The sequence below is a fragment of the Lynx canadensis genome, chromosome C1 (genome assembly GCF_007474595.2).
Source record: "Lynx canadensis isolate LIC74 chromosome C1, mLynCan4.pri.v2, whole genome shotgun sequence".
Lineage (NCBI taxonomy): Eukaryota > Metazoa > Chordata > Mammalia > Carnivora > Felidae > Lynx > Lynx canadensis.
The window spans coordinates 94,623,871-94,686,157 of record NC_044310.1 but is presented as its reverse complement, the minus strand read 5'-3'; the positions used below and the strand labels follow the sequence as shown (position 1 = coordinate 94,686,157).

The 62,287-nt window shown below is 43.4% G+C and overlaps 3 protein-coding genes across 3 annotated transcripts; 1 reads left to right on the top strand and 2 right to left on the bottom strand.

Annotated features, from left to right (window-relative positions):
* Positions 1–14,522: 14,522 nt before the first annotated feature.
* PGB1 (pepsinogen B1) lies at positions 14,523–23,666 on the top strand. Its single transcript, XM_030326542.1, has 9 exons — positions 14,523–14,605; positions 15,180–15,336; positions 16,926–17,043; positions 17,576–17,694; positions 18,370–18,569; positions 20,140–20,262; positions 22,025–22,172; positions 23,070–23,168; positions 23,376–23,666. The coding sequence occupies exons 1-9, from the start codon at positions 14,550–14,552 to the stop codon at positions 23,526–23,528; spliced, it is 1,173 nt and encodes a 390-aa protein (XP_030182402.1). The 5' UTR covers positions 14,523–14,549; the 3' UTR covers positions 23,529–23,666.
* Positions 23,667–27,613: 3,947 nt separating this feature from the next.
* Positions 27,614–33,044, bottom strand: PIFO (primary cilia formation). The gene is made up of 6 exons (XM_030327747.1): positions 32,952–33,044; positions 32,580–32,722; positions 31,878–31,976; positions 30,973–31,103; positions 29,427–29,544; positions 27,614–27,845 (listed from the first exon to the last, which is right to left on the bottom strand). The coding sequence occupies exons 1-6, from the start codon at positions 32,968–32,970 to the stop codon at positions 27,777–27,779; spliced, it is 579 nt and encodes a 192-aa protein (XP_030183607.1). The 5' UTR covers positions 32,971–33,044; the 3' UTR covers positions 27,614–27,776.
* An 11,204-nt stretch (positions 33,045–44,248) lies between these two features.
* Positions 44,249–54,641, bottom strand: CHIA (chitinase acidic). The gene is given in 13 exon segments (XM_030327146.1): positions 44,249–44,529; positions 45,316–45,457; positions 45,544–45,663; positions 46,400–46,501; positions 46,503–46,586; positions 46,869–46,992; positions 47,174–47,298; positions 49,803–49,968; positions 50,615–50,699; positions 52,692–52,826; positions 52,829–52,887; positions 53,413–53,446; positions 54,617–54,641. Coding segments are annotated over 13 exon segments (1,482 nt in total).
* Positions 54,642–62,287: the final 7,646 nt, after the last annotated feature.

Here is a 62,287-nt window from a genome sequence, read left to right as displayed (position 1 = left end):
GTGAGTCAACTTCAAAATGGATCCTTTGGACTCAGTCAAGCCTTCAGTGACTGTTCCAGCCGATATCTTGTCTGCAACCTACAGTTCTTATGACAGAATCCAATACAGAACCACTCAGCCGAGCTGCTCCTTCATTACAGAAACCATATGAAGTAATAAATATTTCTTATTGTTTTAATAGCTATGTTTTAGGATAATTTGTTATATGGCAATAGATAATGAATACAGTCAGGAATATCTTGGTGGTTGATGGCCCAACACCAGGACCGTTGAAGGTGAAATAGTCATTCATCCAACCCACTTTTGTCAAATGCCTAGTCTGTGTCGAGTTCTAGGGATCCAAAGATGAACTTGGCTCTGGGCATATGAATCAGCCCCTTCCAGAGAAAGCTGAAATGCACCGACCAAATTCTTGGCTCAGCCTGAGGATCTGCTTTCAGGCCAAGGTGGCAGCTGCCTGGCACCTGTGCCCACTCTTATCTGCCTGCCTGGCTTAATCCCAGTTCCAAGGAAGCACAGCTGCTGGCAGTGATAAATCAATGCCCTCGGGGGCATCAAGGTGAGAAAAAACAAGCCCCGGCGCCTGTGAGCACTGACCCCCCCTCCCCACCAGTCCGTTTTGCCCTCCCCCGATCTGTTTTTCCTAGGGAGTCGGGCTCTACTCAAAGGAGGTCACAATGCTCCTTATACCCATCCCAGAATGAGGAGAAGGGGGCATAGGTACAAGGTCCACGTTTCTCTGGTGGCAAGTGCCCTCTCCTTACCCCCAACCTGGGCTGGAATAAGAGAAGAGGCTTGGCTGTCCTCCTCCCGAGCTGTGGTGATAAAAGCACAAGGAGACAGGGGGGAAAGATGAGCAGGGCTAATCGTGCCCTTTCCCTGAACTGAATGCCCTCCAGGACCTTTGCTGCTGGCCTTGAGCGTAGGGCCTAGTCCTGCACAAGGAAAATGACGTGCCTCAATTAAATGTTTCAGTGTCTTGACTCAGCCCTTTACATGCTTTCCTGGCCCTGGGCCTGGGCTAGGGACCCTGATTTCCAGCATAGTGCCCTTCCTTCTCTCCCTGGGCTTCCATATCCCTAAGGGGACTTGGCCTCAGTGCTGAGTTAATGCCTCCACTTGTAAGCAGTTGTATCAGAGTAGCCAGGCCTGGGTTGCTGAGGAGGTTCTTCTGGATTTCTTTCCCCACTGGGGGTCAGTGCCTGTTCTTATGAATCTGGAATGGGTGGCGATATGAACACGAAGGCCTTGGGGACCTGTGGTCATGATGTGGCAGCTATGTGACTCCCACATGATAAACAGGTCTTCTTATATAGGGCTGAGCCAGGAGGCTGATCAGGGCCAAGGGGGCTGATGTGGAGGCATTGTGGGGAGGATTCTGCTCTGAGGCTCTGAGTCTCCCACTCTTTTTGCCTTTCTTCCTTACCTCAGGTGGGGGGGGGGTTCACTGGAAATGGGGTGAAGGGCAGGCATCTGTTTCCATGAGGCTGCTACATGGGGTCCCCCCTACCCCATGCCCTGGGCTCTGAGCAGAGGAACTTTAAGTCTCGACTTGGAAATGATGAAATGGAGCCCTGAGAAAGGCCACTGATAAATCCAAACACCCTTGGGCCCTTAACACCCTGGAAGTCTCTTGGGTAGCAGCAGGTCCCAACTGGGAAGCCTGTCTGATGACTTCCTGTTTTTGCTTTTGTTTTTGTTTGTTTTTTTCAGGCATGGCTGTTCTGCTTCAGGTGCACCTGGGTGAGGAATAACACCACCTCCTCTCCCCAGTCCAATGTTCCTGAAAGTCACTCCACTTCTTCTCCTTTCTTCCAACTCTGCATTCCCTTCTCCTTCCATGAGGAAGTCAGGACTGGAACCACAAGCCATTTTACTGGATTCCAGAATATCAGAGTTGGGAGGGAATGTAGAGCTCATCGATTTCAAAATGCCTGACTTGATAGATGAGAAAACTAAGGCACAGAGAGAGGAAGTGACTTGCCCTTCATACTCAGCATCAGGACTTATCTGTGTGTTCTAATGCCAACAACGCTGATGCAATCTCTGTTACTAGCAGTCTATACTTGTCTTTGTGGTGTCTTTTCTCCTCTCAAACATCACCTTCTTCCTGACACCTAGGTGTTGAGCTATGGGTGTGAGACATGAGTAAGGCCCAGAGGCGGGGGGACTCAGGAAAGAAGAGTGAGGGTAGCATGAGCTTTGGAGTAAGACTGCCTGGAAACAGTGCATGCACAGTACAAATGTGGGGAATAAATGGGCGAGTGAGTTGATATTAATCTTTCAGTCTTGAGAAGTTTTTCCTGAGCCTTAGCTAAAAATGAAGATAATATTTCCCTCATAGGACGATTGCAGGAATTAAAATTTAAGCAAAACAATGTATGTAAACCCTCTAAACAAAGCACGAATCCCATCATATGCCATCTACAAAAGGTAGGTGTTTTATTGATAATGAACTTGAACGGTCTGTGAAGTTATTCGTAATACACAAGGAGCATAATTATCCTGGCTACTTGCTTCTGTAATGGCAAATTGATTTTATTTATGTGTTGGTCTGATTGATTTTAAGCTGCGTCACAAAAGGTGCTTAGGCTTTGCTCAGATTCTGTTGAAAAAAGTGTCACGACTGTTAAGCAATTCTCCCATAGCACGGGAAAGAAGTGCAGCAGTATCTACTGGGGACTATGCCAAGCTAACTCTGAGGTAACCCTTTCCCTTGAAGAGATCACATCAAGTGAGCTGACAGTGGAACGTACACTACAGTGACAATTGCTTTCTCCTTGCGGACCCAGCCTAGAAGCCAATGTGCTACTTTACTGACTGGCCCCAGTATTGACCAGAACCAGACAAGTTCTCCCCAGCAGATGCCGGACTCACATCTATGCATACACCTGACATATGCCCTCACCACCGCGAATGACAAGATCGCCCCCTGCGAATAGAATGATGTTGATGTCCTGTATCCTCAGTACTGAGCCCTGAAAGAATGGTCAGGGAATTGAACCCACGTGAATGGGAGACAGGGAGGGATAAATGCTGAGCCCAAAGTCAGTCCCTGATTCATTCTCAAATATCATACGATTCTGGCAGGCAATAGTCCTTTGCAGGTAGTGTGTCTTCCTGAAAAAGAAGACATAGATGTTTGATACACACGATGGTGTAAACACTAACACGGGCAGGTGGGGAGGAGCCCTTGCCTTGGGGACTTTAGAGGTCATACTTGGCGCTGCCATTTCCCACAGTGAGAATGAAGGGGCAAGAGTCACATTTCACAGTGTCTGCATCCTACAGCTCACAGAGATCTCACTTAAATGTGCCTCTTTGTTTCTGCAGTGACAGAGATCTGGTCAACTGGCTGGCCATTGGCCAGCGGGAACTTTGGCGCTTGAAAGTAAGAGTATTTCCATGGCTGGGGATGAGGGTGAAAAGCAGAGAATGAGTGCTTGAGGCTGGGTGGGAAACAGTGGTGCCACAGGACAGCTGGAAATAGATATTGCAGGGGGAAAAGAGGCTGGTGCCTGGAAGGAACCGACGTCTTCTGGTGGTAATGGTCGGCTAGCAGCAGACGTGGAGAGATAAGCAACGGTAATGGAGACTGGGCAGTCAGACACTCAAAGGATTGTAGAAAACGACAATAGAAGAGAAGGGTCTTGGGGAGGAGAAGCGCCCCGGCAAGGAGAATGCAGAGCCCTGGCCTGGGTCATAGGCTTGTCTTCTGGGAAGCAACGGAAAGGATCAGGAGCCTCATAGGCATGTAGGACAAAGGAGATTGTAAGATGAGACCTGACTTGCATGGACAGAGTTTGCCCAAGTCAGTGGTAAGTCACTAATTAGAAAATGTTGCATTTCCATGATTTTTTTTAATTGGATAGTGCAAAATTATTTGACACAGAAAGAAACTTGCCCCTGTCTCTTCTTCCCCTTCCCAGGTTCTCCAGAAATAGCCGTCTTGGAAGTGCAGCGTTAGAAAGAGTGCAGTGACTGTTCTAAGGCTAAGTAACGTGCTGCAGTTGCCTATCAGCTAGCTGGCTAATTCCCACCTATGGTATTTGACCCTATGTCTTCTTGCCTGAAGTATCCATTCCACCAACATAGCTTTTCCTTATCTTGCCCACATATCACTTAAATGAAAAATCTTGAGAGGTTAGGGGCGCCTGAGTGGCTCAGTCGGTTAAACGACCGACTTCGGCTCGGTCATGATCTCGCGGTTTGTGAGTTCGAGCCCTGCGGTCCGGCTCTGTGCTGGCAGCTCGGAGCCTGCAGCCTGCTTCCGATCTGTTTCTCCTTCTCTCTCTGCCCCTTCCCTGCTTGCTCTATGTCTCTCTCTCTTCTCAAAAATAATAAACTTAAAAAATTTTTTAAAAATATGTATTTGAGGCTATAAAGATACTGACTATGGCAGGGGAACTGAATATCTTAGATTACAGCACCTTCAAGTATAGGGCTCAGAATATATTAATAGTACATTCTCTGAGGGTCAGAAGGGCTCATTAAATGTATTCACAGACTGTAAATTACACCTTAATTTGGAAACAGCAAATATTAAAAAATGAACATCTTAGAATCAAAGAGTATCTGAACCACTGGCCCTAATAAAAAAAAATGCACATGCACCTTTGTTCTTACAAATAGATAAATTACTATTCAGTGGTATACTGAAGAAAACACGTTTAAGTAAAAACACTTATCCTTTGATTAAATTAATGCTTTTCTTGTTCATCTTAAGTGTAAAATTCCAACAGGGGTTATTATGAAGAGCGTAATAAAAACTGATATCAGACATGGCGTGGGAGGATCCCCAAGGGGTGCTCATGTTAATACAGACCAACTCTCTGCCTAGATTCACCACCATGGTTTCCAGGCCTGTCAATCACAAAATGCTCATCTGTTCTGTCACTGACTTCCTTTGTCACCCTGCATTTGATGACATTGAATATTCAATGCGATTACCATCTTGATTAAGGTCAGAATGGAGCACTCTTTCTGTATCTTCTTATAGAGAGCTAGTGCCCTTGTCGATTTTCTATAAAAGTTACATTCCTGGGGAAAGCAAAGGGTGCTGCCTCAGGACACTGGGTAAGGCATTTGGGGTTGCAAGCAACAGAAACACTTTCTGGCTAGCTTAAGCCAAACAGAATTTATTGGAAGGATACAAGTATCTGTAGGAACCTGAAGAAGGAATCATTAAATTGAGAGAGGGAACAATTTATTATATCTTTCCTCAGGAAACATTTATCGAGCACCTTCTATAATCCATGCAGTATGCATCACTTTGGAGATTAGAGCAGCGAACAAGACAAACATGACGCCTGCTTTGTGGGGCTTATAGTGGAGAACCCAGAGGGGAAAAAAAAGAAAAGAATAAGAAAAAGAAGAAATAGATGGGATGGTCAGGGGAGTCTTCTCAGAGGCAATGGCATTACCTTTGAGCTGTGATATGAAGAATTAAATGGAATCAAGCATACAAAGGATAGGAAGAAGAATGTTTGTAGGAAATGGCAACTTGGTAACAGCATCCACAAGGGCCTCGAGGCAGGAAAGGGCTTAGCCTGCCATGCAAAACTGGGAGGAGAGAACTGTAAAAGGGAGGGTGAATTCATAGCAGGCAGGGTCGTTTCTAGACTCTCTGCCAGGAGTTCCCGGGCTTTGTCTCCAGGATTATCATTAGACATAACTCAGATTCTAGGATCTTAGAGTCTGTATCTCTTTCATTCAAGGTATACTTCCCCAGAACCTATCCTCATGTTTTAGGGACCATTTCTGGAAATTGGGAATTGCTATGAACTAGAAAGTAGCCCAAGAGGCACTTACTTTAGAAAATACACGATGAAGATAGCCACCAAAATCCCTTTCTCTTCTCTTTCCAGGAAATGCTAGAGGCTTTCGAAGAAGAGGCTAAAGAAACAGGATATCCCAGACTGCTTAGCACAGCAGCTGTATCTGCTGACAAGGGAAGCATTGATGCAGGAAATGAAATTGCAGAGATTAGGAAGTGAGTGCACTGGGTCTCTCGTGGACCCCAAATCCTGGAGCAGAGATTCCTAAGCTTTTAGGTGGAGAACATCCCACCAAGTCGTCCCGTGAACGTTGTAAAAGGAGATTTCGAAATGAAACAAGCAAGCTTAGCTAATAGAGTCTCTTTGGAAAATAGGGTCGGGAGGCTATAAGGGAGGAGGAATTTATGCAAATCATCACCGGAGGAACCATGAACTTCTTGCCAGCTACAAGCCCTCAGGAGTTTGGGCTTAACCTGCCTCCTGACCATGACAACTGAATTGGTCCCATTCTTGACTTGGACAGGAGCCAATGCAGCGTAACAAGTTTCAATCCCTCATTTGCACACTAGCCCAACCAATCCCAGTTAACCGAGTTTCAATTCCTGTTTTGCATGAAGGACCTAAATGACAACTGCTCTCAGGGCCTTTTGCCTTCATAATTCTGCCTGTCCTTTGTCTTCCTCAGAGCACGAGTCGGGTTTCTACCTGAATCCGTGTCTCCCAAATTACAATTCTAATTACCCAAATAAATGCCTGTTTGCGTAAATTGTCAGTGAATTCTTTCTAGGTCAACAACGTAATGTTGAGAGAGTTGGTACCTTCAGTTGCCAAAGAGGTTAGTGACTCTGAAATACGGCGGTGGCCCCTTTAACTTGTCAACATGCTGGACTTTGGGGAGGAGAGGAACAAGGTTCAAGACATGGCAAATACTTATAATAGCAATCCTCATTAGCAATTTCTTTTGAAAGAGGCTGTAAAATGAAGAAAACTGTTACCGACAAAGCAGTAAGTATCCATATGGATATCTGCTTGACATCATGAATTTCCCCACTGCTACCATTTCTTGCTCCTAAATTGTCTATAAGAAAATGCCCCCAAGATCCTGATGGCTCCAAATGTCTTGTTCCAGGATCCTAGGTGGTTCAGTTGGTTGAGTGTTGGACTCTGGCTCTGACTCATGATCTCACAGTTTGTGAGGTCAAGCCCCATGTCAAGCTCTGTGCTGATAGTTCAGAGCCTGGAGCCTGCTTTGGATTCAGTGTCTCCCTCTCTCTCTGCCCCTCCCCTGCTCATGCTCTGTCTCTCTCTCTCTCTCTCTCTCTCAAAAATAAGTAAACATTAAAATTTTTAAAAAGGATCCTTGATTTCATCAGTGTGATGACCTATGACTTCCACGGTAACAGGACAGATGTTCAGGATACAACAGTCCCCTGCATGTGGAATCCAAGGATCAAAGTGGCACGCATCATTTCAACTCTGTAACCAAGAAAAGCCTCAAATCATAGGCAGAGGGGATAGAGGGAGGGGATTGGGGAGAGTTTGTTTTTTGGGAAAGCGGCTTTCTCTTGGGGGATTTTGTTAATCCAATGAGACAACGATTGGCAAGGCAATAATGCCTGTAAAACCTTCTTCAGGAATATGTCAAAAAGTACTGGAGAAACAATGGTTTCTCTGCACAGAAGCTCATCTTAGGGTTCCCTATGGGAGGACTTTCTGGCTCAGCACTTCTGATCCTCAGTCTCTGTCCCAGTCTCCGGTCCTTACGTGTGTGAGGCTGGCTTCTGGACGTACTATGACATAACTGACACGACTAATTCAGGAATTACAATACCCTGAGGAAAACTCTGTCATTCTCTAATCTCTCTCCTCTTGCTATCCTTCTACTCTTGAGATCCAATATCCTGGTCCCTCACAGCTCTGAGCACAAGCAGCCTGGGGAAAATGGCTGTGGAACACTTTTCATTAAAAAAAAATCGATCTGAATTTCCTTTTTGGGTTCTGAAATGTGTGCTATCATCTTTCCCACAGCCCCAAAGCAAATACTCAATTCTATTCCATCCGTGGAAATCGCTGGAGAAGGATTCCAATAGTCTAGCCCAAGGATGGCAAATAATTGGATCTCCCTTCCAACTTGAATTGATTGCATTCACACTCAAATCCTGGGCTGAAAATTCAGAGACCATTGTCATACTAGTACTAAAGATTTTCTGTAGTCATTGGCACCTTCTCGGGTCTTTGGTATTCAGACACATGCAGACTTGTCACCTTTCTGCTAATTACTAAGTGGGCACTAACGACCTTTCAATTAAAAGACAAAGTGGACCACACTTAGTGCCGATCCTGAAGGAGTTATTTCAGTCAGTATCGGAAGGAAAGGGCTTCTCAGAACAGAATGTCTAGATAAGTACTTTGAATGTGGCTGCTGTGAGTTCTGACCTTTATATCCCGAGACTAATTTGGAAGGCTTCAGGGAATCACTCAGATGAGAGAGTAGACTCAATCCACTAGCCTCATGGGGAGGCCTCTGCATACTTCAGGCCTATCTAAGGAGCCAGTAAAGGAGCTTAGTTTGATTCCTGTTGTGTCCCCAGTCCTCGCCACTCAGACTCAACTTATACAAGGACTGACTGATGAAACAGATGATGTAATGGGAAGTGGGGAATTTTTGGTTCTGTGAAATATGCATCAATTGGGAAAGGCAAAGAAATCCAGACTTGGCCAGTCCATGCCAGGAACTCAGAAACTTAGATGCACTCTTAAAACATGTTTTACCCTGCCTTTAAATATCCCTCTGTATGCAGCAAGTTCAAGTAGAAGCCCAAGCAAACCCAAAACCCATTCTAGTCCTTGATGTGTAGAGGCCAACAGCCCTTCTTCCCAATGCTAGTGGTAGAATACATAAGACTGGAACCTGGGAACGAGAGCGTGAGGACAGGGACCCACGAGTAGGTCGGTAAAATGGAGCCACCCCACTGAACACTCGGCAGGAACCTCCAGGCCCGTCTACGTACGTACACCCACGACAAACCAGCACATGGAGTCAGAGCTCTGCAGCAGTCTTTCTCCTCTCACACGGTAGTTATGAGCCCTCTCCCTCCCCGGGCCCCATGCTGGCAGAGGAGAGAGCACAGCAGTGCAGGGGGAAGAGCGACTCTGTCCTCAGTCCTGGATCTGTGGTCAGGACGACTGCGTGAAGGCAGTCACAGCTCCTCAGTTGTAAAACAGGCTTAGGTAGGCCACGCGGTTCCGGTGCTTTCTGAAGTCCTTGTCAGTGGACAGCTGCAAGGAAGGAGTATTGTCTGGGTCAATATTCTAATGAGAGCCCTCCACCTCTGGTCTTCCTGGCTCGTCGCTGCTGGTGTGGCCCGGCTGAAGCCCACCCCAGAGGAGCCTCGTCTCGGGGATGCTGTCAATGTTTGCATGTACAGCTACTCTCTGTCACCTTCCTCTGCTGCTGTCATGCTAGGAATTGTTTTCTACTTGACAAATCTCTGAGAAGAGCTGGTGAACTTCTCAAACACAAAGATTATGTGTTTGATTCCTCCATGTTACTCATGGGTCTAGCTGCCGTGATGTGGATGCATTAGGCATTTAATACGTAGTTGTAGAATTAATCCAAGGTTCCTCTTAAAAAAAAAACCCAGCACCCCCAGAATTATGATAGCTCACATGGATTGAAAGTTTATTATTATTATGTTATAGGTACTGTGTTAGATGCTTCTCTACCTTATCTCTATCTTTACAACCTTATCAGATGGATTCTATTATTATACACATTTTAAAGAAAGGAACACGGAGACTTAGAAACATTTTCCAAGAAAATTGCCCAACACTCTTTGTTGTGTTGGAAACAGCACTTAGGACGGACATGGGGGCCAAGAGTCAACATTTTCACTTCCTTCATGCAACCTTGAGAAAGTTACACCCACTCTCTGATCCTTGTATTTCTCATGAGACAGGCAAAGACCTTGACCCTCTGCCCCACAGTTGCACACATGCTGAATGACTTCCTGAAGCACTTGGTCTACAAGGGCCACGTGCTCAGCCCTGGTCTTCCTCCTGTGTTCAGTTCCTCCTTGCTGAGCACACCCTCGCCACACCAGCCTCTCTCTTCATTCCGCCCGCCAGTTCCTCCCCAGCGTACAGCCTTCCCATTTGCTGTTCCTGCTGCCTGGGAAGCCCTGGGCTTCCCAGGGCCCAGATCTTCACAGGCCTGGCACCATCTTGTCACTCAGACTTCAGATCACGTGTCTGTTCCCCTAAAGACCTTTCTGGACATCCTTGCCAAAACAGTGCCATCCATCCAATCACCCGGTTACTGTCTTCATAGCACATCGCCAGCTCACCACACTGCCTGGTGTGCCCGTGACAGTCTTAGCTTGTGGCTACTGTTTTGATGTAATTAATAAGTTCACTCTCAGAAGCGCCACTGTCCGACTACTTAATTGTAGTAACCGTCCTAATTACCATTGATGTTTTCATGTTTATTTACTTCTCATCTGTCTGGACTCTAGAGTGTAGGGTCCAAGGAATGAGGAGCCTTGCGTGATGGGTTTAACTAAGCAAAACCTCGGGAACCCTTAAAAGTGCCTGGCACGTTTATAAACATTGACTGAATGAACCACTGTGAATTCGAATTCTACAATGCCAGAGATCCGGAAGGTAAGGGGTTGGCTCTTTAAAGATGGACGGGTGGTTTCTCATTGAGCTGGCGTGGTTTGGATGGAGCCTCTCCGTTGTACGTCCTTTCCTATTGCCGTTTGTTGAAGCACTCCAGAAAAGAGGAGACATACCCAGGATAATAAGTGTCCTTTGAGTCTGTCCTAAATCGAGGCAAGAAGGTATTAAATGGAGCAAAATTTTGTTTGTGTTTTTGCTCCCGAGGATGTGCAGTCTGGTACATGCCAGGGTAAAGCATCATGTGCTGTTTTTCAGAAAAAATGAACATGTTAGAGGGTGATACATATATATACATATACAGCCACAAAGTAGATAAGACAGAATTATCTTCTCTCTGCTTTTGGGAAGGAACAATTCTTTCTCTACCATTCCAAGTCTTCCATTGGACTGAGAATCAAATTTACATAAAACAGATTTACAGAAGTAAAAAACTCAAAGTTTCATTAAGTCACTTGGGGGCCTAATAATGAGATTGAAACCTAAAGAAATGATCAAGGCAGGCAGTGTCTGTCCATTTTAGAGTGAGAAAATAAGGTTGTGAGGGACTGATAGGATAAAGAAAGCAGGTGTTCAGAAGCCTTAGAGACTTGTAAGCAGAATTCAGGCTGAGGTAATAGATTGGAAAAAATAACAAAGTTTGTTTTTACAGCTTTCTCACCTTTAAAGTCCCTATCTCTGGTGATAAGGATTTCCTTATACTTCTTAGTACAGGGAGGGTACTTAAAAAAAATTTTTTTTAAGGTTTGCTCATTTTTCAGAGACAGAGAAGGACAGAGCGTTAGCGGGGGAGGGACAGAGAGAGAGGGAGACACAGAATCTGAAACAGGCTCCAGGCTCTGAGCTGTCATCACAGAGCCCAACGTGCGGCCAAACTCATGGACCGCGAGATCATGACTTGAGCCGAAGTCAGACGTCCAGTGGACTGAGCCACTCAGGTGCCCGTAGGGAGGGTACTTTTAATACAGGAGATCGGTTTCCTGCTCTCAGGGGGGACAGAGGGGGATCTGAATTTCCTTCTACCAGCTGTTGCTTAAGTAATTTTTACTTAAAATAATCAATATGTCAAAATGGCATATTTGGGGGCAACTTGCCCTTGGCGTCCACACTGTTCATGTATCACCATGGTTTCACTACTGCAGCTATAGATTTAAGCCTACAGTAGGGAGAAACCCAAGATGAGGGTGGGGTTCAGCTACCTAAAGACACATATGCTGAGGCTGTAGAAAGACACCTATAGGCGGAAAAGGACCAAGGTGACTCCTTGCACCTGCTGTGTCTGTCATCCCACCCAGAGATTTCTTAGATCCAGTATCCCTCTCCTTGAGCTCAAGTGTCAGAAAAATGTTGACCAACAGATTAGGATCCTATACTGAAGACATTTAGACTTGAAATCCAATCACACAAAAGGGCTAAAAAGTAAGAATTTGTTTTTTAACTTACAAGAAAATAGGGTGCATATAAACAAAGCTTCTGTAACATCATGTGTGTCAGCCCTGAAATCCTGTCTTGGAGCCATTTCTTTTGAGAATTATTTCCCACTTTCCCGGGACACTTACACACATTTGAGATGCTAACACCCAAGGTTTTCATATTGGATTCTCAGAAGCTTTGGTCTAAATGTCTATTTTAGTGACATTTTAGTGATGACACTTAGTACATTTAGTGATGTACCTCTGGGAGCAGCCAGTGGCTGGTCTGTGTTTCACCGACATTTCATCTCATGCTGAGGAAACAGACTCTGAGAGCTCATGTACTAATATCTCGCTGCAAAGAAGCCTTGGTAAGTGCAGTAAGGGAGCCTGGAGTGTTAAGGAATGGCAGCTGGCCAGGGGCACAGATGTACCATCAAGTCCCAGGAACGCCTGGCAAGGTTTGACGCGGATGGGCAAGGGGGCAGGACGCGAGCTCCACGGGCATGACTAATGAGCGGGCACCGGTTGTCTCCGCACAGGAAGGTGATCTGTGGACACCATGTTAGGAGCTGTTGTCACTTTCTCATTTGACTTTGAAGAGTTACATAAAAGGTTCCCAAACCCTGTTTTTGTTGAGTTAGGAATATTGCCACCAGGGGGCAGCAGCATACAGGGTTACATTTTCTCTGCAGGTGGGAAGAAAAACTAGGAGAATGGAAGAAAAGCAATTAGAATATTTTTGTACAGAAAATTCAATCAAATGTAAATCTCTATTATTATTGTTAAAGTCGACAGTTTCATGCACATTGAAGCAGAGAGAGCATAAGCGCCCTGGGCTTGGAGGAGGGTCTGTGCTGAGATACAGGTTGAGTTCAGACAAACCAGACTTGAAATCCCAGCCCTGTTTTTTTATTAACTATGTGATCATGGGGGTAGTTGAATCAGCCTCTAAGGGTGTTACAATGGTTAAGTTAAATTTGTGTCCAGTGCAAGCCAATAAGTGAGAGTTATTGTTAGAAGCATATCTTCTGTAGAACTTCAAGTTTCTGTTTAAGAATTTCTTTCTATAAGGAAACATTAAATCATAGATATGAAACTGGAGACTCTTTGGCTTTGTGCATAGCCCAGAGGCTTCAGGAGTAGCTTCATGACAAAGTTCCTGCCTCTACAACTTTATGTAGGGAATCATTTTATAAACTGGCTACTCTTACCACATGCTTCTAAAACACTACAATCTAGAAGCTAGTAAAGTGTTACAAATAGGAAAACAAATAGGTACAAATACCTACAAATAGGTAAAGTGTGTATAGAAGGTATTAAGTGTGTCATTTCCAGGATTAAAAAAATTAACGGTTCCTTAGCTCTTTGTGGAATACAGTCCATGTTGCTTAGCATGGCATACCGGGTCTGCCTCACCATCTGGTCACGTCTGTGTAGACACCTAGTGCTGTGCTCCAGGAGTTTGATCCGGGTGCTCCAAGGTGTGCTCCATCAGTATGGAGCATGATAACAAATAGTTCAATGGACTAGAAGTTAAAATACGGTGGATACTGAACATACGTTGCTTTAATACAGTTTTGCAGAATCAAGAGTATTCCGATTTTAGCATTACAGGCCTTTCCATCGCGATGGGTCCTGAGTAGAAAATAATTTCCAGAGCGACAGTTAGCATGATGAGGACCGCTCAGCCCCAGTGCAGGTTCTTGGGCTGGGTCCTGGCTTCCGAGGAGCCACGTTGAAAATTGCTCTTCTGGCCACGCTGGTCACGATGTTCTCTGATTTCATCACATCACTTCACTCCTGGGTGCCGTTGTCCAGGCTTTGCTTCTGCCTCCAGTGGATTTTCCACTTTCCTTGCTTTCTCAACTACCATCTGGCAAGATCCTTCCTCAAATGTTACCTCTTCTCTGAAGGCTTTTCCATCCTTCCAGAAGCTATCACTCCTTGTCTCTGCTTGCTTTATCATACTGTTCTTCTCCCTCTTGTTCACTCAACACATATGTGAATGCTAGGCTGTCATCATTTGACAGGATGCCGACTTTGCATACAAGGACCATTTCTGATTTTGTTTTGTGCTCCCAGAGCTTAGCACAGAGGTGAGCACAGAGTAGATATTCCATAAGTGTTGGCTGATCGTGAACTAAGAAATAGAAAATAAAGATCAGTGTCATGGACTGTGAGAATCGCATTCAGGAGACTATAGATGAGTCTGATGAGAGGGACAAGAAGGAAAAGGGGAAGAAGTGGAGAGTCTATTGTAAATCTCCCAAAAGCACATGGACTTTGGAGTCAAAGCACAAATTGTTCCATTGTTTTGGCAGAAGTTGCCAGCACCCATTTCCCAGTAGATGTGGGCACCAGGATCCCTTGTCCCCAGTGTATTTCCCATTTGCTATCACATCCTAATCTGTGAATTCCATCAACAAAGCCACTAATCGCTTTTTAAATTGCCAACAGAGAGAATATTAAAGGCCATGATATTTCCAGAGGGAAAAACAAACAGAATCAATGAACATGTAGGGCCACAAGCTGGTGTAAAGGTTAAGAAGCCTACGTGCCTAGAGGTGAAAAGTGCCGGGAGATGGAGGTATAAAAGAGAGATCCAATCTCTCTCTGTGTGTCCCAACCCTTGGGTCTGCCACTGTGTTCTACGTGTCTCTGGGCCATTGAGATCAGCACAATGAAGATCCTGGTCTTGGTGTTGGTTTGTCTACACCTCTCGGAGGGTGTGGAAAGGTGTGCATGGGGATTCAGCTTCATCGTAAATTCCAGCCCTGAGGGAGAAGCACAAGCTAGGGTAGAGCAAAGGCCTTCCCCTATAGATCTCATGGAAAGGCAGTCAGATTGTGTCATGATACATGTACCCAAAAACCACAGGGAGTGAAGACTTACAATGGATGGATGGGTGGATGGATGGGTGGATGGATGGTGTGTGCGTGTGTGTGTGTGTGTGTGTGTGTGTGTGTGTGCGTGTTGTGAGATTAAAGGTGGGTTGGTGTTTTGTTGGCTAAGAAAAAGGGATGCAGGATATATGTCCCTAGTTTACAGGAGGGACTTTGGATAAATGGAAATTTATTCTGTGTAAGCCATATGTAAGCAGAAAACCCCAAATACATATTGCAGTGCATTTTCGTGCTGGAAATGCTGGAGTGACTGCAGTGGTCAGAACTCACTAAAATCCAGGAGGATTTCTTATAAGAGGCTCTTCTTGGGTAGAGTATAAGAAGGTTTGAAAACCCACATCAGATCAATGAAGGCATTGCTTTCATGGGGAAGGTGAAGGTCACTCCTTTTGCCCTATTCTCTGCAGAATCATTCTGAAGAAAGGCAAGTCCATCCGCCAGGTGATGGAAGAGCGGGGTGTACTACAGACTTTCCTGAAGAACCACCCAAAGGTTGATCCAGGTGCCAAGTATCTTTTCAATAATGATGCTGTTGCTTATGAGCCCTTCACCAACTACCTGGATGTAAGTGAGGGTCGAGGTGGTGTCCATAACTCTTGGCTGATAACTATTCTCAGATACTCATTTAGACCTCTCATTAGCTCTGATTTTGGATTTTTTACTAAACCCAAGTCTCTCCTTCCTCAGGAAAGTATCCGGAGAAGTTATGAGTTGGTACCATTTAACACTATCATATTCCCTCTCCTTCCTTCTTTCCTGTCATTACTGGCTCACTCTCTAAAGCTCCATTTACATGGTTAGGAGATTCCGAATGACCATGTTCCAGTCAATTGAGCAATCGAAAGGAAGTCCTAGTGATGAGCTGTAGGGGAAAGAGGGAAAGCACAGGCAAAGCGGCCAGGCAAAATCTCCAGTAGCTCCAGATGCTATGTAGCTCCCCATTTGGGAACATACACTGGTGCTCAGAGCAAGTATTTGCATGTTCTTGAGACTGCAGTGTCTGCTCAGGGCATCTCAACACACTGGTGTCCCATGGACTGTCTTTAGTGAGATGTTACATGAGTGTCAGATCTAGGGAATCTCCTATTTCAAATTCCACTTTCTATAGATGGTGGATAAAGAGGTAGGTCAGTGACATGACTGGCCAAAATTCACTGAGAACTCAAATTGTGTCTCAGTGAAGTTCTCTTGATTTCCATGCTACCCTCATTTTACCCTCATTTTTGATTTCCTGGCACCTTGGCTACTATGTGACCAGAGGGAGAAGAATGGTGGGGAAATACTTGACACTGGAAGAGAAAAAGGGACATCGGTGTGTGTGTGTGTGTGTGTGTGTGTGAGAGAGAGAGAGAGAGAGAGAGAGAGATAGAGGGAGAGAGATGTGGGGAAGATGGGTTGTGGGAGACGTAGGAGACAGCATCAAAGGAAAAGACTTCAAAAGGGAATGGCTAGAGAAGGTGCAAGGTCTTAGGACATGTTTACACAGCTGAATGTGGCTGCAGCTCCTAAGGGACGACTAGAGACATTAACATTGTCCAGGGCCGGATCCTCCTTCACACCTGACCCTTCCTAGTGTTATAGAAACCAATTAACTCGAAATTCAACCTTGAAAAGCTAAATCATTAGATTCATTAACACACTTGCTTAGCTGACTTTATGCACGTAGCCTTTAGCAATTATCTTAATAAAAAGAAGCTTCATTCTGGAGTCGGGGCCTCATTCCGACTCGAGTATGAGGACCTTCACTTAACTGCGCTTTGTTTACGGACTCCTCTTTTGCAACTCCGGCCATACTCCCTGCAACAGTGGATGAACACTGGGAAAGGAGAAAGTGATTGCTTCTCCAGCTTTGCATGTTCGGGCATAAAATGGTAAATCCATGGAGGTATCACCTGATACAAAGTAGAAAACAGTTTGGAAGAAGAAATTGTCTTGCCAGACTCAGCTAGTCAAAGGTTTGCAATTAGGGACAAAAGTGGGGAATATTGAGAGAATCTGACTCCAGATGGAAAGAAGAACCTGTTGGAGGAGAAGCTACTTACTCCCCCAAGGAAATTATTTGGGGAAAATGTGGCTTCTAGTGAGTCAACTTCTTCCCTATTCTTAGGACAAGATTTGGCTGCTTAATACGGGTGATAAACTGTTCTTTGCAGAATTACTACTTTGGAGAGATCAGCATTGGGACACCACCACAAAATTTCCTGATCCTTTTTGACACGGGTTCATCCAACCTGTGGGTGCCCTCCATCTACTGCCAGAGCCAGGCCTGTTGTGAGTATACCACCATCACCACCCACCTACGGATAGGAGCAGAGGGCGACGCAGAGTCAGGATTAAGCACAAGCCCACCATCCAAGTCTAGATGGTGCACCAAGTCTAGTCTTGGTGCATATCCATGATCTCAGCCTCCTTAAATTCAGAACATCTGGAAATCTTGCTCTTGGTCTGTATTTCACAAGTGCTGCATCTCTAGAAAGCGAAAGAAGTAGACCAGGGCTTCCATTCCTTTCTCTATTGATCCCTTTCCTCAGCTCTCTCCTGTGGGCCCCAATTCCTGGCACTTTTGAGTTGACCCATGCTTCAGGAAATGGTAGGTTGGAAGGAATTGGGGCAACATTTGTTTCCCAAGGGGACAGACTTTTCTGGGGCTATTGATTGCCTTCAGCCCAGAGTCTGAGGCTGAAGCCCAATCCCAGGTTTGGTCTGATGGTCCCAGGCCGTGTATTTTGGAGAGCCACGAATGCTGTATATGTATTTTGGAGAGCCACGAATGCTGCTAATATTTAATTCTGTTTTTCCACAGCCAATCACAACAAGTTCAACCCCAGAACGTCTTCCACCTTCAGAAATAGTGAGCAAACCTATACACTGGCCTATGGTTTTGGAAGCCTGACTGTGCTCCTGGGATATGACACTGTGACTGTAAGTGCTGTTCTTATCCTCCTGTGGGTCTGTCATTTGGCTCCCCTATTCTAGAGCCTTAAGCTGTCAGCGATATCCATGATTACTAATTAGGTACAAATTCCCAGAAGCTGATTCTTGGAAAGAACACCACTGGCCATATAATTAAACCTCTCTCCCAAGACTGGGATAGCCCTACAGCAGTCCTGACTGCTGCAGGCTCTTTACATTGTGCCTCCCCATGACTTTGCTCCCTGGTCTTAACTGTCCTCTTCAACCACCTGGAGCACATCTGCTTCCTCCTCCACATGACTTCACTCTGGATATTTGAAGACCTTCCTTTCACTATTTTCTTTTCTTTACATCAAGCACCCATGGGTCCTATGTCATTCTTGCACATGGACGGTTCAATATAAAACCAGCCACTGTCCTTACACTGTCCTTGGAAATGAAAACTGCCACCCCAGAAAACAATGGCCTCTACTTCCCCAACACCCACATTCTTTCCAAGACACACATGGTTGGGTCATGTTGTCATCCCTTCATTTTCCGTGCCCCACCCTAGGATTGAGCTAAGCGTGAAAGAAGCCAACTTCTTCTCCCTAAAAAAGGGTCTAGGTTCCATTCCCTGGACACCTAAGTCTATGTAGGATTTGTCCACCTGAATTGTGAATCTTTTCTTTCTGCTTGTCCCAGGTCCAGAACATCGTCATCCACAACCAGGTGTTTGGCATGAGTGAGAATGAGCCCAACTACCCCTTCTACTATTCATACTTTGATGGTATCCTGGGAATGGCCTACCCCAACCTGGCGGTGCAGAATGGCCCAACCGTCCTTCAGAGCATGATGCAGCAGGGCCAGCTCACCAGACCCATCTTCAGCTTCTACTTCTCTCGGTGAGCACCCTTGCCCTGGGTGGGTAGGTGCAAATGAATTGCTGTAGGGGCTTTCAACAAGTCAACATCACACAGAGCCCAGGTTTTAAAGTTTCCTGACAAGTATAACTTGCTATATGCAATCAATGCATTTCTGAACATTTATTATTTCATTTTGCAGGGGATTTTATTTAAATACACTAGAAGAATATTTTTTAAAGGTTATTTATTAATTTGAGAGAGAGAGAAAGAGAGATGAGAAAGGGAGGGACAGAGAGAGAGGGAGAGAATCCCAAGCAGACTCCACACTGTCAGCACAGAGCCCGATGCAAGGCTCAAACTTGTGAACTTGAGATCATGACTTGAGCTGAAACCAAGAGTTGGATGCTTCACTGACTGAGCCACTCAGGTGCCCCTAAATGCACTAGAAGAATTTTTAATTCAGGCCATAAGTCATAAGATGACTCTTTTTTAAAAAATCAACTGGGGGAGCCTGGGTGGCTCAGTCGGTTAAGCGTCTGACTTCAGGTCATGATCTCACACTCCGTGAGTTCGAGCCCCACGTTGGGCTCTGTGCTGACAGCTCAGAGCCTGGAGCCTGCTTCGGATTCTGTGTCTCCCTCTCTGCCCCTCCCCTGCTCATGCTCTGTCTCTCTCTGTCTCAAAAATAAATAAAAACATTAAAAAAATTAAAAAAAAATGAACTGTAGTCCCTCACCTTTTGATTAAAAAATTTGAAGTTGTTGTATTAGATTTGTAACAACAGTAGAGCCATAGAACTAGCCTGATGATCATTTGGTAATAGAGAGAACAACAATGAAATGATAATTACAATACACATCTGACTTTCCAAAGTGTTCTCATAGCAATTCTTATTTCAAAAATTCTATTGACTTCTTTTTGCCAGAAGGAAATGCAGGCTCAAAGGTAGTCACTATTGAGCAAGGTCACTCACTGACTCACTGGTAGGTGTGAGGCCATGATTCAAATGCAAATATGTTGGTCACAAATCCAAGACCTATCCTACTCTACTGGTCTTGAGCTTTCATGGTGAACTTTATTTACTAATTTTTTCCCCAAACAATGATCCTCAGGGCACCTGAGTCCAAATGTTCAATGACTGGCAGGCCCGGGTTAGGGAACAGAAGAGGCCTGAATCCTCTTAACACCGTCTAGTTACCAACCTGAGCACGACAGGAGCATCCCCATCACTGCCCACTTGAGATCTCTGTCTGTCAGGCCCCTCCAGGTACTCTCTGAGGGGTTTCTTCTTGTTCTCACTTTGTCCTCAGGAGGGTGTCCCTGGGAGGCTTTTAGAGTTTGTTTTCACAGGCCTGGTTTCCAATCCCATCGCCTCTTTTATGGGCAGAGTCTGTGCTTCCAGTTCTCTGATACTCTGGGTGTTCCTCCGAGGAGGCTCCTCTCCCTTATGCCTTAAGCCTGGCGGAGCCTGAAGAGCAGGTCAGAGGATGGTACCCCTCTTCCTCTGGTTCCACTGTGTCTGAAGGAGAGAGGGACAGTGAGAGGGGAGGGAGGGGCTGCCTGGCCATGTGTGTTGTGGGAACTCACGCTCTTCTCCTTTTCTCCCTAGCCAACCAACCTATGAGTATGGTGGAGAACTCATCCTGGGAGGTGTGGACACCCAATTTTATTCTGGTGAGATCGTCTGGACTCCTGTCACCCGGGAATTGTACTGGCAGATTGCCATCGATGAGTAAGTACAGAGGAAAGTTCCTATGGATTATGGGCACCCCTAGAGTGTCCCTCCAGTGTGACTCTATTTCCTGTTCTTGTCATGGCATAAACCTCTTAAAGAGAATCAGCAAACCCTCAGGCTGATTATTCCAGGAGCTCAGTAGACTTTGGCATCTAGCTCTCGACTGAACTTTTTGACTTGGTCACTGAGCCTTGCCATGTCAGCAGGTTGGTCATTCCTAGGTCTCTGTGAATCTACATCTTTGTTCCTGGAAGCTTCCTTATCCCAATTAGCGTAGTCTTTACCACTTCCTTCATCAGGAAATGTAATAGCTATCATGGGTGTTTTCTATGTGCCCAATGTGCTAAATATTTATTTAATATATTATTGCATGTAATCTCCACTACAACACTATAAGGTGGTCAGCAGTATATTTCTTTATATAGATAAAGAAATCAAGGCTCAGAGGTTAAGTAACTTATCCAAAGTCACACATTTCACACATTTCAAAATTTGAGCCCAAGCATATTTGATCCTCTAACCCACGATCATGAATCACTTACTTCTACACCCCAAGCCTTCAGGAAATGTCCATCACTGCCAGATAAAGATACATGTCTTTGGCCAGTAGTTGAGACCATCCAACAGCTGAGCCCTACCTATCAGAACAGCCTTCCCACCACTTCCGGATGTGCAGCACGGACTTGACCATGTCCTTGCACCTCGCCATGATTTTCTTGCTTCTTCTCTTTTGACTATAACACCTGAAGTGGTCCTCATGTCCTTGCACATCCTTCTGAGCCCAGATGAATTATTACCTCCCTTGAAAAGGCCTCTCAGGGTCCCAGTCTCTCTTTCAGTCCCATAGTCTTACCAGCTTTCGTCCTAATATGTATCTCCTCATCTCTGGGTAAGTCACAGTGCAACCAGCCAGTGCAAGGGTAGAGAGACAGGTGAGCAGTTGGATGTCTGACAACTAGTTTCATGTGCCTGGAATAAAGGGATCTTTTCACTTGGACCAATTTCACTCACACTTTAAGTATTTCTTCTCAGAAAAATCCTCATCTGACTAAATGCCTCCCACACCCAGACTAGATCAAGCACTCACCAGGGCTGCAATCAAACTCCATCTGTGTGTTTCTGTTAATTCTGTTGTGTCTGTCCTGTTCACCATTATTCCAAGTGCCTTAGTTCACCAAAAACACCCAAAATATACGTGGACTGAAGAGGAAGCGTAGAGTAGCAGAAAAAGCTGGATGAGGAAACAGGGACCGAATCACATAGAACCACGTTATGGAGATTACCAGCTACTGCCTTATGGTGTTAGCTGTGGCTTAATGTATGGTGTTGTCACATGTCCATTAGAACGTGTTCTTTAAAAACATCGAATATAATTGACTCACCTTTATATCACCATAATTCTTATACGAATGCTTTGTATATAGTAGGTGCCCAATGTGTATTTTTGAAGTGATTCCCAGCTCTAGCTCTTTGGCACTATGTGCCGGGCCGCATATAGGTAGATTAAAGACAAGACACGCTCCCTGCCTCCCCAGAGCTTTCAGTCAGAGCTGGAGTAGTTACCAGAGCAAGACTGAGGATGTTACTCTGATAATCACAAAGACACAAAAATCATATTACGTGGATTGCAGTTCCGAGGTATGTCCTGAGTTTTGAGGAGAGGCATATCTTCAGAGGAGCAGGGTTGGCAGGTTAGGGTAAAAAGGCACTTCTTTGTGTCAGAAATGCTCGACTCTCTTTGTACTGGTGTTCCCCTCAGGTTTCTCATCGGTAACCAGGCCACCGGCTTCTGCTCCCAGGGATGCCAGGGCATTGTGGATACGGGGACCTTCCCACTGACTGTTCCCCAGCAGTACTTGGACTCCTTTGTGAAGGCAACAGGAGCCCAGCAAGATCAGAACGGCGATGTGAGTAACCAGAAGCCAAGATTCCTCTGCACATCTACGCAGCCTCAGCACAGGAGCCTAAGTGCAATGAGTTCATGAGAGATAGGAGGAGGGATTTGTGGGGAGCTGAGCCCCTGGCAGGACAGAACAGGTGGGGACACAGCATGACCTTTCAGGCATGAACCCTCAAAGCAAGGAGGGGTGAGGGGAGGGAGTAACACCAACCAGACTGTGAGTATGGGCTGAATGGTTGTCAGGAGGGACGGCTGTTCCATTGCAGCCCTAGGAGCACATTTCACCTTGGTGTGGCCAGTGTCATTTGACGTGTGCCAATAGAGGCAGGCATATCACATTTCCCCATTCCACCGAGATTTCTTTTTACCTAGAAATACTCCTTTGGCTTTTATCTGAGTAGCCTCCCGTCCCCACCCCTGCTCCCCTTGTACACACTTCTGCAGTTTGCTCCTCCAGCATGCAAGAGTCTTGTTTAGTCAGACCAAATCTTGGCTCCTCAGGGTGTGTGTGTGTGTGTGTGTGTGTGTGTGATGAGGACGTGGACAGGTGCACACAAGCAGGGATATGAATTGTGCGAAAGTGTGCTTTTACAGGCTGGGCCTGTGTTTCTTCTCTGTAAGTTGCACTTTCTGAAGGTAGAAATCTGTTCTGGAATGAGTCTAACTCCTTACGGCCATACCAACACAACCCAAATCTGAGAGCTGAGATGTGTTCAGGGAGACCCAGGAAAGCAGAGCACCTGGTCAGTGTTGTGCCTGGGAATCAGGCCTTGCTTTCCATGCTCTCAAACAGCCTCTGCTGGAAGGTCAGGAAGGAAGTCTCACAGGGAAAGGGGGACTAGGGCCCTTTGTCTGGGCCCCCCGTCTCCTGGCACGCTACAGCTCTGCCTCTCCTCTCTCTCAGTTTGTGGTCAACTGCAACTCCATACAGAGCATGCCCACCATCACCTTCGTCATCAGCGGGTCTCCTTTACCTCTGCCTCCCTCTACCTATGTCCTCAACGTATGTATGCACTCTGGGCTCCACGGACATGGGATTGGATGGGTCCAAACAGGTGTCTAGTATTCTGGGGAGTCACCAGCGGCAGGGCTGAGGGTGAACAAGAAGCCAGAGACCCCGCAGGTGTCATGGAATATAGGATGGGAACTTCCAGTGGGGAAAAGCCTTTATATGCAACTAGTTATATTGTCATGTCCTTTGTCTCTTCAGAACAATGGCTACTGCACGCTCGGCATTGAAGTCACTTACCTGCCCTCCCCCAATGGGCAGCCCCTGTGGATTCTGGGAGATGTCTTCCTCAGGGAATATTACACTGTCTACGACATGGCCGTCAACAGGGTGGGCTTTGCCCTCTCTGCCTAGACTAGTAAGAGGAAGCTGTCTCCACCCTCCCTGCAGGACTCTGGGGATTGCCCTTCTGTCTCAGCCGACAGCAGCATTTTAGGCTAGTCTGACCGTTTTGTGCAATAATAGAGTCTTACTTGCAGCAAATAATAAATTAATAATCTCCAAATGTCTTTGCTGTTCCTTCCAAATGTCTTGTGTTCTGCTTAGTTTATTCTAAATTGAAAGTTAGCACCAGCTCCTTGGGAAATCAGTGAATTGACTAATGGGCAAGAACAGGGGAGCAGAGATCTCAGAGTGAGGATCCACAGCACAGACGTTAAGGGCGCAGTAGAACCTACATGAGGAACTGTGGCGGAGGCGAACTGCACTCCCAGCACTCTCCCTTCCAACACATTCTCCTCTCCATTCTTGAATGTTAGAGAAGAAAAAGAAACCTTAGTGAGCATTTCAAACTAATGCTGAATCAAATCTGATCAGACAACACAGTAGGTTTTGTTGTTTTTGTTTGTAGGTTAGCAACACAGCTTTAATGTATGTTGACATTATCTGATTTTTTCACAGACCCCCTATCACTACTGGTGCTCTCAGGCTGCTCACATACGCACTTTACCTGCCTGGGCCTGACTGCTTTTGAGTTTAGAAACCCCATCTCATTTTACAGTGGAAGAAAGTGAGGTGTGGACAGGTAGTCATACAGTTAGTGTTAAAATCAGATCCAGATTCAAGGTATTAAATACTTTTATTGTGCTGCCACGTGATGAAGTCTGCTATGTACAAGCCATGGACGCATGCAATTATAAATGAGGCATGGCGTTGGCTCCCTAGGGATTTTCTATCAAGTAGAGCCTCTGGCTCCAGAGCGGTTTTCTGATGGCAGTAAGACCAGTAGCTGAACTTGCCCTCCACGGTAGGTTATGAGCAATCATCTGCAGTGGGTTCTTCGACCACAGTAATGCTGCCTTTGGGGAGCTAAGAACTGGTGTGGCTCTGGGACTCAAAATTGTTTCCAGAAATGTAATTAGAAAGATGTATCTGGGAAGAAAGATGCAAAGAATTCTCAGTCCAGATGTGCATGGGTGGTGGTGGTGGATGGAGGTGTGCCTTTCTCCACAGCATTGCATCATTCCCCTCTACCAACATACGATGTTATCTTATGGAGCCTAATGTCTGCACTTTGGACATTGCTTTTTCTTTCTTGTGTTTCTCTTATGGGAGATACAGACTTTTTTGGCAATTCACAGAAGCTTCTCGCAGCTTGAGGTCTATTCCACATTGTCTATCATTGTAGGATGGGGACAAGATTAATATGTGTTTCCCACCTGCCAATATATCATGCTGTCCCCATCACACTAATAAAAATCTTGCCTGTCTGATTCTTGTATCTTATGTGATAGAGACTGGGGGACTGGGGAGAGAAAAAAAGAAAGAGAGTGCAGGAGAGACAGAGAGAGAGAGAGAGAGAGCCCAGTGGGTCAAAAAAGGCAAAAGAAATGAGGTGTAATGGACATTTTAAGAAAGGGGGGGAGGTAAGGAGGAAGAGAGAAGGGATAGACACTATGGATGGGGGAGGTGACAATAGAGACTTGTAATTTGGAATTTCTTGGTGGAGATGTTTCACAACAACATCTGTGGAGGGGAACATAGGATAAAGATTTTGAGAAATGTTGCCTGTGCTTACAAATTAGAGGCTTTTTAATGTTCTTCAAGACTAGAAAGATTGGAATTCCCCTGTAATTGTTTTTGGCAGTTATAATGTGCTTTTTTAAATGTGAATTCATGCAGAAAGTGGCCACATGGGACCCCAGCCTATATTTGGGTTATAATTGTAAAACAGGCTCTAGAGTTTTCCTTCCATTTGACTGTTTCTCATGGCATCATCACTGGTGAAGTATCATTAATTTATTCATAATAATTAATCAAAATCTCAATTTGTGTAAGCAAAATCTTCCTGATCCCAGACATCTTTCTGTTTGTCCCCTGCCTACCAGCCCCCACTCCACATGGAGATAATTACTCCCCCTTCCTTCCTCCCACAGCACTTTGTCCCGCTGACAGTGCGCTATAGAGTGCACTGTATTTTATCCATTGCACATCTGCCTCCCCAACTCGATTATGATCTGGAGGAAACAGAATGATTATTTTTTTCTTTAAATCCCCAGATCTGACATGTGTTGCAAATGCCTGCTATGCAACCAGATTCATGACAATACAAGTGAGATCAAGGCTGTTACGGTGAATGGTGCCTGAGAGTGGCAGGAAAAGAAAGGGATCACAAAGGAAACCGTGTTAGATTTCTCCTTGAGGTATGAGTAGGAACTGACTGGGTAGAGAGTGTGAGGAAAGGCATCTCATGCAGAGACTGGCATAGGGCAGCACGGAGGCTAGAGACAGTTTGAGGAGTCGTAGAGCAGCAGGAAATGTGAACTGGCTGGACACAGGTACCCAGAGAGGATAGCAGGAAGTGAGGTTGCTGAGGCGGGCTGTGATCAGACGGGCAGGGCCTTGCTAAAAGTCTGGACCTGATTCTCTAGTCAAGGGGACCCATACTGGGCTTTAGTGGAAGACACCTAGGATCCGATATTTGAGGAACAGGGCTCTGCTGGCAGGGGTCCTCTGCTGCTCCGCAGCCCGCAGCTGGGGCTCCCCAGGTGCCAGCATCTGTACAGACTCAACCCTAGATGCATCATCTTCGTTCCTGGGAGAGCTTCTGCTCTAGAACTCTGGCCATTTTCCTAGGCTCATAATCACGGCTGAAACATCTAAACAGATATGAAAGACCTCTTTCTATCTGACTCACCAAACCAGAATTAGAGCCAACCTACAGTAGTGAGCTCTTGGCTTCCCCCCTTCTTAGCTCCACTCTGACTCTGCTCTTACTATGAAAATGTCACCAGAAATGCCAGAACTGCTCTCCACGCCATCCTAACGGGAGGTTTTGATCGAGGCCTCCTTCTGTGTGCCAGCACATCAAAGCCATGTTCGGAAGAATATTATCTTTTTGAGAAGATTTCATGAGTAATGATTTCACTGAACTTGGCCACAGCAGGTGGGGGCTCTGGCAACAAAATAGGCTGCGTGGGGCCCTTGGGGATGGACAAATGTAGACCCGGAAGCAGGCTTTAGGTTGGATTTCTGGTACTCTGCCTGTACAGCTACTCCAGTTTCACAGAGATAAGGAGGCCCCTGCAGGCTCAGACCTTATGTAGACAGTGGGGGTCCCGAGGCCTTTGTGCTGGACTGCAGCAGAGATGGGGCAGCGCTGCTTTGAGCTGTTAAGTCACAAAGACCCTAGCCCTTTCCCTTCTTCTTTGTACCCGGGGGTCCTCTCCAGCAAAGATCAGGGAGCAGAGATCCAGCCCCCAGCTTCGACACGCCAAGGTTCGGTTTGGATATTACCATGCCATTTCTCCCTTGGCCTGACTTTTCAGGTTGTTGTTTTCTCTCTCTCTTATACATGCTCTAATCCCAGAATGTAAAGATTGAGGTCCTCTGTGGGTTGAGAGAAAGAGCATTCCAGAGGCCTAGAGGGGGTGTTCCAGCAGGTCAAGCATTCCCTGAATGCATCTACGCCAGGGCACTGCTTCTGTAGCTTCCAGACCAGTAGAGGAGGTTATTTTGACTCCTGCTATGTCCCCAGTCCTTGCCACTCTTTCGGATACATGGTAAGAACTCAATTTATATGATGATTGACAAATGAAATAGATGATGTAAGGGGAAGTGGCAAATTTCTGATTCAGTGAGTTTAATGTCAGTCTGGGAAAGCAACAAATCCAGACCTGTCTAATCCATGCCAGGAACTCAGAAATTTGGGACAGATTGTAAAATAGAAATGTTTTACCCTGCCTGTATGTTTCCTCTGTATGTAGCATGGCCAAGTACAAACCCAAGGAAGCCATCCAATCCTTGATGTGTAGAGGCCAACAGCCCTTCTTCCCAATGCTAGTGGGATACATAAGACTGGAACCTGGGAACGAGAGCGTGAGGACAGGGACCCACGAGTAGGTCAGTAAAGTGGAGCCACCCCACTGAACACTTGGCAGGAACCCCCAGGCCCGTCTACGTACGTACGCACACGACAAACCAGCACATGGAGACAGAGCTCTGCAGCGGTCTTTTTCCTCTCACACAGTAGTTATGAGCCCTCTCCCTCCCCGGGCCCCATGCTGGCAGAGGAGAGAGCACAGCAGTGCAGGGGGAAGAGCGACTCTGTCCTCAGTCCTGGATCTGTGGTCAGGAGGACCACGTGAACGCAGTCACAGCTCCTCAGTTGTAAAATAGGCTTAGGTAGGCCACGCGGTTCCGGTGCTTTCTGAAGTCCTTGTCAGTGGACAGCTGCAAGGAAGGAGTATTGTCTGGGTCAATATTCTAATGAGAGCCCTCCACCTCTGGTCTTCCTGGCTCGTCGCTGCTGGTGTGGCCCGGCTGAAGCCCACCCCAGAGGAGCCTCGTCTCAGGGATTCTGTCAATGTTTGCATGCACAGCTACTCTCTGTCACCTTCCTCTGTTGCTGTCATGCTAGGAATTCTTTTCTACTTGACAAATCTCTGAGAAGAGCTGGTAAACTTCTCAAACACAAAGATTATGTGTTTAATTCCTCCATGTTACTCATAGGTCTAGCTGCCATGATGTGGATGCATTAGGCATTTAATACGTAGTTGTAGAATTAATCCAAGGTTCCTCTTTAAAAAACCTGGCACCCCCAGAATTATGATAACTCACATGGATTGAAAGTTTATTATTATTATGTTATAGGTACTGTGTTAGATGCTTCTCTACCTTATCTCTATCTTTACAACCTTATCAGATGGATTCTATTGTTATATCCATTTTATTTATTTTTTATTTTTTAGTTGCTTTATACCCATTGTAAAGAAAGGAAAATGGAGGCTTGGAAAAATTGCCCGAGATGACACAGTCAGTAAATATGGGAGCTAGTACTTGAACCTAAGCAGTCTGTCCCCTGAATTCATGTTCTTACCAGAATGGTCTACAGTCCCTGGGTGATCTAATACTCAAATGGTGTGATGAAAAGAGCACTGGCTTAGTAGTTACGAGATCTAGATTCAAGATGTCAATCTGGGCTAGGAATTTACCCAAGGGATACAGGAGTGCTGATGCACAGGGACACTTGTACCCCAATGTTTATAGCAGCACTTCCAACAATAGCCAAATTATGGAAAGAGCCTAAATGCCCATTAACTGATGAATGGATAAAGAAATTGTGGTTTATATACACGACGGAATACTACTTGGCAATGAGAAAGAATGAAACATGGCCTTTTGTAGCAACATGGATGGAACTGGAGAGTGTTATGCTAAGTGAAATAAGTCTCACAGAGAAAGACAGATACCATATGTTTTCACTCTTATGTGGATCCTGAGAAACTTAACAGAAGACCATGGGGGAGGGGAAGGAAAAAAAAAAAAAAACAGTTACAGAGGGAGGGAGCCAAACCATAAGAGACTCTTAAAAACTGAGAATAAACTGAGGGTTGATGGGGGGTGGGAGGGAGGGGAAAGCGGGTGATGGGCATTAAGGAGGGCACCTGTTGGGATGAGCACTGGGTGTTGTATGGAAATCAGTTTGACAATAAATTTCATATTTAAAAAAAAAAAGATGTCAATCTGGACACATCACTTAATCCATCAGAACCTGTTTTTCCTCCTCTATCATCTAGGGATCGTTCTGTTCCTACACCAGAAGAGCACTTGAGGATTAAGGAAGAAAATGTGCCTTTTGTTCGGTCATACATACCTTTAAAAATCTAATGAAACTGTGTAACTCTCAAAAATATAATATATGTGCATCTACTGTCCCAGGAGTAAGGACTTCCTGTAGCTCATTCAAACACTTCTGGATAAGAACCCCTGATACATAAGGAAGAGGGTTCCACAAAAGTCCAGTCCGATTACCTCAGTTCTTAGGGTTCTTTTCTGTAGGCATGGAACCTGAGCCCAGTCTGGAGATCCAAATTTCATTGGCCAAGTGATTTTTTTGGGGGGCTTCATCTCTGGGTTGTATGTGCCAGGGCTAGAAATAAAAATACAAAGCATCACATGTGATGACTTAGTGACTGTATACAAACTCCATCAGTACCACAGCCATCCCTGAACTTGGCCTAACTCCTTGAGAAAAGGAAATAGCCCAATTAGCTTTTTTTAATGTGGGGCAAGTGTGGGGTTTGCTTGCCTATTAATGTATTTCTGGTGAATGTTATGATATCTAGTCTCGCCATCCAGTTGGGATTAACATTGACTCTAGTTTAAAAAATATTTCTGCAACTCAATATCCTTGGTGGAGAGACCAAAAGATCCCAGGAGCGGTGGGTGAGAAAAAGAGATCTACCACAGTCATGAATAAGTACTGCTCATGATTTGAAACTGGTGGTAAAAGTGTAATGATAATCCAATCAGCAATCTCAGGATGAGAAGGCTGTTAAATTTTGATAGACATGGCATTATTTTATAATTGCTTTTGTTCATAACGCTTTGTTTTTGGTGTAGACTCTTCACTGTGTTGGAAACAGCACTTGGGATGGACATGGGGGCCAAGAGTCAACATTTTCACTTCCTTCATGCAACCTTGAGAAAGTTACACCCACTCTCTGATCCTTGTATTTCTCATGAGACAGGCAAAGACCTTGACCCTCTGCCCCACAGTTGCACACATGCTGAATGGCTTCCTGAAGCACTTGGTCTATAAGGGCCACGTGCTCAGCCCTGGCCTTCCTCCTGCATTCAGTTCCTCCTTGCTTAGCACACCCTTGCCACACCAGCCTCTGTCTTCATTCCACCCACGGGTTCCTCCCCAGCGTACAGCCTTCTCATTTGCTGTTCCTGCTGCCTGGGAAGCCCTGGGCCCAGATCTTCACAGGCCTGGCACCATCTTGTCACTCGGACTTCAGATCACGTGTCTGTTCCCCTAAAGACCTTTCTGGACATCCCTGCCAAAGCAGCGCCATCCATCCAATCACCCGGTTACTGTCTTCATAGCACATCGCCAGCTCACCACACTGCCTGGTGTGCCCGTGACAGTCTTAGCTTGTGGCTACTGTTTTGGTGTAATTAATAAGTTCACTCTCAGAAGTGTCACTGTCTGACTACTCAATTGTATGGTAACTGTCCTAATTACCATTGATTTTTTTCACGTTTATTTACTTCTCATCTGTCTGGACTCTAGAGTGTAGGGTCCGAGGAATGAGGAGCCTTGCGTGATGGGTTTAACTAAGCAAAACCTCGGGAACCCTTAAAAGTGCCTGGCACGTTTATAAACATTGACTGAATGAACCACTGTGAATTCGAATTCTACATTGCCAGAGATCTGGAAGGTAAGGGGTTGGCTCTTTAAAGATGGACGGGTGGTTTCTCATTGAGCTGGCGTGGTTTGGATGGAGCCTCTCCGTTGTACGTCCTTTCCTATTGCCGTTTGTTGAAGCACTCCAGAAAAGAGGAGACATACCCAGGATAATAAGTGTCCTTTGAGTCTGTCCTAAATCGAGGCAAGAAGGTATTAAATGGAGCAAAATTTTGTTTGTGTTTTTGCTCCCGAGGATGTGCAGTCTGGTACATGCCAGGGTAAAGCATCGTGTCCTGTTTTTCAGAGAAAGATAAACATGTTATAGGGTGATATATATATATATATATATATATATATATACACACACACACACACACACACACACAAAGCCTCTAATTAAAGAAAACAGACAGATCCTCTTTCTTTTCATGTATCACTATGTTTTCACTACTGCAGCTACAGATTTAAACCTACAGTAGGGAGAAACCCAAGATGAGGGTGGGGTTCAGCTACCTAAAGACACACATGCTGAGGCTGTAGAAAGACACCTATAGGCGGAAAAGGACCAAGGTGACTTCTTGCACCTGCTGTGTCTGTCATCCCACCCAGAGATTTCTTAGATCCAGTATCCCTCTCCTTGAGCTCAAGTGTCAGGAAAATGTTGACCAACAGATTAGGATCCTATACTGAAGACATTTAGACTTGAAATCCAATCACACAAAAGGGTTAAAAGGTAGGAATTTGTTTTTTTTTTCTTACAAGATGATAGGATACATATAAACAAAGCTTCTGTAACATCATCTGTGTCAGCCCTGAAGCCCTGTCTTGGTACTAGTTCTTTCTAGAATCATTTTCCACTCTCCCAGGGCTCTGACACACATTTGAGATACTAACATCCGAGTTTTTCAGATATATTTCTTAACAGCCTTGGTCTAAATATTTTTCTTGAATTGCAGGGGATATTTTTGGGGTAACACCCTGTTCTCTCTGGGATGCAAATACACGCAGCAAATACATACAGCAACATGGGTCACACTAAAATCAAAGCACATTCAGCCATTTCTAACCTTGTTGATTGACTTAAACCTTACAGCTGTCCTGGCGCCAAAAGTATATCCTTTTCTACTGGTTGGGATCCTAGAGAGGTTGTATGCCAATCCATACATCTTCAGGTAGTGTATTAAAAAAGGAAAGAAAGAAAACACATAATGAATATTATAGTCATCAAAACAGAGTGAACTCAAAATGTTCTTATCTGAATCTTCTCTGCAAAAGTTGCTCTTTCTTTTTTACTCCTGTGAGTGAGGACTATAGAAACAATTATATAAAGTAAGGCAGATACATCTGCAAGGAAACGTGGCTGGCTACGTAGAGTAAATGACTTGTGCATTCCAGTGAATCCAGTCCTGTGGGCCCCACAGAGCTGAATTTGCCCTAATCCCACCCTTGGTCAGATTACATTATTTCATGACCTAGCAGCACAGCAAGGTACCAAGGTTGGACTAATGGGAGGCATTGGTTCAGAGGCGTTTGGAGGTGGAAATGGAGTGAGTACTACATAAAAGACTATATAAGAGGCTTGTGGTTGGTGGGTGTTGATAGTGGAGACAAGGGTCCTTTAATTGCGACACTGGATCTGACAGCTGGCCTTAGAGGGCGAGGGCACCTTCCTATGCGGCCACCTCAAAGATCACGTGTTTTTCTTCCATGCAAGCTGGGTGTCCTCGAATAGGGAGCTGAGACCCACGCAAGGGAAGGTGAATACTCACATCTTCTGCTATGTAACATCCAGGCCCTCTGTGGGGCGCTCCTCGAAGAGGGATAAACTTGTTCCCCAACAAGTTTGGGGGGTAGTATTGAGGAAAGAGCTTCCTCTGTTGACATGTTCCAAAGGAGTAGTTATCCGGCGAATCTGAAGATCAAGAAAGAGGAGAAACTCCACATGAGGAAGGCCCCTGGGTCTAAGTGAGCGCTTAGGAAGCGCGTGGGGTGTGTGGAGGCCAAGACCAGGACTGGGCCGGATAGAGAACAAAAATCAGACCGAACCCCGTGGAGGGGAAGAACTGCATCCTTTCGCCCGCCAGCCTCCCCACTCTTCCCTCCTGCCCTCTATCCTTGACTCCCTTATCAGCCCCGCGCACCCGCTTTGCTGAAGCACATCGCGTGCGCAGCCAGGTTGCCACTTATGTACAGCGTTGCTAAGAGAACGCAGGGGCGCCGCGAATGCAAGGGGAGCGGCTCTGCGCGCGCCTGCGCTGCTGGGCGGGAGCCGCGTGCGCCTGCGCAGCTGCGCGGGACCCTCCCCCTGCCCCGCCTTCCCGCGCACCCCTGGGTCCCAGAGCAGTGTGAACTCTGCGTTGGGCGCAGGTGCAGGGAAGGGTTGTAGGACTCGCGGCTGCAGGGGCTGTGCAGGTGTGGGATTGAGCGGAAGGGCTTTGGAAGTTGGGCCACCCGGCGGGGATGTGCTGCTGAAGAGGGCTCCCAGGGCCATGTCTACGGCAGGGGAATGGAGGACTAAATGGAGTGTAGCCTAGACAGTTCCCTATTAGGCCCCTTTTAGACCCAGTTTTCCCCGCAGGTTGCCCCCTTCTACCTCTAAGTGGGGCACGCACGAGGCTTTAACACGGTTGGCAGCCTTGTGTGGAGCAGTGGGACTGCAGAGGAATCACAGAAGTGTCTGATGGTTTTAAAATCTTGAGCAGTCACTTCAGTGTTTTAAGTACCCGGTTCCTCATGTCCAAATTGGGAATAAAAACTCTTCCTTACAGGGTTGTTGGCAGGATTGGGAAAACAGGATGAAAGCAGTCAGGTCCTGGTACTTGATAGGTGACAATTGCAAGAGGTTATGAAGATAGTTTCCAGCCCCCTCATGAGCGCTCCCATCCTAACCCAAGAAGAAACGTCAGAGTGCTTGTTGCCTTTACCTTTGTCCTGAATATTTACACTAACCTGTTTTGAGTTTTGGATAGCTTTAGGAGTTATCACATGTGGTTGGTTCGTGCTACCCTTTGGCCTCTAAAGATGACCCTGTAAGCCACACGTATCCCAGGCTAGAATTGTCTGCAGGGATGATTTTATACATCTAATGCAGGGGGTTTTTTTGGAAACTTGCGGAAGCATTTTGCTTGTTAAAAACTACTGTGGGGATGCTCCTGGTCACTGGGCCAGGGAGGCTGGCCACCTCTGCAGTGCATTGCCCAGTCACAAAGTGAATTGTCACATGTCCTACTTAATATTCAGATATCTTGCCGGACTTTACAGAAATAATTGGTTGTGCCTGACTTATATATAACAGCACTAAGAAAATTTTTTACAAGTAATAGTGCAGAAAGCCCAATAATAGAGAAGGTTGTGTGAGAAACAAAGCTTATAAATGGAACAAAGATATGGTCTCAAAATTATTGTGTAATTTACTCTAAGCGTTCTGTCTACTCGAAATATAATTGCAGTAACACTGATGATAAATAAAATGTAAAAATATTGGTATTGATTTGATCATTTTCACTTTCATTAATATTTCAAGTAATCTTAATATTTTTTAAAATTTTTTCTTATATTTATTTATTTTTGAGATAGAGACAGAGTGTGAGTGGGAGGAGCAGAGAGAGAGGGAGACACAGAATCCAAAGCAGGCTCCAGGCTCTGAGCTCTCAGCATAGATCTCAACATGGGGCTGGAACTCACGGACTGTGAGATCATGACCTGAGCCAAAGCTGGACACTCAACCGACTGAGCCACCCAGGCACCCGATCAGGTAATATTAATATTTTTAGGTACTCACAGTATTTTTGAAATTAGTGTTTACATTATTAGTGATACGAAACATGTCTTGCAAAGTACTTGGATATTTTGGCATCTAGTTTTCTCATTGGTGGACTAGTTTGCTTCAGACTAATACTCCAGCTAAGAACAGGTAGAAAAGCTGGACTAAATAAAAAAGATATATTTGGAGACATCCAAGATACACCAAGGAAGGAAGAATATAAAGGGCCAAGACTGCAAAGAGAGGGGGAAGTCCAAAGTGGTGAGCCACAGTTAGTACTGATGTTCCCTTTCAACATGGGCTAATCAAAGAGTGGCTGAGAAGCACAGGGTTTGAGCGGAAATTTGGACGTGTGTCTCTGAAAGCTGGGGACCAAAAATTAGGTTGGCCGTGGAGGATGGGAGACTGGAAAACACCCTGGGCTTTTAGTTGGGACCCTATACAGATAAACTACGGGAATAAGGGTAAATAAGAAATAGACCAGCTCTCAAAAAACCCTGAAATCCAGCTTCATATCTATATAGTCTCCATACTGCTTTAAGGTGATCTGCTTGTACCCTTACTGCATACCAGAAAATAAATAAACAAATAAATAAGTAAATAATCTCTGAATAGAAATCATCCAAATCTTCAACTAATTTCTTATGATTTTTTTCATGCAAAATGTTTGGCATTCAACATAAAACAGCCACTCATACAAAAAAAAAAAAAAGAATAGAAATAAACCCAAAGGAAATCCAGAGATTGGAGTTCTCAAACATGGACTTTAAAGTAACCGTACTTGACTGAGATTTTAGAGTAAGCCTCCAGACTGCAGGGTACACATAGGAAGAAAGAGAAAGCAAGGTAAGAGGCTAAAATAAAAAGTTGATCAGACACTAAAAACAAAGTCAATAAAGATCTCTTTCTCAAGAAAGAGAAATTTTCCCCATCAATCTTCCTGTTTATGTTACTAATATAACACACAACTGGGTCCACCAGTTTGCATCCTGATTGATGCAAATTTATCAACTTTTCATTATTGCCAATCCAAACACAGTACAATCAAAGATGACCGTCTAAGGTCACCTGGGTGGCTTAGTTGGTTCAGCGTTCGGTTATTGATTTTAGTTCAGGTCATGATCCCAGGACATGGGATCAAGCCCCACATTGGTCTCCACGCTGAGCATGGAACCTGCTTGAGATTCTTCTTCCCCCTCTCTCTCTCTAGCTCCCTCACTCTCCCCTCTCCCCTGCTCACTCTCTCTCTCTCTCTCTCTTTCTATAAATAAATAAATAAATAAGTAAATAAATAAATAAATAAATAAATATTACTGTCGATGTGCTACATATATCTCCTGCATAAGCAACGGTGTGATGGTAAAATTGAGAAGTGAAGGTAGAACTTCAGGTAGTTCTGAGGATTATCAAGGATTTGATGTTTGAATGATGATGAAGTGCAAAGGAACCTATGCAGGTGATTATTTAGTACTGAAGAATATTTAGGCAAAGTTTTATATTGTGGCCACTTTTAGAAATTTTTTTTTAACGTTTATTTATTTTTGAGACAGAGAGAGACAGAGCATGAATGGGGGAGGGTCAGAGAGAGGGAGACACGGAATCTGAAACAGGCTCCAGGCTCTGATCTGTCAGCACAGAGCCTGACACGGGACTTGAACTCACGGACCGCGAGATCATGACCTGAGCTGAAGTCGGCTGCTTAACCGACTGAGCCACCCAGGTGCCCCATATTGTGGCCACTTTTGATGAAGACTTTTAAGAATTCACCAGTTCCCATCATATACATGTCTAACCATAGTTATAACATCAAGAGGATGGCTAATATTTATGCAGATTGTTCTAGTTTTATGAGAGAGTTTATCTACTTTCCTCATTTGGCTATGTATGAGGCCATTATAAGAATTATTATTCTGGGAAACCACCCGCTCTGCTGCAGTGGTCTAATTGAATGGGATAAATACATTTGATTTTTGGTATAATGTTTTAAGTAGATTTTTGTCTCATTTAAAAATATATTGCATTAAGTAATAAATCAGTTCAGCAAAGGGGCTGAAGCTGATAATTATATTCAAGAAAATTAAATGATAAATTGGAGAATTTTATTTTTTTAATGTTTATTTCTTTATTTTGAGACAGAAGAGAGAGCAAGTGGGGGAAGGGAAGAGAGAGGGGGAGAGAGAATCCTGAGCAGGCAGAGCTGGCTGCAGGGCTCGATCTCACGAATCGCGAGATCATGACCTGAGCCGATATCAAGAGTTGGACTCTTAACCGACTAAACCACCCAGGCGCCCCAGAGAATTTTAGAAGCAATAAAAAGGAATCAGATAAAAATTGTAGAAATAACAAGTGCCATCTCTGAAAGCAAGAATTCAATGCATGAGTTTAAAAGCAGATTATAAAAGCTGAAAGAACGAAAGAAATAGGAAAATGAATCAGAAGAACATATTCAGACTGGAAGCTTGGTGATGCAAAAGGACAGAAAATACAGGGAAAAAAGTATTAAAGATGAGAAACAATGTAAAGTTTCACTTCCATGCAGATTTTTTTACAGTATAGTACTGTAAATGTATTTTTTCTTCCTTATGATTTTCTTAATAATGTTGTATATTCTCTAGCTTACTTTATTGTAAGAATACATTGTATAATACATATAACATATAAAATACATGTTAATCAGCTCTTTATATTATTTGTAGGGCTTCTAGTCAACAGTAAGCTGTCAGTTACATTTTTGGGCAATCAAAAGTTATATGTGAATGTTCAGCTGCGCAGGGAGTGATCACTCTTAATCTCATGTTTTCAAAGGTCAGCTGGATGTATATGTATATATATATACGCATATATATATATGGAGAGAAAAAGAGAGCGTGCATGTGATAGAGAGAACATTTAACAATTGAAGAACTGGGGTAAAGAGGTAAGATAATTCTTTGTACAGTCTTTGCAACTTTAGGTTTGAAACTGTTTCAACATAATAATTAAAAAAAAAAAGATACCATTAGAAAAATGAGAAATGAAGCCAAGATATGGAGGAAGATATAAGCACAAAAACATCGAGACCTGCAGTGTCCATCCAATACAGTAGTCACTACCCGTATTAACTATCAGCACTTGGAATGTGGCTAATTTAAATCGAGATGTGTGTAAGTGTAAAATACACCTCAGGTTTTAAAGACTTCAAGTGAAAAACAGAGTACAAAATATCTCAATAAATGTTTTATTGGTTGCATATTGAAAGGATAGTATTTTGGATCTATCAGATTAAATAAAACATAGGAAAATAAACTTCACATGTTTCTTTTTACTCTTTTTTTACTGTGGCATTCAAAATGTAAAATTAAACACATTGCTCACATTATATTGCCATTGGATAGTGTTGATCTATGATAGATTAAGATCAGATTACCAATCAACGTGAAATTACAGATCATAAGGAGAAACAACTTAATAAAAAATTACAGATCAATAAGAAAAAACTTAATAAAAAAAATAGGTAAAATACTTGAATGGGAAGCTCAGAAAGAAAGAATATCCAAATAATCAGTAAACATATAACAAGTGCTCAACTTCAGCAGTCATAAAGGAATTACAAATTTAAACCACAATGCACAACCCACAAGATGGCTAAAATTATAAAGACAGGTAACACTTGGTGCTGCTAGGATGTGAAACAACTGGAAATCTTGAATAAGCTTTTAGTGTGAAAGGAAATTGATACAATCACCTTGGAAAACTCTTTGGCAGTATTTACCAAAGCTGAAATAGACATCTCCACGACCTAAAAACTCCTGCTCCTTGGTGTTTACTCAGTCAGAATGCATACAACTGTGTACCAAAAGACAAGTAGAAGAACATTAAAAGCAACATGATCCGTAATAGCCCCAACTGGAATAACCAAATGTCCATTAATGGTAGAATGGAAATTTCAGTTGTGCAATGCTCATGCGGAGGAATACTATATGGCAATGAAAAGGAACAACACCCTGCACATTCACAATGGTGAATGAAATAATTTAGACACGAACATTTACATACTGTATGAGTACACTTACATAAATTCAAAAATAGGCAAAACTAATTTATGTGTTAGAAGTTAGAATGGGGGTACCTTTTAAAGGAGGGTGGAAGGAAAAACAGGGTATGAAGAGGGCTTTTGGGGTGATAATGGTGTTCCATTTCTTTTTTATTATTTGTTTATATAATGCTTATTTATTTTAGAGAGAGAGAGAGATGGAGAGAGAGAGAGAGACAGAGCTTTATCAGGGGAAGGGAAGAGAGAGGGAGACACAGAATCCAAAGCAGGCTCCAGGATCTGAGCTGTAAGCACAGAGCCTGACGCGGGGCTTGAACCCACGAACTGGGAGATCATGACCTAAGCTGAAGTCAGCCACTTAACCGACTGAGCCACCCAGGCGCCCCAGAGGTGTTCCATTTCTGACCTGAGTACTGCTTATACTGAGGAGTTCACCCTACACATCTCACTAATGCCCAATACGATTTGGGCTTTTTTTGGTACGCATGGTAGAACGATAAAATAGTATATTTTTAAAAATCTGGCAATCCCAGAGGAAACACATTAACATTACTTACTTCTTTTAAAAAATAACATAGTCATACCCCTTTTCCTTTTTTTACTTCAACAGTTTAATTTGTCAGGTATTATCCCTATATTAACTAAAGCTATTCTTATTATTATCAGGAACCAGGAAGTCTAGAGTGTTATCACTTTTCCTAACAAGTTTTTGTTCTGGCATCCACTTATAAATCTGCTTTATTTGTTTTCCTAAACTGCTTGTATGAATGGCATTTAGCCTTCTTTCTTAATTCTAGACTTATTCATTATTTATTATACGGTGCAAGAGTCTGACTACTTCATTGTCTTGTAAAGTAGTTATATCTGGGCATTTATATATTGAAATGCACATTATTTTATTAGAAATTATTTTTTGCCTTTACAATTATGGCATCATGTTATTTCTGAAATTATGGGTGGTAGGTTGTGTTATTCATGAATTTAATTTTAGGATAATAAAGGGGGTATTACAAAATAATTTGTTACTCAAAGCAGGACTTGGATCCGAATAGAATTGAGATCCCCTGATCCAGTGAATAGGGATTCTGCTGGAGTATGGGTGTGTCTCCAGAAGGTAGAAGGAAGAGAAGAAAATAGACTTTCTAAATCCACTTTCCAGACTTTCTTAAGCATCAGTCTTTCTTGTCTGGTAGTAGAGGAATGCACATAGGCTTTGAGACTCTCAGAACTGGTTTCTTATAGGTACTGGTATGCCATTTACTGGCTACATGACTTTTAGAAGTTACTTAGCCTTGGTTCATCTGTAAAATGGCGCTAATCATTTCTTGCCTCTTTAGGCTGCCGTGAGAACTTGAGAGATAACACGGGACACATCTTCCACAGCAAATGACTGACTTATAATTGGCATTTAACAGATGTTAATGCACTTCCAATCTACCACCTCCCTGCCCAGGGCTACAGCTAACTCCAGGAGTACCTTTGTGCAAATTAAAAAAAATTAAAATGTTGCCTTTTCATCTGAGTGGGTGCCATCTTTTATGAAGGCTCAGGACTCGATGAGAGGACCACTGCCACAGCCCTGCCTGGATCAGGGCTCTTATATCATCCCATGCATATCCCAGCTCCTTCCAGTTAGATTCCCATACGGAAGGAATGAGTTTTCATACATGTATTAGAGTTTAGGAACATGATTACCATAAGCAAATTTCCAAAGAAATGGCTGGGTGATCCATGATGTGATTTGGTTGTCTTTTATGTTCCCAAATGGATCAGATGGCATAGACTTTGAGTATCTCCAAGAATATCTGGGCCAGATGTCCCCCTCGGAGGGACTTTCAGCCAGCCTGTCCCTTTCATTTACCAGCTCCATGAGTCACCACTGACACAAATAGACTTTAACCAAGAAAATGAAGGGTGTGACTAAGACTGGCTGCTAGGCAGCAGCCCCACCCTTGAAGCCCTCCAGAAGTCATTGTGACATTGCTTTCTGAAGGGCAACATTCTGGTGAGAAGTCTACATAAACATAAAGACCACAGTTCGAAAGTCGGCTCTGCTAGGGACACCTGGGTGGCTCAGTCAGTTAAGCATCTGACTTCGGCTTAGGTCATGATATCACAGTTGGTGGGTTCAAGCCCTGCATCAGGCTCTGTGGGTTCTGTGTCTCCCTCTTTCTCTGCCTCTCCCCTGCTCATGCTCTGTCTCTCTCTCTTTCAAGAATAAATAAACATTTAAAAAATCAGTTATGCTAATTATTAATTGCATAATTTAGGGCAAGTTTTTCTCACAAGATCTCGATTTTGTCGCCTATAATGTGAGGACAATATTCACCACACAGGAGATAACCCATACGAAGTACCTAGTCTCATGCTTGGAACACTCACCTTGATAGTTCCTGTCTCCCTTCCTGCCCTCATGGATTTGGTTATTCAACAAATACTTATTAAACTCTTGTAATATATGCCAGGCACTGCTCTAGGCAATGGGAAGATAGTAGTGTACTGAAATCCTTGTCCTCCTAGAGGTTAATTCTAGCGGAGGAGGCAGACAATAAAAATGGTAAATATATAAAATGTAAGAAATTGCAGGTACCAAGAAAAAGCAAAAGAAGCACAGAAGGGGAAAAGAAAAAAGGAGGTTTCAATTTTAGGTTGTACAGCCAGGAATGGCCTCACTGAGAAGCTGGTTTCAAGGAAGGGCCTGAAGAAAGGGTGGTCCAAAGGCAAATGGAGATCTGGGGAAAGTGCTGTAGGTTGTGCAAAGGCCCTGAAGCAGTAACATACCTGGACTATTTGAGACACAGAAAAGAGGCTGAAATAGTTCCAGGGGCAGGAGTGAGATGAGTCCAAGGAGGTGAGATAAGAACCATCGTGACTCTAGAGCTGGATTGAGCCTGTCCTCTTCTTGCAAGTAGTAGGTATGCAGTAAACATTCATTTGAATTACTAATTGAAATGTAAATGTAGCAGGAAAAAATGGGGGGGGGCAGGGCACCATTTTTTTTGGCTGCAGTAATTTCTGCATTCTAGACATGGTGACAGAATCAAAATCTTTATGGGAGGGGCGCCTGGGTGGCTCAGTCGGTTAAGGGTCCAACTTCGGCTCAGGTCATAAACTTGAGTTTCGTGAGTTCAAGCCCCACGTCGGGCTCTGTGCTGAGGGCTCGGAGCCTGGAGCCTGCTTCGGATTTTGTGTCTCCCTCTCTTTCTGCTCCTTCCCTGCTCGCACTCTGTCTCTCTCTCTCTCTCTCAAAAATAAATACAGATTTTTTTAAAAAATAAAAAAAAATCTTTATGAGAAAATAGTGACATTGGAAAAAGATATTAGTCTGGGAAACCATTCTAATCTAGCAGCTGGCCACTGTGTTGTTCAAAGATGCTTTTCCTCGGAGTCTATGGCCTCTTTCATGTCCTTCACCAAGACCGGTTCCTTGCATCCTCCTGTCCCCTCAGTGTTATTTGCCATAGCACTGACCTAAATAGAAACTCCTTCCAAAGGGACCGCCCAAATTCCTATGCTCTATTTTACTCTAGACTCTCTTATTCTTTGGTTAGAGATGCGATTACATTAATAATAATACTCAATTTTGCTGACTTCTGCTTTCACTTCCTTATTGACGACACTCTCATATTTATGTTTCTGATCTCCAAAGCATGTCATGTAAGCACTCAGAAGTCAATACATCAGCTATCATCACCCACAAGTGTGATTTTCCCACATTCTGTAACCCTATGCCAGCTCTGTCTTCTCAGTGGTGAATTTAGAGCATATCACCACCTCTCCATCCCTGCTATAAACTTCCAATGGCTGCACAGCTCACTTACAATAAAATCCAAACTTCTAACCATGTTGCAAGACCTTGTGTGATCTGACCCCTGCCTATTTCTTTCCTGTGCCCACTACCCTGGCACAACCTCGGTCTTCTTTTTTCTAACGTGCCATGTTCATTTCCACCTCAAGGACTTTGTATTTGCTGCACCTCTGCCTGAAATGCCCTCTTCCCAGATCTCAAAATGCCCAGCTCTTCTTGAATGTCAAGGCTTGTCTCATATGGGACTGCCCCACAGAGGCCTTCCTGTACTGCCCAAACTAAAGTACTTCCCGCCCCTTGTCACTTTCTGTCACTGTTACACTTTTTTGCCTAACACTCTCACCGTCAAAATACAATCGTCATAGGGGTAGAGTCCCTATCTTGTTTACCACTATATCTTTAATACCTAGAACATTACCTGGCACATAATAATCAATAAGTGTTGTGAGCTCATGATTATGTGGTCATTACCCAGAAAGCTATATGTGCCTCATCACTACCACCAAGGTGGCCACCAACTATGTGAACACTGAGGCCTGTATCAAGGGAGGCAATAAAGTATGGTAGTTAGGACTCTGAGCTCCGGAGCCAGCCTGCCTGGCTTGGGATCTGGCTCTGCAACTTAGCTGTGTGTTCTTGGGCAGGTGACCTTTGTGCCTCAGTTTCCAACAATTAATGTTATCTTCCCTCACAAAGTGGCCAGGAGAATTAAATAATAAAATACAGCTAAAACACTTAGAACAGAGTTTAACATACTGTAAGCCTGCCAGAAAAAAGGAGTCATTATATTGTTATTATAGATTCTTTTAGTTGCAATAAAGGAAACAAAGTTAAGCCAGCTTAAGCAGCAAAGAGGAATTTATCATATAGTGACAGGGGTGCTTTACCAGAGTCTGAAGGCAGAAAGGCATCTAAGTCTCAGGAAGGATCTAGAATCAAAAGGTGGAAAGCCATCTGTAAGTGTTCTCCAACTGGCATGGTGGCTTTTCTCTGTAGCTCCCCTTTGGTCTTCTTCTTGCTGTGTGCCCAGGGCAACTTCCCTTCTCCTCAGTCTCTCACTATAGCTCCTGAGTTTACACATCCCAAAACAAGCCACTCTCAGGGTGTGAGAGCCATTCCTTGTCTGTTGCAGACTTCAAGTGTTGATAATCTGATTGGCCCTCTTGATGTCCATCCTAGTCAATCAGCCAAGCCAGGCAAGGAGACCATGCAGTGTAAGCACAGCAGTTGGTGACCATTGTCATGGTTTCAAAGAAGGGGAAAATCTCCTGATCAAGGGACATGGCTGGCCCATGGGGTAGGCAGACATTTCAAAAGGAGTCTATGTCACAGATCTTCCCAAAGCTGCCAATTTAGAAGGTGCTGGGCCAGGTTTGGGATCTTAACAGTTGTGAACACAATGCCCCCTGCTTCTGCTTTTTGAGAAAGCCACACAGGCCTGTGGTCCCTGGTCTCACAGAGTCACTTTGGCTCTTTCCCGAGGACAGTCACCAGGCTACGGACCTATTTTCTTCATGTCCTCATCCCATCCCAGCACCAAACATCCAAACATTTCCTCCCTCATGACAGCCTCCAGCCTTCACGCAGATCAACTGAGGCAAACAGAAGACTGTGGGGTTGTCGCTACCCCCCACTTCCTTACACACTCTTTTGCTCTCCAACCCCTGCACAGCCTGTATTTTCACATCTAGAAAGGTTTCCACCCAAATCACTTAAAACCAAGGACACTCATGTTTTGACTGATGGCTTTTATTGCAGAACTCTAGGCAGGAGCAAGATGCACTAAGCAAGGGAGACTGTTCCGAACCTTTGGGAATGGAGGCACAGGTCAGGTTTATGCCCAGTTGCAGCACTCACAGCTGGGGTCAAAGACAAGCCCCACCTGGCAATTCTGCTGGTATGTGACTCCATTCACGTACCTTCTGTGCCAGAAGGCATTTCTGTTATTCACCACGGGGTAGAGGCCGTTGGCTTTGCCGGCACAGAACCCACTACCCACAGAACTGCCTCCAGAGCTGCTTCCGGAGGAGCTGCTCCCACTTCCACTTCCGGTCCCACTTCCGCCGCTGGGAGGAGAGGTTATGGGCTCAACTGGCTTAGCAGGGCGGGTGCAACCCGAAATAGCACAAAGCAGATTAGTGGACCTGGAAGGGGCACCCAGATTGCCTTGAGGTGAGGAGACTAGTGGCCTTGAGGCGAAAGTATGGAGGTGGGGTGCTGTTAGCTCAGGATCCCTGCCAGCGAGGAGATCACATGATTACTCCATATTCAGGAATTAGGAAGAGCTATAATTTCAGGCCACTCCAGTTTTAAATTGAAAACGTTCTCTCTTCTTTATGATGTCAAAATCATTAAAAAAAAAAAAATCACTGAGCACCAGTATGTAGGATTCCTAGGATCTGGGTATATGTGGCAAGCCAATAACCTCTGGGAGAAAAGTCTGGAAAAAAATTAGGGACGTGGTATTTGTCCTGAAGTACAGACTAGAAACATGTGAGCAGTGCTGAAGGCTCTTGTTCAGTCTCCAGGAGGGCTGAGGGAGGGGTTCATATTAATGACCTCCATATTAATAGGGTCCCCTATTAATGAGGGAGGGGTTCATAGAAAATAAATGCTTATATATTGAAAGTCAGCCTAATTTCTTGAGGCTTTCCTTTAAGACTTAGCCGACCTGGAAAACTCACCCAGGTAGGTCTGGCTTGCCATAAGAGCATAACATGGCTGACCTGGAAGTTCAAGGGTAGGGAAAGAATGCAGCACCTGTGTTTCAGCTGGGCAAGAGCAGTGAGGTGAAATGGGAAGTGACTCCCTGGACAGTGGGGGTGGGCAGATATTAGAGCTGCCTTTTGAGTTACAGAAGGAGCATTTGTCTACCCTGGGCATCCTCCTGTTGTCACTTACTTGCACTCTGCAGTCCAAGGGCTTTCTTCAGGGTATTGATCAGGGGGAACTTGCCCTGGTTGCAGAAAGTGCCTGTGAAGTCATCAAGGTCTATGGCCCAGACCATGGCACCTCCAAAATTGTTCTCCTTAAGCCACTGAGCCTGTTTAAGGATAGAGGACACCAGAGGTCATTTTACTTCCCTGGACTAAGGCTGGGCCCATAGCGTGGCAGAGGGGCTGACTTTACCTTGATATCGAAGCTCTTGACATTATCATAGCCAACCCACTGGTTGCCCTGATAGGCATAAGGAACATCCTGAGGGGTGTCCCATGCCTGAGTGGCTCCATTTTTCAGGAAGGTACAGATCTTTAAAAAATCAAGAGATTCAAATCTTTTAAATGTGACTCCCATGAAAGAAAAAAATAGACACTTGTTTCCTTGTTTTGTTTTTCTCATGTCTCTAATTGGGCGATTTTTCTGTTTTCTAGTTATGGGTTGTTATTTGCAGTAAATAAGATCAAGTTGCTTTTGAAATACTCTCGTTATCCCTACTCTTAATGCTTAATTTTGGGAGCCCACATTAATATGAGAGATATAGTTCTTTCATTCCCTTAGGTGCTAATATAAATGACCTTAAATCTGCAGTCTGATGCTTGAATATTGCACATTATAAGTGCTCTTCGGGCGCCTGGGTGGCTTGGTCGATTAAGCGTCCAACTTCGGCTCAGGTCATGATCTTGAGGTTCGTGAGTTTGAGCCCTGCGTTGGGCTCTCTGCTGTCAGCACGGAACCCACTTTGGATCCTCTGTCCCCCTCCCTCTGTGACCCTAGCCCGCCTGTGCGTGTGCGCTCTCTCTCTCTCCAAAAACAAATAAACATTTTTTAAAAACTCTAAAAAAAATAAATGCTCTTCAGACTGGATTAGGTAAGTGAGTTGATTATTTAAACATTTGAAGCATTTAGAGTGATAGCTGTATTTTAAGTAGATAAGTAGTGGACTGAATGAGCGTTCAAGCTTTCTGCAGATTCTAGCCCTAAGGCTACCGTTCAGCACAGCCCATGGAATTCACAGAATTTCCATTGTACAGCCCAGTCTGCCTACCTCATAGTAGGCCCAGAACCCAGACTGCCTGGTAGAGGGCCCAGGAGGACCAGCACCAGAGGTGGGGGCACCAATGCCAGTGTTGGAGGGGTCACTCAGGATTGAAGGTGTGGCCGTAGGTAGGGAATCCAACGATAAGCTTCTCAGCTGGGGCCCCATTTTCCTTCCAGTAGTTCATGACGTAATCCTGCAACGGCAGTGGGTTAGCCAGAGGCTCCACCCAGCTGATGACCCAATGCTTAGTGACATTAGTCCACTGTTCTAACAGGCAAAATTGTACGATGTTAATAACGGGTAGGTAATATTTCTTCAAAACATTTTGGCGAAATCATAGTTAACGGGATATGATCAGCCACTAAGGAGCATAGTTATCCAAGTGAGACATTTGCAGAATTTTCTTTGTCCCCGAATCTCCATGTGATTTACTGCCTCATCTCTGGTCTTCATGTGCATGCGTGCAGAGACTTACCACATTGAGGTAGGCGTTGCTGCCCTTGTCAGTAGGGTATTTGTACAGGGGGCTGTTCTCTGCTGTGTAGCCCTCCCAGGAGCCATGGAGGTCATAGGTCATGACATGGATGTAGCCTAGGTACCTGGGGTGGGGTAAGGGATTTAAAAACATTTCTGATGGTCATCTTCCACACATATGCAGGCAAGCTATACCACTTCCAAAGCCTCCTAAACAAGGTCCCTGAATAGCAAGCCAGACTAAGGACAAGTCTACCTTGCAAAAGAGAGAGCTACAGGAGTTTGAGGATAGGGGGAATCACTCACTGGGACAGCTGGGGGGTCTCATAGCCAGACTGGATGTTGGAGATGCCAGCAGCTACTGCAGCAGTGACCATCAGCCTGGGCCTGTTGATCTGCTTGGCCTCCTGCTCAAAAGCATCACACATTTCCTATAGAATAAGCAAGCACTGTAGGTCATCTATGAATCTGATTTTAGCTCCTTGAATAATCATAATAGGTATGTTTGTATAATGCTTTTCTTTTTCAAGATGTTTCCATGTGTTTTATCTTACTTTTTAGTCTTTCAATATCCCGGTAACGTACATAGTATTGATGATACCAGTCCATTTTAGTGGTATCTAATATGAATAGAAATTAGACATTTTCACCAAAGTCCCACAGCAAGTTAGTAGCCAGGTCATGACCAGAATGCAGGTCCCAGATGACCAGTCAGAGCTCCACTTATATCACTATACTTTGAACTCACAGTTGCTGCAGGAACTTATATCCAGCTTTTAGCGGTATAGATGTTGCTCCCCTTCATCCAGTAAATGAACTACTTTGTAGGACTGACATCCCATCAAATGAAATGCTGATTTGGCCAGTAAGGGAAGTGGCTACAGCCAGGTGATAGGTTCCCATTCAGCCCTAGCACCTTTATTTTGTATGACTCTAATCTCATTCGGAGGACTGGGTTCAGTTTTTATAATTGTGTTCTTAGGGTGTGCCAGAGTGTGTTCCACGGAAGGGTGGGTCTGAAAACTGTCGTGTGGTACTGGTTAAAGGAAGTAGGATATTTAAACTGGAAGAAGAGAAATTATAGGTGGGATGTTGTAGCTGTCTGCAAATATTGAACTGATAGATTACAGAAGGTGTTTTTTTTCCTTGGTTACTTTAGTGGGTGGAGCTAGAACCAATGACTGGAAGTTATAAATTATGATTGGAGGCATGTTTCGGCTAAGAATAGAGATGTTCTTTCTGATCTCTCGAGCTGTTCAACAAATAAGTAGATTGACTTTTCAACCAGTGAGTTACTTAATATTGAAGCCCTTGGAGGCTGGCTGATGATCTGCTGTATGGAATAGTATAGTAAGAATCTCTGCTTGCCTAGGTGGCTCAGTCAGTTGAACATCTATCTGACTCTTGATTTTGGCTCAGGTCATAACCCCAGGGTTGTGGGATCGAGCCCCACGTTGGGCTCCATGCTAGTGTGGAGTCTGCTTAAGATTCTCTCTCCCTCTGTCCCTCTTTCCTGCTATCATGTTCTCTCTTTCTCTCTCTAAAATAAATAAAATGAAAAAAAAAGTTAAAAAAAGAAACTCTCTGTTTTGAGAGGGTAAATTTAAAAATTATCCTTGGATCTTCTTACTCCATTCACTTTTCCTTGGTGATCTCTTAATTATCTTCCTCTTCTGATGACTTCAATACAGTATATCAAGTCAGGTTCTTTGTCCTGAGCTCTAGATTGGTCTTCATTCAGTGACTACGGGGCATTCTTATAGGAGGTCCTATAGACTCCTCTCATTCTTCATGTCCAAAGACAAATTCATGAGTCCTCCTTGTTCCAAATCTACTCTTTTTGTATTTACATTTTAGTTAACAGGACAACAAGGCACTCCTTAAAGTCAGAAACTGGAAGCCCTATCTTTTCCACTTTCAATTGGTGTCCAAATCCAATTGATTGTACCCTTGCATACTTGCCCTTTCTGTCCTCTGTTCGGTTCCCTTGGCATCTCTTGCTTGACTTACTGCAATAGCCTAACTGTATCCCTGCCTTCCTACCTCCTTTGAATTTGTCCTCCATGGTTAAGCCAAGAGTTGTCTTTCTAGAACACAAGTTTCATCCTATCTCTCCACTACTTTCAAAGCTGCCCCATAGCCTTGAGAGTAAAGTCCAAATTCCTTAACATAATGTACAAGTCCCACATGGTCTTATTCCTGTGCACGTGTGGCCTCACAATCGTCCCTCTGTCTTCATCTGTGCAGTCCCCATCTTCGCTTCGTTGCTAATACTAGCTGCTTTCAAGACTGAGCTCAAGCATCCCTTTCTCTAGGAAACTCTTCCTGATCCTGCCCCAGAGCAGAATTAGGTTGCCTCTGTGCTGCTTGATCAAAGCATACTGTAATTGTTGGTTGTTTTCCAACCTTCCACCTCATTTCATGTTCCCTAAAGCCAAGGATTATCTTATTCTTATCTCCAACCTGACACCTCACCCAGTGTCTGGGACAGAGTGAGTAAGTGCTCAGTAATAACAGACAGTCTAGTAGTGTAATGGTTAGAAGCAGTGGGCTCTGTAGCCAGACCGCATGGGTAATTATGACACCTGCTAGGCGTGAGATATTAAGCAAGTTACCTAAACCTTAGTTTCCTCTGTAAAATACAGATTATGGTACTTATAGTATCTAGATCATAGAATAGATGCACAGGTGAAATGAGTTATAATTCTTAGAATAGTAGAATACAGTAGAATAGTGCCTAGCATGTAGCAGACATGTGTTGTTGTTATCCTTATGAAAAGCTTCGAATGAAGGCATGCTATCTAAGAATCTTTGGGATGCGAAGATTCTGTCATTCTAAATTCCAGTTTAGTTGCACTTGGGAACCACCAGATCATCATTGGAAGGAATAGACTTTGAATCTTCTTGGGCTGGAGATTGCCACATCTCTCCTCACCTGCACCGGGACGGTGAAGAGATGCTTGTCTTGAGGGGGGCTCCCACAAGAGCCAGGGTACTCCCAATCAAAGTCCAGCCCATCAAACTCATACTGGCGCAGGAATTTGATGACTGAGGCAATGAAGTTCTGGCGGTTCTCAGGAGTGGAAACCATGGCAGTGAAGCTGCAGGAGACCCAAAGAACAAACACAGGGTGAGGGAATGCCTTGGCGGTCCCAACACCTTGTAGTAAAATCAGACTTTTATATTTCTGCCTCAGAGCTCTTCACGGAGACCCACAGCCCAGATGTACGTATGCTTCTGGCTTTCTCCTGTCCTTTGTAATCAGTATTCCGCCAGCCGTGGAATCTCAGCACTCCATTTATTTTGTGATCCACCCGGCTCTGAGCTTTCTCCTAGGTTGCGCTTGTTGCTTCGAACACATGGTTACCCAGCTCACTGTGTTCTCTCTCCAGATAGCCCCCCAAGTTCATATACCTTCAGAAAGTCTTGTTTATTTGCCTGGCTTTCTCTTCTCTTCCCCCAGGAGGTAAATAGAAGTGCTATAACACCCTTTGCAGGGGTTGTGTTTTTGAAATACTCTAAGAAGAGGTTGTTTTGAAATCTCAGTAACTAAACCCCTGTGAATGGAATCTCAGAATATCCATCTAAATGTAAACATATAAAATAAATTGTGTTCTACCTTAATATTGCTATTCTGGTAGAGTAATTTATTCCAGTAGCCTGTTTGTTTAATGTGGATCCTTCATACCCTGTCTTAGATTGTAAAGTCTAAAGAAACACAGCTTGTTTTCAATAGCAAATGAACACTAGGCTCTCCCACAGAGGACTTATGGGGCAGTTCCAAAGTTCCAGCCTCCGATGGCCAGGAGAGTTTTCAGCTGGCTGTTCCTATAAAGCAAAGGATAGAAAAGAGAAACTTCAAGATCCATGAATCCTTCTATTTAAAATTACATTACTTTACTATTGGGTCTGGTCATATACTTTGATGTTGCCTTGGTAAGATATTCTGTAGGATAATTTTCCTTCACTACTGAAGACTTTCTTTATAAAAATTGTGTTGTTATTCAATACTTAGTATAATACTAAGTGAAATAAGTCAGTCAGAGAAAGACAAATGCCATATGATTTCAAACATGTGGAATTTAATCAACAAAACAAATAAACATAGAAAAAAGAGACAAGTAAAAAACCAGACTCATAACTATAGAGAATAAAATGGTGGTTGCCAGAGGGGATGTGGGGGGCTGGTGGGGAAGATGGGTGAAATCGGTGAAGGAGACCAAGAGTACACTGTATCATGATGAGCACTGAGTAATGCATAGAATTGTTGAATCATTATATTGCACACATGAAACCGATATAATTACGTTAATTATATTTCAATGACAAAAAAAATTGTGTTGTTAATCATAAGTGCACTCAAGGGATGTCAGGATGTCTCAGTCAGTTGAACATCTGACTTTGGCTCAGGTTATGATCTCACGGTTCATGGGTTCAAGCCCCACATTGGGCTCCATGCTGACAGTGTGGATGGAGCCTACTTGGGATTCTCTCTCTCTCTCTCTCTGCCCCTCCCCTGCTTTTGCTCTCGCTCTCAAAAATAAATAAACATTAAAAAAATAATAAATGCACTCATAATTCTTTAGGGAAGTCCAAATTATGGGACTGGATTTTGTAAAATTAGGAATCGAATAGCAATAATATATATAAAACTTAAAAGCATAATTGAATCATATTCTATTCCATCAGATGACATATTGCTTGAGCTTAATTGCTTTCTCAGCCTCCAAGATAATGAATATAAATCAATTGCTTAAAGTTATGTACACTTCCTGGAATAGCAGTTCTCAAACAGTTCATACAAGAATGGAGTGCAAGTGTCAGAACGGGAAAACATTAAATTTCTGGGTTTATAGCCTCTTTCTCAGAGATTCTGATTCGTTTGGATTGAGAGAGGGTTTGGCATATTTATCAGGTGCCCCATGTGATTTTGATTCACAGTCCATGGATCATACCTCAAGAAATACCACTCTAAAGGAGTTTATTTCCTGTTTATCATAACTTAAATTCTAGTAGCTACATTCAAGACAATACCACTACTGATTGTAGCAATGGCCTATAGCCTTATTTCTCCTAGAAATAGCTAAATTGAGCAAATCAGAAATTAGGAGATACTAGGGTTATTGTTTCTTTGTTTTGTTTCATTTTTACACAAATAGAACTTTAAAACTACAGTAGACACTTCTGATTTTTTTCAGTTCAGTGATGTCTGATCTTCAGTATCTTCCACCTCCTGCTCTCTGATGTGAGTAGCTAAGATGGCTTGTAGTTTCTTGGGTCATAAAAAAAAAAGATATTGACAGGGAATCAAAGACACAGACCTGATATATTTTGAATACCTTCTAGAGAAGGCAATGTGTTATGTTATCTATATGTCTGCTACTTAAAGTATAGTTCCTGGACCAGAAATATCAGCATCATCTGGGAGCTTGTTTGAAATGCAGAATCTTGGGGCGCCTGGGTGGCGCAGTCGGTTAAGCGTCCGACTTCAGCCAGGTCACGATCTCACGGTCCGTGAGTTCGAGCCCCGCGTCGGGCTCTGGGCTGGTGGCTCAGAGCCTGGAGCCTGTTTCCGATTCTGTGTCTCCCTCTCTCTCTGCCCCTCCCCCGTTCATGCTCTGTCTCTCTCCCAAAAATAAATAAAACGTTTAAAAAAAAAATTTAAAAAAAAAAAAAAAGAAATGCAGAATCTTGGTCTCCACCTCAGTCTTGCTGTCTCTGAACTCATTTTAAGAAGATCCCACATGAGTTGTTTCCACATTAATGTTTGGGAAGAACTGACCTAGGAGGTAACCAAATTAGATATCTCCCTCTCTCTTATTTGTTTTTCAGGCCGTTAAAGCTTGATAGAAAGTCACATCATCCCATTCAATGGTGGTGATCTCGTTGTTCCGCATCCCAGCAAAGGCATAGATCAGGTGAGTACAGAGGCAGGGGTCAATGTCATCAGGCTTGAAGCACCCAGGCCTGGCTGGTACTGGGCCCAGTTAGTGAAGTAGCATGTCAGCTGGTAAGCAGAACTTGAAAGTAGTAAGAAGTGAAAACAATGACCTGATATAGGTGCCACTGAAATGCACTGTGAATTTTGGCCCTGCCTCTGTTTCCCTCCCTTTGCCTCAATGCCTGATCTCTGTGTGGTGGTGCTGAATGTAAATACCCTTGCAGATGAGTTCAAAGATTCTAGTTTGGAAACTAGTGACTGACTTGGAGTTGGTTATTTTCCACTTCAACAGATTCATTTGGGGATCTTAAGCCTAAGAACCACTTATGAAAATATGTCCGGTAGTCCTGTGAAGCCCGGTGAATACCAATTTATAATGCCCGGTGGTCATGCTAAAGAGAATAGCAGTGACAGCCAATCCAAAACAACAGATTTTCTCAATGTCAAACCCATCTGTCTGTGAAGTAGACAGTAGTTCCCTTTCCCTCATGTGGCCTATCTCTTGATTTACTTAAAAAAATACATTAATCGACAATTGCATTATGAGTAACTTATAAAGATTGGTGGTTTATGGTAGGAAAAGGTAAAAGACAGAGTTCATGACTTACCTAGCTGAGCATTCAGCAGAAAGGCCAGACCTAGGGTGAAAGAAAACACATGTGCTCTGTACCAATTGTCTATATCCTATAGAATCTAATTCTGAGGCCTTGGGTGCCGTCTTATGTGCCATAGGTTGTTATAGCCCAGTGACGCTTGTGGATTATGCCGAAGAGTAGGCTTTTCAGTGAAGGCACCAATAGATTGACACTTCCCTCCTCTTAGTCAAAAATGGCCACGGTGCTCTCTTCTTCCACCTTCCATGTCAGTAATAAATGTCACTGAATGCAGAGTTCAAAGTCTACTATCTATGGAAGATGTACTTACTGAAATTACCCAGAATGTACTGTACTCAATGAGTACACATCCATCCATGCTTCACCTCCCTGAACTGGGGAGTACAGCCTTCCACAGACAAGGCATCCTCTAAAGCAGTGAATTCAGTATCTCCTGGAGCTTGGATTTTTTTTTTTAGAACCACCTTTTAGGAGCCCTTACGGTAGAAGAGAAGAACCATGAACTGTGAGGCAAGACTCCAGATGCCTCTCCCTGATTCCACCAGAGCACTTCAGACATCATTGAACTACAGTTTTCATTTAGAAAAGGTTCTGAAACTATAAAAAGTTTGTAAATCACAGCTCTAGAACAACTAATAAACTACGGCTATAGCTTGGCTCTAAGCAATTTACTCACTTAACCCCTTTAAATGACTGAATTTCTAGCTGACATTTTTATGATACATTAGCAACTCAGTAGGATAGTAGGGGAGAAAAGAGAAGTAACCCTCAAAACAGCAGAACAAAGATAACTTGCATAATTCTATCCCCTTTCCTACTAACTTTGATACCTGGAAAAGTTAGACCAAGGATGCAAGCATGTAAATAAAAATAATAGCAATTAAAATGAGGCGGTGCAGGAAGATGAATGGAGAACAAGAAACCATCGATAAGGGATGAGAAAGTCAGACAAAGCATTGGAAGAAAACAAGCCTTTCTTTTAGGAGCATGCCCATGGTATCAACGAGGGTAGAAATGTTACTAGAGTCAACTGAAATTAAGAGAATATGATTTGTGTATGTCAGGATTCTCTTGGAAATTTAAAATGATGAAAGAAGAATGGAAGAGCCTAGGGGTGTAATGCGAAGGCTATCAGATCCAGAGAGAAGAAGAAATCAGGTAAGAGTAAGGCTCTGTCTCTGACTGGAGACTCACCTGTGAGGAGAATAAGCTTTGCCATGGCTGTCATTGGTACTGGTCTGGCAGAGAGAGCCTGGATTTGCTTTTTATACCATCTGAGTCCCAGGTTATCACAAGGGATTCCAAGTGGAGAGCAATGAACTCAGATGTGTATATAGCTAATCAGTAAATCTACAGATCTCCGCTCCTACAGACACTACACCTTAGACCTGCAACCTACGCTCCCCCACAACCACCAGTTTCTCTGCTCAGTAACAACAAAGCAATGCTATGACCCCTAATAAGGTGGTGGAGACCATCACAATGGAAACCACCAGCTTAATAGCTTTTATGGCAGTTCCCAGGGCTGATAAGCATCTGGTTAAACATTCCGATTACGTTTTTGTGTTGTGGACATTTAGTGCCTGGCATCAAAGCATGTCTTTATTGGAAAGTAAATAATAAAAACCCTTAGAAGTTATTAGCTGTTTTAAAACCTTTTTCCTCATGGAATTTTTCATGTATAATTTGTACAATCAGTACAAATTTTCCATCTTTAGGTGCTACTTTCTGAACATTTTACCCACACCTGTTCTTAGGAATGACTTTGTCGTGACTATATGATAATTTTATCTAAAAAGGTATGGTTTCCAAAATGTCCCCTCTGAAGGTCAGCAAGAACTCACTAGTGTTCCATAGTTCCAAATTACATCCAGAAGATGTTAAAAAAAATATTTTGTGTTGCCAATGGGTAGAGATGACGGTGATGATATTGAAAGGAATCTCTTTTAATAGAAATATTAACAATTTGACTATGTCTAGAATTTTATGTTTGGAATTAATTCCAATCAACGTTTCTAAACATTATCCACTACCATTATCCTGTCATAAATTTCCATTTTAGCCAAAATGGTCTATTTGTTGTCCCCAAACATGTCTTGTATGCCTTTGCTTATACTGTCTCTCCACTCTTTGCCATAAGGTCTTCTCCTTCTTCTCACTGCCTGCCCACTCTTCCAATTCTTCAAAGCCTAGCTCAGACCCTCTCTTTGAAGCTCAGTGATCTTGTCTTCCTCTGAAATATCTTAGGTACTCTAGTACATATTGTCTGTACCATGTATATGCTACTGTCTTGTACAATACCCGGAATGTAGTTGGTGGGCATATGGGTGCCCATCATGGGATATCAACACCTTAGCCCACTTACTGTGAATGCAGACTGGCTTCTCTATCACATTTAGAAACAAAATTGTACGTATTCACCCAACGATAATTCGGTCCTGAGTGCTTAGTTTCTACTCACAGGACCAGAGAAGGTCTAGTAGAAATGCTGCCGTGGGGGTGTTGGTTGTGAAAATAATAATATCAACAAACACTATGTGCCAGAGATTGTTCTGCATGTTTATATCACTAAGAACTTATTTTTGCAAGTGAATTAAACCAACTGTAATAAGCACAGATTGGTATATTGGAAAAATATGAAGAAGCTCACAGAATCAAAGATAAGAATGTAGGGCTGCCTCAGAGAAGACAGAAATCAAGTCTTTCTTGGGGGAGTGGAGTGGGAGGAGGCCTTAGAATAAACCCTAATTTTATTTTTTATCTATGCATCATTCCACACAAGACCCAAAGTCCCGGGAGAAATAGTCTGTGTAGCTTTGAGCTTGTATCTGGCCCTTGATTAGGGAAAAAAACAGGGCACTTGGATTTAAATTTCCATCAGGAATGATCACAAAATGGAATTGTAAAAGAGTGGGGACAGTGAATACTGAGTGACTGAAAAATAATGAATGTTCATCAGAAGGTTCTACTTCATTATTTCATTTAGCCCATAAAAATGATTATTACTGTCACCCCAATTTTGTAGATGAGAAAATTGATCCAACAAATTGTAAGCACCAGATCCAACATTCAGTGCCAAGGTAGTTGCCTCCAAATGGAAATCTCCTAGTGTTTCCACTGCACTGCCTCCTTATATTAAGTAGGCTAGTTGGTGGTCCAAGTTGAACTGGGAAAGGCATTCCCCCAAGGCACCCAGGAGAATATGGTTGGGATAAAGAGCCAGAATTGTGTCAAATCAAGGTTAAGTTAAGGATTTGCAAAAATAGCAAAGCCAGTAGTTTCGGGGTTATCTTGTTTGGCACTATCAGATCTGCTGCTGTTCAGATTTAGTGAGATATTTTCTATTGAATTGGGTGCCTCTTATCCTACATCCGTGACCTGCAGATAAAACACCCCTTCTTAATATCTCCTTAGGAGCTCCAGGTGAGTCCTTATCAAGCTTGCATCCCATCTGAGCACTTGAGTGTTGGCAAGAATTATAAGATTTAGAGAATAATAAAGGTTTGAAAGGGCTGCATTGTGTATCCTTCCATGTTATTTAATGTTTTTCAATAAGCATTATTTTTAGACTCCCAAATTGTACCATACACATGAGTTTAGATGTGCATTTAAAGAAAAATATTAAAATGAAGACCCTTATTCCACTGCCCAGTTTAAAAGTGATAATATTATCGTTGAGTGTTACTCTGTATGTCCTTAAACAACACTGTACTCAGTGTTTGTCATTCCCCTGAAGCGAGCGATTCTCCTGAATTTTGTGGTAACCATTTCCTTGCTTTATTTATAATTTCACCAAATATACCTATATCCCTAAATAATATATTCAATAGTTTTATAATTTTTATCATATTAATAATATCCTCATTAGTTTTAATATGTTCATTAGTTTTGACTCTGTTTAAGTGAAATAATGCCAAGTGTATTCTTCTATTTCTTGCTTTTTTAGCTTAGCATTAAGTTTTCAAAATACATCCACATTGTTACAAGTAGCAGCTGTTTTCTTATTTTTGTAGCTGTATGGTATTCTATTATGGTATTCTATTAAATGAATATGCCTCGATTCACTTATCCTTTCTGTATAGAGCAACATGTGGGTTGTTTCCAGCTTTTCCCTCTCTATGCTGTTACAGGAATCTCTTAACATGTCTCTTGGTGAATATTTGCAAATTTCTCTAGTGTTTATATTGAATAAGATGGCCGCGTGAAACAGAACATGCATCTTAAAACTTGCTATTTAGCTAGACATCTTTTCTGAAGTATTTGTATCAGTTTGCACTACCAACAGCAATGTAGGAGAATTCCGATTACTCCACATCTTTGCCAAAACTTGGTATCATCAGATTTTAAAATTTGTGTCGTGGTAGATAGTTTTTGTTTTTATCTTTCAAGTGACTAATAGGGTTGAGCATTTTTAAACATTTTAAACATTTATTATCCACTTGTGTTCCTTTTCTGTGAAATGTCCGCTCATGTCTTTTGCCCATTTTTCTTTTTTTTTTTAATTTTTAAAATTAATTTGAGAGAGACAGAAGGAGACAGAGTGAAAGTGGGGGAGGGACAGAGAGAGAGGGAGACACAGAATCTGAAGCAGGCTCCAGGCTCTGAGCTGTTAGCACAGAGCCTGATGCGGGGCTCAAACTCACCAACCGTGAGATCATGACCTGAGCCGAAGTCAGTCGCTTAACCGACTGAGCCACCCAGTCGCCCCAATGTTTATTTATTTTTAAAAGAGAGAGACAGGGTGTGAGCAGGAGAGGGGCAGAGAGAGAGGGAGACACAGAATCTGAAGCAGGCTCCAGGCTCTGAGCTGTGAGCACAGAGCCTGATGCGGGGCTTGAACTCGTGAACTTCAAGATAATGACCTGAGCCGAAGTCGGATCCTTAACCAACTGAGCCACCCAGGAGCTCCTCTTTTGCCCACTTTTCTGTTGGGTTGCCCACTAATTTATTAATTCTTTATAGGAGTGCTTTATATATTTAGAATTGTAGTTATTTCTTCTCCCATCAGGGTCTTGTCTTTTCACTTTCTTCATGATGTCTTATGATTTTAAAAAGTTCTTAATTGTAATGTAGTCAAATATATACAACTTTTCCTTTATGGCTTACTTTTGTGTGTACATGTATCTTATTAGAAAACAAAAAATCTCTCCCCACCCTGAGAATATAAATATTCTTTTTTATTTTCTTCTAAACTTCTAAATGTTGCCTTTAAATTTAAGTCCTTAATTCATCAAATTTGTTTTTGTGCATAGTGTATGGACTAATTTTATTTTGTTCTGTATGGGTAACTAGTTGTACCAGCATCGTTTATGTATAATCCATCTTTCTTACACTTATCTGAAATACCACTTCTATCATAACTCAAACCTGTCACATGTAATGTTATCTAGTCACATCTCACCCTACCACCCCCACCTCCTTTTACACACACTGCTCTTATATCATCAGGAATGTCTTAGTCATCATGGTGCTTTATGTTCCCATTTCAATTTTATAATTCACTTGTCAACTTTCATGAGAAACATCATTGGAATTTTGATTAGAATTACATGGAATGACACTGGGGAAAATTGAGATCTTTGTGGTACTGTCTTTCTATCCATGAATATGGGTTGTCTCTCAAACTATTTACACCTTTTGGGGCGCCTGGGTGGCTCAGTTGGTTAAGCATTTAACTCTTGATTTTAGCTCAGGTCATGAGCTCACAGTTCGAGGATCGACCCCCACATCAGGCTCTGTGCTGACAGTGCGGAGCCTGCCTGGGATTCTCTCTTCCCCTCCCTCTCTGCCCCTTCCCTGCTCATGCACACACACTCTCTCAAAATAAAATAAATAGATATTTAAAAACGTTTACATCTTTTAAAATGTCTGTTAAAAAGTAATATAGTTTTCTCCATAGTGGTTTTTCACATCATTTGAAAAAGGTGTATTCCAAGGTACTATATATATTCTGTCTCTATTATAAACGGTATCATTTAAACTTCATTTTCTGTTCATTGCTTGTGTATATAAATGCAGTTAATTTTTATATACACATTTGAGTCCAGCAACATTATTAAGCATGCTTATTAGTTTACATAATTTTCTATGCTTTTGTTTTGTTTCCTATGTAGTGAATCATATCATCTGAGAACAATGGAAGTTTTATTTTTTCATTTCTAACATGCATAGCTAAAGAGCTACCACATAAAAAAGCAATGAGAGACTGGCCCATGCGGTCAGTCTAAGTACGAGTGCCAATTTATTCACATACAAAGAGGGACACAACTGGCACAATGGTACGGCCAGTCAATTGCGTAGATCAATTGTGGCATACAGCCACACCTGCCTGGCATAGCGGTTCCCCATGGAACAGAACAGGGTACCAAAGTGGACTCTAGAATCATAGACTGGGTTTCCAACCCTGGTTCTCCTTCTTCCTAGGTGTGTACATTAGACAAGTTATTCCACCTGTTGGCCTCGGTTTCCTCACTCATAACCTCTGGATAATAATAGTTCTTACAGGGTCATTGTGAGGATTAAATGAGATCACCTATGTAACTCACCTTGCACTGTACTTAGCACATCTTAGGTGTTTAATACATTTTAGCCATTATTAGTCTTCCCAAACTGAGGATCTGAAATCCTTGGATAGACAAGGCGCAATTATGGTTGTTGGTGGAGTTGGCACACTAGACTTTGTGTATGGATTAATGACATGTTTCAAATATGAATTTGTTAGTTTTCTAATATAGATTTTAAATAAAATACCAAGTCGTGAGAAGATTCTACTTGCTTTTTGCTGTATTTCCTCAGCTGGCAGAGGAAGAAAATTACTAATCCTCTACTACTATCCTCTGTGTGTTTGTAGAGAGGAGTATATAAATTAATTTTTTTTTAATTTTAGAAATGGTCCTACTTGAAAAAGGCTACCATTCGAATTTGGCAGGGAGGAAAAAAAGTGTTTCAGAAGTGGTGAATTTCCTGCTCTGGAGATGTTCAAGTACAGGCTGGAAGATATCTAAGGTCACCTAGTAAAAGACTTTCATGGTCATAGACGGTAGGTTTGCTGACTGTTAGAGCCTCTTCTAACCCATTTGATTCTTACTATTCCTCCGAGAGGGAGGCAAGCTAGACTTTATTGTTCCTATATACAGATGAGGAAATGGAGAATGAGAATTTGATGAAATTAAACAGTCAGATGTGTAGCCTGAACTGAGGCTCAGAGTTGCTGACTCCTAGTCCAGTATTTATCTTTCTTCTTGATGAATTTTATTTCTACTAATGCAGCCTAAGACTGTATTATCTTTTGCAACAACTTCATTGTGTGGTTGTTTCATATGGAGTTTCTTACACAAAAGGGACTCAAATCTCACTCACTGTGTGCTTGGGAAATAGATTTTTTTGTAACCCTATGCGTATTTTCATTATATACATCATTGTGTTTTGTGTCACTTGTTTATAGTCTACATCTCCTACTAATAGGTAAGCTCCTTGGAGGCAGGTACTATTTTTTATGCATCTCCATATCTCTATGATTTAGATAGTTCTTGGAATTTCAAAGATGAGACTACAAGTGATGTTGAGGAGGGCTATGACGCCTACCCCATAGAAAGGTGACTTCTTTGTATCCAGAACAAATAATGGACACAGAGTCCCAGAAGGGAATACTGGAAAGCTAAATGGTTGGGTGAACTTTCTGCAGGGTGCAGGTGTCATTTTGTTGAGATCGGCTGAGGAAGATGCTCATTCATAAGGAGGAAGATCCCCTCATGGGTATAGTATACCAACCAGAAAGTGTCATGTATAGCCAGGGTCAACCAGTCATTGATTGTTCTCCTTACTGATAAACATAAGCATTCTGTGGAGATGAACAAGGCCATCATCGGGAGATGCACTACAAAGGTCAAACTATAACTGAGTAATGACTACAACATTGGTCCCAAGTCAGCTCTATTGACCACGGAGCCAGTAACATCCCAGAGGGAAAGAAATCTCCTGCATGGCCTACTAGGCCTAGTACCTACAGTCCTTCACTGACAGGGGCTTACATTGGCAGATACTGGGTGGGATAACTGGGTGGGATAACTCAATAAAATATTTTAAAAGGATAGTGACATTAGGAGATACCAGAATGGCTCCTGGCTCCTCCCAGTTGCACCTACTTCTGGACTATAGATTCAATCAGAGAAAGACAAATACCATATGATTTCACTCATATGTGGAATTTAAGAAACAAAACAAATGAACATGGAGGGGGAGGAGAAAAACCAAGAATCAGACTCTTAACTATAGAGAACAAACTGATGGTTACCAGGGGGAATGTGTGTGTATGTGTGTGTGTGTGGGTGGGGAAGGGGGGTTTAAATAGGTGATGGGGCTTAAGGAGTGCACTTGTGATAGGCACTGGGTGTTACATGTAAGTATTGAATCACTAAATTCTACACCTGAAACTAATATTACACTCTATGTTAACTAACTAGAATTTAAATTAAAAACTTGGAAAAAAAATAGATTCAGTAGCATGAAGAGTAACAAAAAGAGTCCACCATCTGTGAGAGTTGCATTTAAGAACTTGGGGCAACCTGATTGATAATTCTCCTAGGAGGATCTAATGCAAGACAGTGGGAATGCATCACCACCCCACATCCTATGATTTCAGAGGTTTCCTTCCTACCTAGCAAGGGATTTTTTTTCTACCTCCATAAATATCAATGGCATTTTTCTCATACCTGGGACCATCACCTAGGTGGGAATCTTGCACCAACACTTTCCCATTTCCGTGGTCATGCAATAGTTGGAGCCCTTCATTTGCACCAGCACCAGGGTAAGAATGGCTTCTCAGTGCCCACATGGCAGAGTATTGGACCCTGAGCAAGGGAAAGG

Bases quoted from the DNA above. Each gene is read 5' to 3' on its own strand.
- PGB1 (XM_030326542.1), top strand. From the start codon at position 14,550: ATGAAGATCCTGGTCTTGGTGTTGGTTTGTCTACACCTCTCGGAGGGT. The intron at 22,173-23,069 runs GTGAGTAACCAG...CCTCTCTCTCAG, and splicing joins AGCAAGATCAGAACGGCGAT to TTTGTGGTCAACTGCAACTC. The intron at 23,169-23,375 runs GTATGTATGCAC...TTGTCTCTTCAG, and splicing joins CCTCTACCTATGTCCTCAAC to AACAATGGCTACTGCACGCT.
- PIFO (XM_030327747.1), bottom strand. The intron at 31,977-32,579 runs GTGAGTATTCAC...CACTACCTGAAG, and splicing joins GATGTTACATAGCAGAAGAT to ATGTATGGATTGGCATACAA. The intron at 27,846-29,426 runs GTAATCGGACTG...CCTTCCTTGCAG, and splicing joins AAAGAACCCTAAGAACTGAG to CTGTCCACTGACAAGGACTT.